The sequence below is a fragment of the Thamnophis sirtalis genome, unplaced genomic scaffold, assembly GCF_051295495.1.
Source record: "Thamnophis sirtalis isolate CommonGarterSnake01/CBP01778 unplaced genomic scaffold, rThaSir2_p1.2 scaffold_10, whole genome shotgun sequence".
NCBI lineage: Eukaryota > Metazoa > Chordata > Lepidosauria > Squamata > Natricidae > Thamnophis > Thamnophis sirtalis.
Window position 1 is genome coordinate 41051473 of NW_028261390.1, and position 72089 is coordinate 41123561.

Below are 72089 nucleotides of genomic sequence, written 5' to 3' on the forward strand. Positions count from 1 at the left end.
ACCCACAGCTGACTTTTGACCACCATCTGTCGGCTGTGACCAGGGGGGCATTTGCCCAGGTTCGCCTGGTAAGCCAGTTGCGACCCTACCTGAACCGGGAGGCTCTCACAACAGTCACTCAAGCCCTTGTGATCTCTAGGCTGGAATACTGCAATGTGCTCTACATGGGGCTGCCCTTGAAGAGCATCCGGCGACTTCAGCTAGTCCAGAATGCGGCCGCGCGAGTGATAGTGGGCGCACCTCGGTACGCCCACATAACACCCATCCTCCGCGAGCTGCGCTGGCTACCTGTTGATCTCCGGGTGCGCTTCAAGGTGCTACTTACCATTCATAAAGCCCTCCATGGTAGTGGATCTGAGTACTTGAGAGACCGCCTTCTGCCGATTACCTCCCTTCGTCCCATCAGATCGCACAGAGTGGGCCTCCTCCGAGTTCCATCCGCCAGTCAGTGCTGACTGGCGACTACGCGGAGGAGAGCCTTCTCAGTAGCAGCTCCGACCCTTTGGAACGATCTCCCCGTAGAGATTCGCACCCTCACCACAGTCCAGAGCTTCCGCACAGCCCTTAAGATCTGGCTATCCCGTCAGGCCTGGGGATAAGATCTTTATACACCCCACCCGAATGTTGAATGAATGTTGTGTTTTATTGCTATTTTTATTTGTACCCACATATTATTTTACGTTCTGTCTTGCACTCCCTTCCCATGAGTTGTAAGCCGCCCTGAGTCCCCTCAGGGAAAAGGGCGGCCTATAAGTGACAATAAATACAAATACAAATACAAAAAGTAACCAAGCTTTCCTTTTCAGAGACCAGCCTTTTGAAAGTTGTAAAAAAAATATTTTACTTCTGCTTTGTGCCAGATCATGACTGCAGTTTGGATTGTATGCTAGTGACCTGAAAGACTTCTGCTCTGAAGCTTACCTTGAGTAGCCTTTTAGAGAACTGGCCTCCTGAAGCTTTTCTTGACAGAAGCTGCCAAAACACCACAAGTCCATATGATTTTTATGGATCTTTTACTCATAGGAATCCACCTCTGTAACTTTTCCTTTTCTGGAAATAATTACAAAGCAATAGATCAGAGAAGGAAACATATGATACTCTTCTTCTGCACTGCTGCATGAGAACACTGGGGCAAGGATTCAGCAGTAGATCAACATACAAGACTGAAATTATATATTTCTCATGTAAGAGGTTATCTTTGGTCAAGACATTCAGATCATTTCTGCATCAGAGGTTAAATTAGGTCAGTTTTAAGCACTGAAAATGCATAATTTGAAAAGAACTTCTGGGTTTTTCCAATGAAACTGGAAAAGTTTGGAAATGCTGGAAAGTTTTTTTTTTCAAATAATAGGAACCGGAAATCTGATGGGAGACAGGATTTTGCAGTAAGGAATCTTCTGAGTCATTTATGAGATTGATTAAGATTAATATGGAATTTATTACCTTAACTTTATTGTCTATTTATTATTTGAAGTAAGATATTTGTCTTTCATTTAAATAAAGCACTTTGAAGAATACTTCAAAGAACACTACAGTGACAACATGCAGGCAAAATCCATTCTCCTGTTGTTATAGTATTTAAAGCTATAATACAATTTGCCATATTGTAGAAGTTCAGTTTAACCACAGGCACTAATGTGATGTGCATTAAACAAAGGAAGGGTAAATTTTGCAAGACAGTTGGAGGCTGGAAAACCCCAAGATTTTGGAGGTGCCAGCTATTGCATCTGAGTAAGCTTCAGCTTTATGGTGGGGAAAATTATATAAAGAGATAGTATGTTTTCTCAGTGATTATTTCTAAACTGATTGCAGATCTTGCAACTGAGCAACAGGCTTAATTATTTCCAGTGCCAAGTTGTTATATAGTTCAGCTGGTTCTCCTCACTATATTAGAGTATCTTATTTTCACACATGCTTTGTATGCATGCATGCGGATAAAAATTAGCAAGCAGGCAAGGAGCTTTCTGAAACATGTATATCCGCATAGATTTTATTTTTAAAAAATAGAACTAATTTGTTTGTGTGTGTGTGTGTGTGTGTGTGTGTGTGTGTGTGTGTACCCTGTTTTCCCCAAAATAAGCCCTCCCCTGATAATAAGCCCAATTGGGCTTTTCAGCATATGCGCTAAAATAATCCCTCCCCCCAAAATAACCCCTCCCCAATATAAGCCCTCCCCCAATATAAGCCCTCCCAGCAGCAGCAGCCATTAGGTGACCATACTGCAGCCTCCTGCACCTCAAAAATAATAAGACCTCCCCGATAATAAGGTCAAGTGCTTACACACACACACACACACACACACACATTTCTTTTATCAAAGCAGCTGGTATGTCCAAATATGGGAGGGAGCATACTGCTTCCCTTTTGCCTTTCAGCCCGACTCCAGGAGCCTTCAAGGCAGACAAACCATTTTGTGTTGCATTTTTGCTGATAAATTGGCAAAAGAAAAACACTTAATCATACCCCTAGCTCAGCTGATAAGGGAGGACAGCTTGTGACTTAGAGGTTAATATAACTGCCTAATATGTAAAAACAGCCCAAGTTCGAATCCCAGCAAGTGTACGGCTAGCTGATGAGAGCTCAATAGATTGAAATAGAGCTATACTAGTCTCCCTTCATTTATTTATCAGCAAAAATGCTATGTATATGAATATATATATATATATATATATATATATATATATATATATATATATATATATATATATATATATATATATATATATATATATATTCAGTTAAATTATATTATATATTATATATAATATTAATTATATTAATTATATTTCAATTCCTTTTAAGATTCACTTTCAGGAAAACAGAATAGATCTCTGTGTCTGCCAATGCAAGGATGATGTACGGTGAGGAAACAAAAAATTTTTTTAACTGGTGGTGCTCCACAAACTTTTCTCTTTAATTACTTCTGCTGTGCTTGATTGGAGTAGAATACTGGGAAACAATTCCAGAAAATTCTTCTTTTTACTTTTATACCTTTCCCTGAATTGTTGAGCAAACTCTGAAGAGAGGAACTTTGGAAAAAGTTTACCTATGGAAAAATCTTAGAGTAGCTTGAGCCTTGAGTGTAACCAGTGATAAACGGAAAAATAAATCATATAACCTCTGTGGTCCAAAAGTTTTGTATAAAACTTATTAAGGAATAACACATTGAGAAATGGAATGCAACACAACTATTGCATCTGTATTGGCCTTGGCAACTATAGGAGAAGAGCAGGCAGAGCTGCGGGGTGGATTTAAACATCACTTTAGAGCCCACAAGACATTCAAGTTCACTCCCTCCCCTAGAATTCCATTGACCCCATCTAGCACCGCTTTAGTGTTGACCTTTAGTTGACCAGATGTGTATAGGCTTGAATAAATCTTCTGTTGTGCAACTTTAGGAATAAACATAATTCTTTGCACCTAATAGTAACATATATAACTTTGCCTCTTAAGGTTTTTTTTAACTTCAATATTAAAATAGTTGCATTGACTACAGTTTGTAACTAAGACAGGTTGATTAATCTATGACTTTCCCAATGTTGTAATTACCATGGATACTCTTTGTCATGTATCAATCAATGGATACACTATTATTAGTGTAAACAAAGAAAATCCCTTGAATGGGGTTTTACCCAAGAAAGTAAACAAACATAGTTACTGTTGAAATTTATGTACAGGTTGAAAATATGTTTTGATATTTTATAATTATGATCATAAAAATATATATTGGCATTACAGTCATATATTACAATGCATTATTAGGTGTTAAATTAAATTATTTTCTAATTTAAACAATATTTTAAAATATTGTTATGTTACAGCTTGCTGTTGTTCTTGGCTGAATATGTTTACATAAAATAAAGCATATAAATATTTCAAATAGCAAGAAAGTATTCAAATACTTGGAGAAGTATTTTTGCTTTTTATAAAATCTTTTGGTACAATCTCAAATATGTACAACTCAAAAATTGTTACAAAATTCACAATTTTTATGCATACTATCCCTGCCTGGTTCATGCTTATTTTAATTTTTTATACTCAACAGTGAGGCATAGAGCATAACAGAGGAAGCAATGGGTGTTGTTGCTGGCATACATGAGCTAGAACATAAAGAATTCTAACTAAAGTTCAAACAAAACCACTAATTGGAGGTATCCTTTGGTATTTGCAAATAAGGAATTCTCAGTAAACTTCAGTCAAAACCACTAATTGGAAATATACTTTGGTATTTGCAGGCACATGTACATGTATTTGCTACTGTGTGTGAACTCAAATTGAAATGTCCAAAATGACTATGTGAATATACATTTAAACTGAACACAGAAGAAGAACCAGATTGTTTAATTTTCTGGTTTCTATGGTATTGATGATTCAGTCCTATAATTTACGAGCCAGAAAGAAATGTTGAAACATTTTTTTACAAACTCTTCTTTTGAGAAGGCAGAATAAATGCAAATGCTTCATGCTTTTTCCTATGAAATACAAACATGCCATTAGATCCATAATTTATTCATTGGATGTCATTCTTTTCTGTACTGATTTCATTATTGGGCAATATGTGTGCCTTTTCTATTGCTGCATTCTGTCCTGCTCTCTGAGATTAGATTGGCCCCTTAATACCTGGCTGTTCTTCCAGGTATGAGGGTCAGAAGATTAAGTCAGCCTGTGTGTTATAGTGATTAATGTTGATAGTTTTGTCCACTATGTTTGTATTTTTGCTGTTTATTGCTTTTTTTATTCTGTTTTTATCCCTCTCTGTCACCCAGAATCACTCATGCAAGATAGATGAATGAATAGATAAATTGAATAAATGAACATACAAACAAAAAAAATAAACCTTCGCAGCAGTGGCACACAACTGCAGTAAGCATACTGTAGAAAAATTATTGGATATCAGATTTTTTTCGTATCACAATATTCATGATCGTTTTTATCAATTCTGATGCCTTATTCCCAAAAAAGGAGTTTACTGAAATAAGTATTGGTTTGTGTAGATTTATAAAAACAGAGATTAAGAAAGATTGTGATTATGTGGTTTTTATTACTTCATTAGAAGTTTTAAATTTTATTCCAAGGTGTGGTAAAAATTAAAGTTGTAGAAATTTAGATTTTGGGTCAACTTGACCAAGAATGTTCTTTTACATAAGTTAGTTTTAAAGCAAACTCTCTTCAATGTTTTTACAACAGCTTTTCTAATTCTGATTCTAAAACACTAATGAATTGGCTAAGTTTTGGATTAAAATGGAAAGGAAAAATATAAGGAGTGAGACATGAATCAGTGACTGCTATGCTATAGAAAAGTGTTGCATAAGCATGATCTGATACCTCAAGATATTGCCCAAATATCTATTGACTTGGAAAGGTAGGAAAAGTAGAATTTAAACCTAAGTACATTCCTACAAATTGGCTTTAATATTTGTGTATTCTAGCAGACAAATATTTTGTATTTATATAACATTATTTTGATTTGAAATAAAGAATGTAATTTTGCAGTGTGAGACTAGTGGACTAGTGAAAAAAGGCACTGGAAGGTGGAGTCATGTCTGTTGTGAGATGTGACAAAAAGCAAGCTAGAAATTTAACAAAGATAAAATTGGCTTTCCCAGTTTTCCAGTTTCCAGCTGGTTTTTGCACGCACATGCATGCCGGAGGCCAGAACATCAGGTGGATGGTGCGCATGTGCATGCCGGAAACCAGAAGCACAGATTCCTGGTGGTGCGCAGCCATACCGGGTATCTCCTCTTCTGGCTTGCAGCACTCCAGCATGGGTGCTTCCTTTTCAGCAATCAGTGCCGAAAAGGTTCACCAACACTGCTATATATGATGTTTTCAAAAGCCTGGGATGTGCAAAAGGCCATTCCTTTCTGCACAGAACACACTGAATTTGGGCTTGGTAACTCTGCCTGGGAAGACCATCCTGAAGATTAAAGAGCTCAAAAGAAAAAAATATCCCCATTTTGGGTCCTGCATAATCTCAGCAGACAGACTAAGAAAGATTTTGTTAGTGTTTCTAAAGCAGGAGAAGAGGGACATCTTTAAAGCTACCATGTGTGAATACCCATACATTTCAATAAATTATTGATTCTTTGGGGGGAAAAACCTGTGTGTCAGTGCAATATTCACATATCTACAGTATATGGCTTATCAAATGGAACTGGTGATAGACATGACTGTCACAATAATCTGTTGACAAGAATTCACAATGACAATGTTCATTTTGCCATTTCCTTCAGTGTCATAGAATGTTCTGTACTTTTCCAGTTTATTGTTTCTTTGAAGAAAACAGATAAGTACAATTTCAAGCAAAGTCCAAAAGTGAGGTCAGACATATTTTTTTATCTCATAAGAAACCCATTTTCAGGCACAGAAGCATCAATAGCAATAGCAATAGCAATAGCAGTTAGACTTATATACCGCTTCATAGGGCTTTCAGCCCTCTCTAAGCGGTTTACAGAGTCAGCATATTGCCCCCACAGTCTGGGTCCTCATTTTACCCACCTCGGAAGGATGGAAGGCTGAGTCAACCTTGAGCCAGGAGATTTGAACCGCTGAACTGCAGCTAACAGTCAGCTGAAGTGGCTGCAGTACTGCACTCTAACCACTGCGCCACCTCGGCTCTTGATGTCAGATACTGACATCAGTATCTCAATGTAGATGCTGATGTCAGAGACTGGAAGTTTGCTTTGTAATTTACTGTGGAGAAATCCTGTTAGGTATTCAGAAGCATACCTAACTCAAAAGGTTGGTATTTCTACTGCTGGGGTTATATATTCAATGAGCTTTCAGAATAACAGTTCTAACTATAAACACAAGAGCAGAAATACTTAGGATGTTGTATGGCTCTCTTTCAATGTATGCTCATTTCTTGGACATTATTGTAATGTAGTCTTTTACTGTTCTCATGGGATGTTGAAAAGAAATAATGCTGTCTTGAACTATACCAAATGTGACACATTTGGTATTTGATACCAATGTTGACATTACTGCCAAGCAAATAGTAGTATAATACAATGCAGTGGAAATGGCACTGTACATAATATATTTATAAAACAAGTACTTGGTACGTAATTCAGCTAAATGTATTGGATTTGAGAAATTAGAAAGATTTAGTTAGTTTATGTGAGTGGAACACCCCTTGTCTACAGCTATTTCACAATTGCTTTATATTGGTGATTAATACTGATTGCTTCAGTTGCATAAACTGTATGACTATTTCAATTCATTTTTATTCAAATCTAATTATACTGATCATGTGAACGTACAAATGAAATAATATGTTCTACCAAATTCTACACAATTCTATACATACACTCTGAAGAAATCAGTGATGCTTTTATTATTTATTAAATGTATATGCCAACCCGCTCAACCAATAAGATGACCCTGTTAAATATGTATAAGCTGTTAAATATATATGTCTTAATATTTGAAACATTAAGGAAAGCCGACATGTCAAACCATATTTTGTCATTTATCCCAGACATAGTCTTCCATCTCATTCCTCCAGATTCTTTAACTAAATTAAAATAAGAATTTCTACATTCAAGAATATGCTCAGTCATCATGCTCCTCTGCAGATTTTATTTCTGCAATAAAACTTTTAATTTTTTCAGCTCCAGAACAATTGTGCATCATCTCCATTCTGAGATAGTGAATCACTGTTGATCTTTTGCTGTCTTCAGCTATCCTAGAGTGCAGTATCACTCCCTAGGGAATGTTTAATAACACAGGTCTAGTCAGAAGATGGAAAATGCAAAACAAATGTGCATGTAGAACAAAGGAGAAGGAGAAGCTTTGTACAGTACTTATATATTTCCCGCCACATGCAATGTAATTTACTTCTATACCTTTGTGCAAATTTGAGAGTGATTTTCTACAGAAGAACAACTTTTTACTAATTCATGGGAGGAAGTAAAATAATATTGTCTGTTGGGCTTAAAAATATATGGAGGTTTTTTTTAAAGAAATCATCTTCCAAAACTCATTTTAAAAATGGGCCCCAAATCCTTCCCCATACCTTGAGTAATATAATCTGATAATACAAGCTGTATTGATTGTTTTCCTTACTTATCCAACATCCCTTCTCCCACATTAATACTCACTCTAATGTATTTTATTGCTTTAATTGTTTTATATTTTAATGTATTACACTTAAGCAATCACAATGATCATATATAGAGGCCTGTAAAAAGATGTGACTGCTTTAAAGTGGTGTAGTACTTGTTCATCTGCATATTTTTAAACATGTCTCCAGAATAATTTGAAAGGTGAACAGACCAGCTCTATATCTTTTTGGAAAAACCATTGATTGGGCAAGTTAAAAATATAATCAATAAAGGATAGGATAAGACAGATATATTAGAACGTTCCTTGTGTAGTTCATGCACAACTACACTATTTCTGAAAATAGTGAAAAAGTAAGTTTGTGTATTTTGTTATATGAGATTTGCCAAAGCTGTGTTAGAGATATGTAAGTACTGTAAATACTCTGCTGCACAGCAATCAACTCTTGCTGGCCTCTAAAGTTAAAAGACCAGAAATCTGGAATATATGATTCACTCAGTTGGAGTTTCTCTATCTGCCTTTACCATGAAGAAACAATCATCTTCTTTTGAAACTTGTTAAGTATATGATTGTGCCATTTAGGTCATAAAAAGTCACGCAAAACTGAAATGGTAATGATGGGAAGAACTGCTTCTTGGCACCCAGCCTTGGTTTCATCAGCTATGAAGGAAGCAGTCCATAGACCTCTGTAATACAAATAAACAGAAATTTGGGGTCTCCTCTGACTGACTGGGTGGCTCTTTTTGAAGAAAGAGTTGTGATTTTTGGCACACACTGGCAACACATGGTTACACTAGTGGAAAATATACGCCAGTCCAGTTTGATTCTCAGCTGTCAGGAATACAAATTTCCAATTATATTCTCTACCAATATAAGTTCTTCCTACTTTATATAGTCCAAGTTCCAATTTAGTTTCAACTGAAAAAAAGTTGAGGCTTCACTGCCACTCCATAGATAAATGCATAGATTGGGTAATGTTTTTCCCCTAATATTCTCATGTCATTATTATTATTTTTTTATTTCTTTATAACATTTTGCATCCATCCACCTTCCTCACAGAGGAATTATTATTGAAGCCCATCAAGTATTTTAAGAGCCGTTCAGATAATAAGGCTGATGCCACAGTGGAGCAGATTTAAAATTGCACCTTCAGTGGTTATGTAAATGTTGTCATCTTCAGGTGTGTTTATTAAGACATCATCTCTAAAAAGCTTGTGTTTCCTCTTGTCTCATTCTTAACTTAAAGAAAAGATATGGCATTTAAGCAGCAGCAGCAGCAGCTTTTTCTGTAGTAATCTTTCAAAATCTTTCACAATTGACCTTAGTAAATATTTTAATACAATAAATCATTTGATGTGTAAATTGCAAAAGAACTTATACAATTACAGAAAGAAAAAAAGAAAGTCGATTACTTTTATCTCTTTTCCTCTACTATACAGTCCTTTAATTTTAAAAACTTGAGCAGTTCCCTGAGAAGAGTCTATCTAGAACAGGGTGTCAAACTCAATTTCATTGAGGGCTGCATCAGGATTGTGTTTGATCTGAGGGGGACAAGGTGGGGTTGGCAAAGGTGGGCATGGCCAGCTTGACATTAGTGTCAGTGGGGGAGCCAGTGATGGCCTGAGCATTCTGACAGCAAAATGGGCTCCCAAACTCCATTTTCACTGGCAGAGAGCTGCAGGAGGCTGTTGCGACTGAAAACGGAGTCTGGGAGGGCTGCACATGGCCCTCCTAAACTCCGTTTTCACTGGCAGAGGCACTGCAGGCAAGTCCTTTGCTGTTTCCAGGGTGGCACTGTGGGCCAGATCTAAGCACCCCATAGGCCAGATCCTGCGCCCAGGCCTTGAGTTTGACACCCTTGATCTAGAATATATACATTTCATCCTAACCATTCATAGCACAATAATGTAAACTTTAAACTGAAGGCCAGCCACTCACAATAATAAGTACAAGAAATATATTTATGTAAAATTATAATATATTAGTTGGCAGAACAAAGATCAGCTAAAACCAATTCAAAAATAACTATAGGATATCAATTATTTAAATAAATAATTAACAAAAAGCAATTAGATGTGAAACTATTTGAAAGAATTTCTCAGTTATTCTCATAAGGAACATTTTCATTCTCTCTTTATTCTCACAAATTGCAAAGTATTTTAGACTAAAAGTTGAGTACCGTATATACTCGAGTATAAGCCGAGTTTTTCAGCCCACTTTTTGGGCTGAAAAAAGCCGCCTCGGCTTATACTCGAGTCTACAACTGGATCCGGCAGTGCTGTTGCCTGTTGGAGGAGGAGGAGGCGAACCAGCCTGCCACCGCCGGCCACCGCCAGCCCCGCCGCTCTTCCCGCCCCCTTCCAAGCCCCACAGTCCAGCGGACGCAGCAGAAGCAGCCCCGGGGCTCTGCTGCCGCTCCCTGCATTTTCTGGACGGGGTCTCACAGGAAGGAATCCCCTCTCCAAGGGATCCCCGTCCAGAAAATGCGGGGAGCGGCAGCGGAGCCCTGGGGCTGCTTCTGCTCCGTCCGCTCCTCTCTGCTCTCCTGTCGCCAGCTGGTGGGGCTGATCCTGATCCATAAACACTGCCGAATTCAGCCTCGGATCTTTGTTGGGACCTCTTTCTGGTCTGCCTCTGAAGTCCATATTCTCCATAGTCTCTCGAACTGCTCCCCCCCACCTCCAGTTTCTTCCTAGTTTGATCCCACGTGCCGCTGACCTAGGAACCACATACCTCCCAGCAGTTTTTTCAGGCTGCTCCCAGATGGGAAGGGAGGGGGATTGTAAACCCCTTCCACACCCTGGCTCCTCCTCTTCCAGAGTTCAGGCTCTCTTTCTTTCTTTCTTTGAAAGAGAAGCCCAAATTAGCCAAAGGGGGGAAAGCGAGCGAGCGAGCGAAGCAGTGGGAGGGGGAAAGGTCCCTGTGAAGCCCTGCGGCCAAGGAGCGCTGCCTGCTTTTTAAGAAAACCTGGAAGGGGAAGAGGGCGGGTTTTTTTCCCCTCCCTTTTTCTTTTCGTTCCCGTGGCTCAGCCTCTCCTTTCCTTGGGGCCGTCACGTTTACTGTTTGCAGTTCCTTTCTTCGTATAAAAACCCCTCTGGCTCCAACGGGACCTCTTCCAAGAATACCGGGCGCAAAACTGCGCTCAGTTTCTGAAAGGTGGCCACGATCCCCAGTGGAAAGGCGTTATTCCCCTCAGTTGTGAGGGCAATGCTGCTCGCGACTTTCCCCTAAATGTTGGAGAAAACTTTTCGCCGCTGTCCTCCTCGGCTCATTTGGGAAGGACGATTGTAACAGGTCGAGATTTCCTTTCAAAACAAAACAAAACCAACCCCTCCCCCGGTCCCAATGTTTCAAACAACCCCCTTTCCTGCTGGGAAGAGCCCAGCCAACCCCCCGTCCCTTCCCATTCGAAAGGGAAGCTCGTATCACCTTCTAGAGAAAGTGGCAAATGCCCTCCGTGACTTCCTTGGTTTCTCTCTGGGCTCTGCTCTTCGGCATTGCCCTTGTGGAAAACTGCCGCGGTTTGTTTCCGTGAATATATTAACAGGCGCGCGGAAAGCAACTAAGCCAAGGAGCGTACGTAGTCCAGCCAAGCGAGTCTAGTTTCCTGGGGTCCCTTGCTCGCTCGCTTTCCCCCCTTTGGCTAATTTGGGCTTCTCTTTCAAAGAAAGAAAAAAAGAAAGAAAGAAAGAGAGCCTGAACTCTGGAAGAGGAGGAGCCAGGGTGTAGAAGGGGTTTACAATCCCCCTCCCTTCCCATCTGGGAGCAGCCTGAAAAACTGCTGGGCGTCCCCTCCGCCCGTCCCTGCCAGCCCAGCCAGGCTGCGATCGGCGGCTGTCCCTGCTACAATCCACGCCGCCTGCCGCATCAGCAGAATCTACCGTAATTCAAGAAATCTTAATCTTGACAGCATTGTTGGGATCTGCGGTGAAGAAATTACTTTAATCAGTATTTAATGGTATCAAATTTAGCTATAAAGTGGCTTTACCTACGGTACTTTTTTTTCCTGGGCCTGCTAAATTCTAGTCCCTGGTGATACAATGAGTCAAATGCATTCTGGCCTGGATTTCCTATTGTGCAATTTGTGTCATGGACTTAATCATTTTAAATTCCATAAAATGCCAGTACAAATTCTTTCTGCCAAGAGATCAGAAAAAACAATGCTCGAATCTTCTGATATTTAAATGATTTATAATGTTGTTTAGATATATAATTTGGATTACATTTGAAAGCTATGCATTGATTAAATACTATGGAATACAATCCTGTGGCAGTTCTTCTTTCTTTTTTGGTTTTAGAAAAGGATAATTCCCTTTTTAGCCAGGCTTTTTGAATTAAATTAACACCAGTTTTTAAGTAGATTTCAATTTTTAAAAAAATCTGTTAACTGCTTTGAATACCTTGATGGGGTACAAAACTTAAATAATAAAAAAATTGTACATTCATTTTGAAAAATAAATGCAATACTTGATTAATTTCATATCTTTATTTATCTTACAGAGCTAGTTTACTATTTTTTCTTTGAAATAAATATTCAAAAACATTATTGGTATCTATTTTTATTTTTGAAATTTACCGGTAGCTGCTGCATTTCCCACCCTAGGCTTATACTCGAGTCAATAACTTTTCCAGCTTTTTGGGGTAAAATTAGGTGCCTCGGCTTATATTCGGGTCGGCTTATACTCGAGTATATACGGTATTCTATGGGCTTCATAACTAAGGACTTTCAAGCAGAAGATTGTTAATTCCAGGGCAGAACTCTGAAACAACAGCACAGAGATTCCTAGCATTGTGGTGCATCTTTGTCCCTCTGAGAGACCAAACTAACATAAGAAGAAGAATGCTCAAAATGAATATAGCTAAATGTGCATTCATTTAAGACTAATAAATAGCACGAGCATATCTATTAGAATTACTATAATGAATATCCAGTGACATTGGAAGACAATTAGAAATTCTATAGCAAATTATTGCAAACACTGGCTTTAGTAAATATATTTTCTTTCTTTCTCCAGTCTCATTTATATAGAATTTCTTTTAATTATTTATTTGATTTGATTCCTTTCTCCTTCTGAAAAGTGATAAATTAGCAGTTTTTTTCTTTTGTAAGTAAAAAGATTAATATATTTTTTACTCATAACATATTGATCCAATAGTCATGTAATTAGATACTGAACTCCTCATTTATTGTTCTGGTTACATTCTTCATTCTACTCCTTCATAATGATGAAAAATTCAATCAAATCATTTCACAGAACTGTTTAATGGAGTGACACTAATTAAATAAAGTTAAACTAAACTTTAATAACTGAGTAGTTGAAACTTTTAATGTGTTGATATTAATCATTAATTAAACTAATCATGATGATCAAAGAAGAATTGATGTCTTTGAACTGTGCTGGTGTAAATTACTATGTATACTATGGAAGCCATAGTAACTAACAGAGAGGTGTTAAATCATATAAAACCAGACACATCTCTGGAAACTAAAATCATAAGACTACGTCTTATTTACTTTGGTCATGTTATGAGCCACGATGGGACAGTGTTTAGAGTGCAGTATTGCAGGTTACTTCTGCTGCCTGCCGGCTGCCTGCAATTTGTCAATTTAAATCTCACCAGGCTCAAGGTTGACTCAGCCTTCCAGACTTCCGAGGTGGGTAAAATGAGGACTCAAATTGTTGGGGGGGGGGGCAACATGCTGACTCTGTAAACCACTTAGTTAGTGAACAAAGAAGAAGGGTCAAGCAAAGAAGAGATTTACATCAAATCTGATGGAAAGCTGAACATCCAACATTTGAAAGAAGCTGTGCTAGAGAGGGTAGCAATGGAGACCATTTGCCTAATAAAGTCACCAAGAGTCAGACACAACTAAATGATAAAAACAACAAACTAAACCACAATCTATATCCTCTTATTGTTATCATTATTGTGATTATTATTACTCTGTTGCTTTGCACGTACACTGAGAACTTCTGCACTAGAAACAAATTCTTTGTGTGTCTAATCACACTTGGCCAAATAAAGTCTTCTCTTCTTTCTCGTGATTAGACCCACCAAAATTAATGAATGATTATCATATTTCATATAAAAGAACATGGTTAAATATCTGCATCTGGATTCTTTTTTTCTTCTTCTTTTGATTATATTTAAAAAAAATAAACTGCAAAAAGAAAGAAGGAAAGGGAAATTCAGTGGATAAAAGAATAAAATATAAAATATAAATAAATAAACAAAATGTTATTTGGCCAAGTGTGATTAGACACACAAATAATTTGTTTCCAGTGCAGAAGTTCTCAGTGTACGTGCAAAGCAACAGAGTAATAATAATCATAGTAATGATAACAAAAAGAGGACATAGTACAGAATTAGAGAATGATGATGATGATGACGACAACAACAACAACAACAATAACAAGGATGATTTAAAGCTGTTTGGTAAAACAAAAGCTGAACTGAATTCATTAATTGAAAGCACAAAAGAATTTAGCCAATACATTGGCGTGTAGTTTGGAATTGATAAATGTGCAACAATGGCAATCAAAGCAGTCAAGGTCATAGAAGATGATGGAATAGAATTTGAGAATGAAGAAATGCTAAAGGCAGTAAAACTAGAAGAAGGTTACAAGTACTTGGGGATTTTAGAGGCCTCTGAATTAATGCATAATAAAGTCAAGGAATCAACTTCAGCCAAATACATTTGAAGAATTTGCAAGATATTAAATTGAGTGGAGGAAACATCATAAAAGCAATAAATACCTGGGCTATACCTGTGATTCGATACTCTGCAGGAATAATTGACTGGACCCAGATGGAGTTGGATAATTTGGACAGAAAAACAAGGAAACTTATGACAATGAATCATACCTTGCACCCTAAAAGTGATGTTGACCGATTATATCTACCAAGAGCAGAAGGTGGTTGAGGACTCCTACAAGTAAAACAGACTGTGGAAGAAGAAAGACACAGCTTGAATGATTATATCCAGAAAAGTAAAGAATCACTAAGTAAAGATTACATTCATAAAAGTAAAGAACCATTTATTGATTAAGGAAGTCAATAAAGGAGGCCTTTTGAAGACAACTAAGTCGAAAGCTAAATATAAGAAAGAAGTAATTGAGAAGCGAGCTGAAAATTGGAAAAGCAAAGCCATGCATGGCCAATACTTGAAAAGTATTGAAGGCAAAGCTGACCAAAAGCTAACTTGGAACTGGTTAAGATCAGGAGTACTGAAAAAAGAAACAGAAGGCTTTATTTTGGCAGCTCAAGAACAATCCTTAGCCACAAATTGCATGAAAGCAAAAATTCAGCATGTTACCACCAACAGCAAATGCCGCCTCTGTAATGAAAAAGATGAGACAGTCGACCATTTGATCAGTGGGTGCAGCAAGATTTCACAGACTGACTACCAACAACATGACCAAGTTGCTAAAATCATTCACTGGAAATTGTGCCAGAAGTTTGGATTTGAGTACAGCAAAAACCACTGGGAACATCAGGTTGAGAAGGTTCTAGAGAATGAAAAAGTCAAGATCTTGTGGGATTTCAGAATTCAGACTGACAGGCACTTGGCCTACAATACATCTGACATAACAATAGTTGAAAAGAAAAAAGTTTGGTTCTTTGACATTGTAATACCTGGTGATGCGCGAATTGAAGATAAGCAGCAAGAAAAAATCACAAAGTACCGGGACTTGCAAATTGAAGTTGAGTGATTGTGGAAAAAGAAATCGAGTGTTGTCCCAATTGTAATTGTAGTCCTTGGAGCTACCTCCCTATCTGGAAATTCTAAATTTATCGGACTTGAACATTCTGACTCTACAAAAAAACCACCCTACTTGGAACAGCTTATATCCTCCGACGTTACCTTAATAGTTCCTAGGTCCTTGGTTAGGACTTGAGCTGTTGAGTAACCAACCAACCCCAAAGGCTGTGAATCACACCAAAGATTAACCACATGGATAAAATATCCTTAGACATGATACAATACAGTGAGGATTAGATGTTCAGCAGAGTAATGCATGAGGGAAAAAATGTTCCTGTGCCTAGTTGCTTTAGTGACATCTCGAGGGGAAGAGTTTATGTCCAGGATGTGAGAGATCTGAAGTAACTTTCCAGCCCTCTGTTTGACCTGTGCATGAGTATGCAATATTCAGGCCTTCTATGGAAGGCAGGCTTGTTACAATCGTTTTTTCTGCACTCCTAACTATCTGCTGGAGCCTGTCCTGGTTTGCTGAACTTAATCGAACAGTTATAGGACTAAAGATAACATATTCAATAGTTTCTGTTTAGAACTTTATCAACAGTTTCTTGGGCAGTCAACTTCCTTAGTTGACGCAGGAGGAACATTCTTCGTTGTGGTTTTTTGATGAGGGTTCCAATGTTAGATATCTATTTCAAATCCTAGAAGATGATAGAACCCAAAAATTTGAAGGATTCTACTGCTGATTCTGTGCTGTCAAATATACAGTAGTAAGAGGTGTTAGAATAGAGGAGCTGTTCCTAAAATCCATTCTCATCTCTACAGTTTTAAGCAACTTCAGCTCCAGGTTGTTCCAATCTGCAAGTTCAGCTCCAGATTGTTCTAGTTGAACAGGGCCAGTTCGACTTCCCATTTATATGCAGATTCATCACTGTCTCAAATGAGATTGAGACTATTGTATCATCTACATATAGATACATATAATACATATAAGTTATCCTGAGTTCATGATTTTTGAAATAAAAGAAATAAGTGAAGTTCCTGGACATCTGATTTGCTTCTGTTGTAATTCTGTTCAGGTGATGTGCACCTCATCACATACAAATGAGGATTTCAGAATGAGCTGGAACTTTATGGAGTGGGATTCCAGCAATATCACTGTCTTCACATCACAATGCAACTTAAGAAAAGGAAAGGTGTTCACTGCTTCTTGTATGTTGAATTACATAGCATTTATAACTGTAGCTATTTTCAGTGGCATTATTTATCTATAAGTGTATTCCCATTAAGGTAAACCATTCCACAGAAGCTGTTAAGCACTGGTTACTTACTTTAAGAGAACAAAACACACCAACAGTACAAGAACATAAACCCAATTGACACCACAAGAAGTCATGATAACCTTGAATATTCTCTCAACATTATCAGCTTGGCACATTAATGATGTCAATTCATTATCTCCCAAGGAGGTCTGACAAGTGAGCAGAAAAAAATAACCATTTTGTAATTGGAATTTAACTCCTTTGACTAGTAATTGTCTTGAAAGAAAAGGAGAACTATAATTAACACTGGTGGGAGAAATGTTCAAGTCTGCTTATGGCCCAAACAATAAATCAGAAATGAACAATCACATTATTTTATGCTTGACGTTCCTTTAAAAGCATAAATTTAAACCCAGTTGCTGCTTCTGCATTCCAAAAGGGTTAATGTTATCTCTGTTTCATTGGTTATAGGGAAATATAAGATAGTAAAAAGTCTGCTGGGAAACAAGGACTGTCCAGGAAAAAAATCCTTTTTCACTTTGTAAAATATGGGATTAGCTCGGCACTTCTTATTGTGGGAGTACAAATGTTCTGAACTGCCCTGATTTGCATTGGAAATAGATTTTTTCACCTGATTTTGCAGATTTTCCAATGCAAACTGCTGGAAATATACATTTTTTAGCCAAGTGGTATATACTGTAAACATAAAAAAACTTTATTTATTTATTTTTATTTTTTTAACATATGGCATGTGTTAGCCAGGGATCACCAAAGTGGCTGGCTGCCTCTGTGGAAGGAATTTTTTCAGGCAGTGTTCTCTTACCCGTGGGATGCCTGAATGCCAGTAGGCAATCGGGGGAGGTTCCTCTTCTGACCTTATGTGGTTTATTTGCTCATGGGAATCAAACCACCAAGCTGCCAACCTCAGCGGAACTCAAGCTCAGCGTCTTACCACGTGAGCCACTGCAGCCTTTTGGTTATTTTGTCTGGATACAAGGTGCAAACAGAGCTCGCGAGGCGTGAGGAAGTGTGTGGAGATGTTCCTAACCCCCTCACTAATAAACAATGATGAGCTGGAATAGTCAAAAACTTCTCAATTTGCCTTTATGGTGGGCAAATAATAAAAGATCAGATCAGCTACTTGATTGCCCTTGGTATCAAGGTTGGGATGGAATTGTTCTGTAAGTGTCAAAAATCATGTTCTACATATGAACATTCCTCATGTCTGAACATAACTTCTAGAGGGCTAAGGCTTCTTCTCTTTATTTGCAAAGTGAATTGGAATGACTGAATGGGGCTAATGTGGCATTTTTAAAGTATGGAAAAAGTACTTTTCTGTGACTCAAAATATAATTTGGGTTTATATTAACACAGCATTGACATATTTCATGCAGTTTTTTATAGAAACAATGGGTTTCCTAAATTACTCTCTTATGTTATTTTTTCTCAACAAATTGTTTTGCTTACAAGATACTTGCTTTTTCAATGTTAGCTTCCTTTTTTGTCTTGATATGAATTAATATTTCTTAATTTTGAAACAATTAATCATTGTCATCATACTGAATGATTTAATAGAAGAGATTTTAGTTTTAGTATTAGTTTTTAAAATACTGGTGCAACTGACTTTTCCCTTAGGAAAAAATGCACAGGCCTTGCCTGTTTTATGTCCCTTATGGTTTGTAAATCAAAGTAATATATATTTGTCCTACTATGATCGCTCTTAATTTTTAATGCCTTTTGTCAGCACTCCATACTTTTTGCAAATCACTGAAGCCAAATGTCTGGAAATATGTATAGTTTGTAGATATTACATACAGTAATAGAATTATTTTTCATCAAAAACAAGGATAGGAAAAAATAGAACAGAAATGCTTAAAACAATCAGCTATTTTTTGTTATTGAAAATGTCAAAAACATCTGTAGGAAAGACTGCTTTTGTGCACTACTGCATACATAATCTCCTTTTAGAAGGAAAGCTGGCCTCATTTGTTACTGTTAATGCTTTGTTATTAGTGGCACCAATAAGAAATTGGTTATTTATGTGACTACTGAGCATGCTTTAAATTTGTTGACCATTATTTACTTGGATGTTGAAAACTTCTGCTGCCCTCATCAACATATAGATAGAATGAGTGAATGAATGTCTTATTTAATTCTTAAGTTAGTACAATTGATGTCAAGTCATGAATTTAATAATCAACGATTTTCTTCTTTCATTACATTAAAAAAAGTGAAAGCAAAATTTGGAAGTTGGGGAGTGGGCAGATCCAATAATTTCAAGTGACAAACTAGACACATTTATGAGATACATAGAAAAGGACTTAGCAAAAATAAATGTTGATCAGGTAGATGTGAAATAGTCTTATATTTAAGGTAATTTTTTTCAATGTAGTAAAAATAAACAACTCCCAGTTGCATGAGTGACACATGAATTTATACATTCAGAAGCTTACATTGGCTATTAATTGGCTATAGTGTCTTCTTAAATTCTTTTTTGGGGTATACCAAATCCGAATTTAATTTCTCACAGAATAGAACATCTAAGAGCTTTCTACAGGAATCATTTGTGAAGAATAGTTGTTCTTCCTGCTATCAAAGTTAGAATCATCTGCAAATGCTCACAGGGAAACAACAATTTAAGCATTTTCCTCTGAAAGCTGTTGACACAGAACTAGATTTTGCATGTTGAAGGTATTTTCATGTGTCACTTCTAATAGGATGCAGATATCTTGTAATCTGAGGTAATTTCAGTACGATTTTACTTGAGTAAGGTGCAAATTGCTTCATGAGAAGCAGATGTCTTTAAACAAATCTTCTGAAATAAATACTTCTAAAATGCATGATACCTCTCTGTAGATACTATAAGAACACAAGTATACCCAAGGAACTTACACAGAAAAAAAAACCTTATTCTTAATATCAGAAATATGTGGTAGCATTATATGGTTGTGTCAGTCTCAGCAATAGACTAAGTATGCTAATTTCCATGGTATTGACAAAATCATGTAAAATTGGACTATAAATGACCACTTGATGGCCCAATATTGCATCCTGAATCACAGCAGTATGCCTTACATAAATGCCCACTGCTGGGAAGCATCAGAAGAAAACCATCACTCCTCTGTCCTGTTTGTATACTGTAGATGTTGTGATGCAGGTTATTAACCCACCTGAGATGCAAAATAATGAACTAGATTGGCATTATCTGACATAGAAAGGAGAAAAGCATTTAACTTAGCATGGTTCTCCATAAATGATTCCGTTAAAAAGTATATCTAAGTTACATTTTATGGTCATAAAAACATTTACAATTTCATTTATTTCAATGTTTATTGCAAGAAACTCAGTCTTATGGTAGCACTATCTAAAATAACAGGTTAAAAATTATATTTTATTTAAACTTGTTTGGATTGGATTATATATCTGTCAGATGCTCTTAATAAACCTAGAATGATCAAACTTTGGCTACTCACATGTCGACTAGATTTATGAGCTTGTCAACAGCTGAAAAGTGATTTATATTATGAGAAAATGAGTAATTTGAGCCATCCTATTTTTTAAAAGTGTGTTCTCTGAGGAAGTGTGCTAAGCTGGAGCCTTTCTAAAATTTAAGTCAAAGGAAGAGTAGGAAATATAAAAATAATAGATGGATTTCTCTAACTTCAGGCACATCATTCCATTTTTTTGTCAGTTGCTGTTCAACTTTTTCATGTTTATCCCTTTAATTTCACTCTTGGGGAAATGACAATTTATCATATAATTTGGTTGGCATTATATGCATGCATACCTTTCTTATTTATGTGAATGAAAATCCTTTTTCAAAGATGACTTAAAACCAAGTTGGCCTGAAGTAAAAGATTATAAGATTATCTTTGCTAAAATCCACAAAACCAAAGAACAATAAACTGCATATCAGCCTTAACCAATCTGGTACTCTTCATCGAAGAGGAGTGGAATTTTGGGAATTAAAATCTCAACATGAGATAAGGCTGAGGATGCCTAGGCTAAATATGCAATTTATATTGTGAAACATAAGAAAATGCTTTCAGATGCCAATTTTGGCATAATATGTTTATAGGTTAAATGATTAAATATATTGTTAAAACAATTTAATGATATTAAACTATATCTTCAGCACAGAACAAAAGAAATAACACTGAACTTAACTAATGTGCCAGAACATTCTTAAAATATGGATAAAAATATATTCATAGTCATTAACATATTTTTAAAAGATGCCCCTGAAAGGGGAAGCATTTATGTTGGAAGACAAAGTGATAGGAGAAGAAATTAATGCTGCTGAAACCACAGGGTAGAAATGAGATATGACATATATGAGGAAGAATTTGAAAACATAATAAGGTGCGATACATAAGATGGAGAGGAAAAAAGAGCATTGGTTGATTGGTAGGAGGCTGAAGATTAACTGAAAGAAACTGGATTGTTACACAGCAGGGCTGTGAAACTCCTGGCCTGAGGGCTGGATCATGCCCAGTTTAATGAAGAGGGGGGAACCTGATACATCACGTAACACCACTGTGATGACGTGAATTTGACACCCCTGTTCTAAAGATTAACACGAGGGACAATATGAATGACAGAAGTAATAGGCAGGAGTAAGAGGTAGATTGTGCTACATCTTGGGGAGCAACTTGAAAAGATAATGCTGAATACCTGTTTGTCACTGCTGCTATGGACAGATAGTATGGAATGGCTTCCATTGGAAGGACTCTTAACAGTTCGGATGGAATGATGATGTCAGCCTTACAAGGTAGACCAGATAGGAAACAGGACCAGATGAATTAATCCTATTATATTGTAAAGCTACATTTATAGACTCTTGGAAGTCTGCAAGTATATTTCTCCTTCCATCTCCTTTATAGCCCAAGAAAATAGGGAAGGTCTCTTCCGAGTCTCTCATTCTTTTGACATTCCTGCTATATCTTACACTTTCCTTCATTGTGTTTCTTTGCCCTGTGTACCAAAGTCATTCTTTGATCAGTAGATGGCCACTATTAAATCTATGTTGTGGACACATGTAGTTACTAGGTACTAAATATGGAAATGGGTTGTAGTCACTAGATATATGCAAATGGGTTGATTACAACCCCTGCAGTCTTGCTGCATTTTTTCTGGCAAGAAAAGAAAGAGATTGGGAAGAACATAATATATTGAATGCCTGGAATTTGTGTGTGAATATGCTTGGGGATAGTTTAAATGGGTGGGTGGGAGGGTGGGAATTGATCCACTCTACTCCCTCTCCTTCCCTCCCCCTCTCTCTTTCTCTCTTCAGGGGTGGTATTCACTTACCTTCCCTACATCCACACATGCAGTGTGCATTCTGCACATGTGTTTTTTCTTTAAAAATGGCCTAAATGGGATGCCCTAGAGCTGGAGCAGGTGGACGGGTCACCTGCAATTTCTGCTATCGGTTTGGGTGAACCGGTCAGAACTGGCAGCATACCACCCCTCCCCGCTATCTCTGCATTTTTCTGTGTGTGTGTATTTCTCTTGCTCTCTCATAACAGTATCAAGGCTGTAGCCATTAGGAAGTTCTCTTTTAAAATGTGAAATGAAAAAAAAACATTATTTGTTCTTATTGCTTTTATTCACATTGGGTACAAAGGTTATAAAAATAATAAAATTACATACATTCCCTTGAAAAAGAGGTAGAAATGAGCTAAAATTTAAATATTCTAAGTAACGATTATGGTATGAGATATTAGTAACAAATTCAATAATCACAAAAACATCCAACTCTCTACCCTAACAGCAAGCTATGTACCTAGCCAGAATCATTAATCTCTTTGAAAAGTTATCTTCTGTTATTTTCTCTTCTCTGTTTGAAAAAGGCTGAAATATGTTCATTGTTTAGCTTCATTTATCAAATGTCACCATCCCTAAACCAGTCCCAAAATAGTTGCAGCTGTAAGTCATATTTGGATGACACCCAATCTCAGATAGTGTTTAATGTGGTTGAAGAACAAAGCAATCTTATGACACAGGAAAATATCCTGCAGGTAAATAAATCTGTAAATATTAACCCAAATGCCAATTTTCTTCCAAGAATAACTGGCAAAAGTCAGTTTCTTAACATTGAACTAAGAAGGTTTCTTTTGGATATTATTAAAATGTGCTTGTGTCATGGACATCCATGGGCTGGAAAAAGGAGGGGAGACTTGGCGATTGATGTACTGACACATGACATCATTTTCATTTTTATGGATGTCTATGGCATGTGTGTGCATGTGTGTATACAATCCATATTAACAAAGCTCTCTGTATACACTACTCAGATTTTGCTCTACAATATTCTATGTCCAAAGGGGATGTGGTGGCTGAGTGACTAAGATGCTGAGCTTGTCGATCAGAAAGGTCGGCAGTTCAGCAGTTCAAATTCCTAGTGTCGTATAATGGAGTGAGCTCCTGTTACTTGTCCCAGTTTCTGCCAACCTAGCCGTTCGGAAGCATTTAAAAATGCAAATAGAAAAATAGGAACTGTTAAGTATCAATAAATCTTCTAAGAGGCCAGCAACAGCCTATGCTGCGCCCTGATTGGCTGGGACGCAGCATAGCCTGTTGCTAGCCAGCCAACCCTCTCTGATTGGCCGAGGTACTGTGTCAGCAGTTGCTGGACGGTACCCGGTCTCCCATTGGTTCCCCGCTATACAAATGTCATATAAATACCTTGGTGCGGATTTCGCCTCTTTGAATCGCTGTCATCTGTTCCGTTGTACAATAAACCTTGCGGTTTGGAAGTCCTGGCTCTCACGTCTTCTGTCCAACCCTCGATCCTCAAAACTGGCGACGAGGATGAGATACAGCGATTCCCGCAGAGCCTAGGACAAGAGCGAGAAAGAATTAGCCAGCCGCTCAAGCCGCGTCTAAACCGCCAGCGCGCGAATGCTAGAAAAAAATTTTTTCTCCACTCCTATCTACTTCCATTGAACTGTCTCAATATTGGCGACCATGGCATCCACCTTACCGCCCTTCGCACCGTTCGGATCTGCTGGTGAAACCTGGGAAGGTTTCATGGAGCGGTTTGAATGTTACCTGATTGCGTCCAAGAACCACAATCAGCCTGAAGAAGAGAAATGCAGCTTCTTCTTAAGCTGCTGTGGCCCCGCGATGTTCGTGTCAGCCAGGGCCTTAGCCACCCCGCGGCCAGCCTACCAGCTCAGGTAGGCTTACAGGGGGGAAGGAGTGCCCCTGTAAGAGCCCAGCTGGCCGTCGAAGACGTCTGAGAACTCTAAGAGGACGTCCTCCAGGGAGGAGGGAACCACCCTATGCACCCCCCCGATAGAGAGACCCAAGGCAGGAAACCAATCAAGGCCAAGCAATGCAGGGAGGGAATTTTTTACAATTAGAATGGGCAGGTGCCCATGAAAAGTCCCATAGTAAACAAGGATGGGGAAAGAACCCAGGGTGGGAATGAAAGTCCCCTGGTAATCCCTAAGGGAAGTGTCCACTGGTTGTAGCTGGGCACAGGAGATGTGGGGACACAGGTGGGAGAAGGCGGCCCAGGAGATCAGGGAGCGGGAGGAGCTGGAGTCCACCTCCATACGGCAAGGCTGACCTTCCAGTTGGAGTGAGGCTGAAACCTTCTGGGCTCCGGCGGACACCTGGCTGACAGTTTCCCCGGCGATCTCCAGCTGGTAAACGGTGTGGCAATCTTCAGCCCGCCGAGCGGGCCGCAGCGGCTGGCAGCGTGGCTGCGTTTGGGATGCGGCTGGCTGCTGCAGGAAAGACGGCGCAGGTAGAGAAGCACGGCAAACCTGGGCAATGTGCCCTTTTTTGTTGCAGCGACGGCAGACGGTGCTCTTAAACGGGCAAGCCGTGCGGGCATGGCGGCCGCCACAGCCAATGCACAAGGTTGCAGTAGGGGCAGCTGGAGGTGGCGGTGGTGGGCGCCTGGGCTGCGTCCTGAGCTGGCCAACAACCTCATTTCAGGGGTCCTCAGGCGGCAACAGTTCATCGACCAGGCAGGCTTGGAGGGCACCCTGGCATCGGAGGAGGGAGTGGCGATTCCAGCTGCAGGCGTTCCATGTCGGCCGTGGACTGCTCAGAGAGCTCCGCTGCTCTGGCAGCCTCCACGGCCTGCTGCATGGTGATGTCATGGTGTCGCAAGAGGCGGCTTCTCAGATTTATGTCCTTAACGCCGCACACAAACTGTTCAACCAAGTTCTCGTCCAAATTCTGGAAGTCGCACTGAGCCGCTGTTACGCGGAGCGATTCCAGAAATTGGCTGATGCTCTCAGTTGGCTTCTGGATGCAGCGGCAGAAAGCAAAGCGGCGAGCGATGCGGGACGGTGCCAGGGCGTAGTGGCCCTTAAGCCTGGTCATCAGCGTGTCCCAACCGAGCTGGTAGGCTGGCCGCGGGGCGGCTAAGGCCCGGCAAGCTGAGCTCTCCCTCCACGGGGCTGTCTCATCTGGGGGGATCAGGTCGTGATCCCTGCCGCGCTCCGGCCCCAAGTCCTGCCTCTGCTCCACAAGGACCACCCTGGCATAGCACGAATGAAGGCATTAGCTCGCAGCTATGTCTGGTGGCCTTTGCTGGACACAGAGATAGCGGCCTACATAGGCCGCTGCACCACCTGCCAGCTCTCCTGGCCTAACCCCCCAGCTGGACCTGCTCGAGAGTGGGAGGCTCCGAGAGGCCCATGGTCACACCTCCACATCAATTTTGCCGGCCCCTTTCACGGCCAAAACTTCCTGATTGTGGTAGATGCCTACTCTCGGTGGGTGGAGCTGGTCCTTATGACCTCCACCACAGCCGAGAGTACGGTCAGGGCCCTTCACCGGTTGTTCGCAACCCACGGGTTGCCGGATGTCCTAGTCTCAGACAACGGGCCGCAATTCACCTCTACCACATTCCAGGAGTTCTTGGCCGATCAAGGGATCCGGCATGCGCCCACAGCCCCGTACCACCCGGCCTGCAATGGCCGGGCGGAGTGGGCGGTCCGCTTAGCAAAGGAGGCACTGGGCCGCATGGACCAGGGTGATTGGCAGATGAGGGTGGCGGCTTACTTACTAAGCCAACACTCCACCCCCTGCCCAACGACCAACAAAAGCCCCGCGGAGCTCTTGATGGGCTGGCGCCTGCGGACCCCCCACCCGCTCTATTCAGGGGACCAGCCATGCAACCTGGGGGTCACCCCTCCCCGTTCCTTACATCTAGGGGATTTGGTGTGGGCCCAGTCTTTTGCGGGGGAGCCTAAGTGGGTGGCTGCTGTGATAGTTTCCATAACCGGCCCATGTTCCTACAGGGTCGGACTGGCCGATGGATCCGAGTGGAGGCGCCACTTGGATCAATTAAGAAGGCACCTCCCTACGGAGACCAGCGGGCTGAAGGATCCAGGGCCCGATGACACAGCTGCCTTCCAGCCGGTGCCAACAACACAGGACTTCCCCCATCCAGGCCTTCCCTGCCTTCTGTTGCCAGAGTTTAATGCTCCAGTTAAGCCTGTTCAAGCCCGACCCAACGCAATTCGAAAGGGCCTTCCCCAAGTCAGGCCCAGCCTACCCGGGCGCCCCCTGTTGGCAAGCACCTCTGCCGTCTAAAACCGCAACCAGAATCCCGCCAATCTACACCCCTCCGTTAGTCACTGCCTCCCGGCAACCTGACAATCCTCTAGCGGCTGCGCCCCCTCGGCCCGGCCTACCTTGTTCGTTGAGCCCACCTTCTGGGCAGTCCAAAGATGGTGTCGCTCGGAGCTCCACTCCCTTCCTACCCCTCCAACGACTGCAGGCGAACTGCGAAGATCGGGGCGGGTCCGGCGCTGCCCCACCTACTTGGAGTACTACGCATGCTCCATACTGGGGCATGCGCATAACCGGGGGGAAGGGGTGTTAAGTATCAATAAATCTTCTAAGAGGCCAGCAACAGCCTATGCTGCGCCCTGATTGGCTGGGACGCAGCATAGCCTGTTGCTAGCCAGCCAACCCCCTCTGATTGGCCGAGGTACTGCGTCAGCAGTTGCTGGACGGTACCCGGTCTCCAATTGGTTCCCCGCTATACAAATGTCATATAAATACCTTGGCGCGGATTTTGCCTCTTTGAATCGCTGTCATCTGTTCCGTTGTACAATAAAACTTGCTGTTTGGAAGTCCTGGCTCTCATGTCTTCTGTCCAACCCTCGATCCTCAAAAGGAACCACCTTTGATGGGAAGATAACAGCGTTCTGTGCACCTTCAGCATTCACTCAAGCCGGCCACATAACCAGAGACGTCTTCAGACAATGCTGGCTCTTCAGCTTCGAAACGGAGATAAACACCACCCGCTAGAGTCAGGAATGACTAGCACATATGTGCGAGGGGAACCTTTACCTTTACCTTATTTTATGTCCTATAATTATTTTTGGTAAAAGCTGGCTAGTATGGCTATTATCCTGGAAGCTATTATTAAAGAAACAAGGATAAACTGCTCAGTCTGCAAAATATAAGAGATCGTTTTAATTTAGATGTTCAGATATCACATTTTTTTAGTTTGAACAACCGTTTTAGAAACAAAATAATTAAACTTTACCAGAAAAGATTATTTGTGCAGAGAACTCTTTAGATGTGCTTATAACATCAGGTAACCCTCAAGTCTCCTTAGTTCAGTTGACTAAAAACAAATTCACATGAAGCCATGGAGATGAAGGGCTGTTTCATTTTTCTTTTAAGTTGTACATGTGTGCATATGTGTATAAATCAATGCTTTTTTGTTTGTCTGGAAGAGTAGGTATATAAACATGCAGTTATTTATTTCCTCATGATTAAAAATAATTTTCAACAAACATTCAAATAAAATTCTTAATAAAATCTATCAGATTTATTTATTTTTCACAGTTTTGAACTGCCCATATTCCCCAAAGAGGGACTCTTTAATATCTACAATGTCTAGTTGTGCACAACAAAAGAACAATTTCCATCAATTCAAGAGAATGTAAAGAGTTGATCAGCTTTACATTTCCTTTCTGGCTCCCACAACTACCTCAGTCTAAAGTAATATTAGGGTGGCCATGAGGATTGTTGGTGATGGGAAACAACAAGGATCTCCTTTTGAATAAGTAGAAGTCCATTTTATTGCTTGGATTTGATGTAAAATGCTCACTGAAAGTTTAGTCCAAAATGGTGAATGAAATATTCAATGGTCATACAAAATGCTAAAACTGACCACCCTATTCAATGGTATCTTATTAAAACAAATCCACCCTTTGCAGAAGAGTTCTCCAGTGAACATAATAAATGCAACATCATGTGGACCAGCATAAATAAATCTTCAAACACTTCCAAGTGTTAAGTTTCTTTAGAGACCAAAGTATTAATTGCTATTCACCTCCTTTGTCTTTATTCACATGCTTTTGCTCTAACTCACTCCTAAGATTTGTCACTATGTATTTTCTTAATATAGTTTTCCTTGTTATTCTGGAAAGAGACAAACTATAATATAACACTGTGTCAGCATGTGGGATGCAGATAAAACAGAATACTCTTCATGGCTGAATGAAAACAAACAACTCAAAGACTTCAGCCACACGGAGCTGATTATAGGATCAGGGGCTAAGTGTGAGTCACTTTAAGAAATATCCTAAAAAACAGACTATCAGGAAAAAATAAACTTCTGCAGAAGACCAAGAGAAAGAAGCAATTCCTACTAAACTACCATTTTATAGCTCAACTCCCTACAAACGATTACATATTGATTCCTCTAAAGAAGACTTTCTGCAGAGCAATATTTCATCTTATTTATTTTTAGGCTTTTAATATTTTCCACTTTGTGAAAATGCAAAGCAGTATTAGTCTTTGGTAGCCAAATAAAAGATCAGTTCACATAAAAGTGGCCCATATATGTGCAGCACCAAAGAAACGACTTCTGCTTTATTTGGAATCATAAAGCAGATTCAATATTGTAACCAGATTGGCAGGTGTGTTAGGAACATATTAAAAGGATAAGCAGTTGCCAGTATAAACACATTTCATCCTTCTTCCTCCTCACTCATGAATATTATTGATCGAAAAATAACATTACACATGCAGTGGACACATATGCATCCACACACGGATAGAGAAAGAAAAATAATTGTTTTAAAAGGTAAATCAGAAATGAACAATCAGATTTTTCTTCAGCTATATTCTACTGAAACTTTCATTGTCTTTATCATTAATTAGGTGAAATGGTACAGTGTAGGACAACCATTTTTGAATTAAGGTATCTCTAATGGCCTAATGTATAAGGTGACCAGACGTCCCGCTTTCAGCGTGACAGGCACGCTTTTGTACAATTTGTCCCGCGCCCCGCGCAGTTTCCAAAAAATCCCGCTCGCTCGCTCCTCAGCCCATCAGCTGTCGCTCGCTTTCAGTGGGGTGCGTGCTGGGAGGAATCTCTCTTGTCCTCCCAGCACGCACACCACTGATTAAACTGCTCTCTTTCGCCCGCAGCAGAGATCGGGTGGGCGAGAGGAAGCACTTTAGGCAGGGAGGTGCGTGCCAGGAGGAGAGGAGAGATTCCTCCAGCACGCACCCCACTGATTAAAGAGCTTTCAGTGGGATGCGTGCAGGGAGGAGAGGAGATATTCCTCCCTGCGCACAGCCCACTGATTAAAATGCTTGCTTTCGCTCGCCTGAGCTCTGATGCGGGCGAAAGAAAAGTCCTTTCCTTCGCCTGCATCCCGCCCGAGCTCTGATGCGGGCAAAGAAGGCACTTTAATCAGTGGGATGCATGCAGGGAGGAGAGGAGATATTCCTCCCTGCGCTCAGCCCACTGATTAAAGTGCTTGCTTTCACTCGCCCGAGCTCTGATGCCGGCAAAAGAAAAGTCCTTTCCCTCGCCTGCATCCCGCCCGAGCTCTGATGCGGGCATCAGTGGGGTGCGTGCAGGGAGGAGAGGAGAGATTCCTTTCTGCACAAGCCTCCCCCACCCTCTTCTTTAGAAGAGCCAGAAGCATTAGGGGAGGGGGCTTTGCGCATCCCCCCTCCCCCGAAGCCCCGCACCTGCTTTCAGCAGCCCCAGATCGCCAGTGGCATCGGATTCCAGCTCCCATCCCAGCCCTCTGCACAGGGTGACGCTTGCAAAGGAGAGATGCGAGAGGCGCTGGGATTGGTTAGAAAGCAAGCACTTTAATCAGTGGGCTGAGCGCAGGGAAGAATATCTCCTCTCCTCCCTGCATGCATCCCACTGATTAAAGTGCCTTCTTTGCCTGCATCAGAGCTCGGGTGGGATGCAGGCGAAGGAAAGGACTTTTCTTTCGCCCGCATCAGAGCTCAGGTGAGCGAAAGCAAGCATTTTAATCAGTGGGCTGCGCGCAGGGAGGAATATCTTCTCTCCTCCCTGCACGCATCCCACTGAAAGCTCTTTAATCAGTGGGGTGCGTGCTGGGAGGAATCTCTCCTCTCCTCCTGGCACACACCTCCCTGCCTAAAGTGCTTCCTCTCTCCCGCCCGATCTCTGCTGCTTTCAGCAGCCCCAGATCGCCAGTGGCATTGGACTCCAGCTCCCAGCCCTCTGCACAGGGTGACACTTGCAAAGGAGAGATGCGAGACGTGCTGGAATTGGTTAGAATCGGATGAAGCTTGGCTTTGGAAAGGTTGGGGGGGACAAGTGAAAGTGAAAGCCCCATAGAGTGATGCCACCAAGAAGAGTTTTGCAGTGTTCCACGGCCCTCCCCCCTCGGGAAAGGAGGGTTGGGATCACAGGCACCTGACTCTATTCACTTTGGGTGTGCATCATAATGTTGTAAACCGCCCGGCGTTACCTGTGTGTGAGGTGGGCTGCCCTATGCATTTGCGTGTGTGCGTGGGAGAGAGAGAGAGTGAAAAAGAGAGGGAGAAATAATTATATTAATTAGATAGATCAGTGTTTCTCCACCTTGGAGACTTGAAAGTGTGTGGACTTCAACTCCCAGAATTCTGGGAGTTGAAGTCCACATACTTTCAAGTCTTCAAGGTGGACAAACACTGAGATAGATGATAATGAGATGAGGGAGGCAGAGGGAGAGAGGGAGAGAGGGAGAGAGAGAGAGAGATACCATAACTAGATAAACAGATAGGCAGGCAGATAGACGGATGGATAGAGAGAAAGAGAGAGAGATAGGTAGGTAGGCAGATAGACGGATGGAGAGAGAGAGAGAGGGAGAGAGGGAGAGAGGGAGAGAGATACCATAACTAGATAGACAGATAGGAAGGCAGATAGACAGACAGACGGATGGATGGATAGAGAGAGAGGGGATATGTTTAATTAAGGTGACCAGATGTCCCTAGCGAGGCCGCGGGCTGGTACTAACCGCCGCGGCCTAGCTTCCTCCCCCCCCCCCGGTTAATGGGGTCCCTCTTTACCAATCTGAAAATCTGGTCACCTTACTAATGTACATATCATGCCCAAGGTGGTCTTTTAATGGGAACTTCTTTCTTACTTATTACTGGAGGTGGGAATCGAGGTATCAAGTATAAAAAAACCAATACCACAAATTCCAAAAACTCTATAAAACTTGCCACATATAACATTGCAGTTCCATTTATTTCATCATCCATTCTTACTTTATACATAACCTTCTGAGTTGGTTGAATAAAACATTTTCAGAATGAGAAAACTACAATTTTTCAAATCTGGCATCTCACACATTACGAAACACTTAATTATGTAAACCTAATAAAGATTTGTCACTATTTCTTACACATTCACAAGTAAAAATATATTTCAAAATTACTGTCCTTAATTTGTTGAGACTTCAATGATTAATGTTATTTCCTTAGAGAATCAGAGAACTGAAGGGGAGTCAGGTCATGTATTTTTCTTCTCTTAAAGAAGATATTCTTAAGAGCATTGTCTATAGCAAGGTCACAGAAGTTGTTTCTCTCCTAGCTTTCTGAACTACAGATCTCTGTATCCATCGTCATAATACTGCCTGAGTTTTCTGGAAATTACAGCAAAGATTGGAGGACTGTGAATAACAAAAAAAACCTGTCTTTTTCTTCACATTCATCAAAGGAATAATACCAACTTCTTATTAATGTGGAAATAGTACAAAAAACATAATTACCCAATTGTTTCAAATCATAAAATATCAAAAATTACCATTTTATTGCAAGCTTAACAGAATAATAGAATAACAGAATAACAGAGTTTGAAGGGATCTTGGAGGTCTTCTAGTCCAATCCCTTGTTCAAGCAGGAAACTCAACATCCATGATGGCGAACCTATGGCACATGAGTTGTCAGCTCCGGCTTTCCTGAGGCCTGGGGAGGGTGAAAACAGTCTCCCCCGGCCCCCAGAGGCCCTCCAGAAGCCGGAAATGGATCATTTCTGAACTTCCCTCCCCAGGCTTCAGGAAATCCTCTGGAACCTGTGGAGGGCAAAAAACAGGCCCAATGGGCCAACCGTAAGTTCGTTCCTGAACTGCCGGTTGTCCCATTGAACCCGTTTTTTGCCCTCCTGAGGCTTCAGGAAAGCCTCTGGAGCCTGGGGGGATAAAAACTCCCCCCCCCATGCAGCAGGTGTCATGCACACATGGGGGGGGTTGCATGCACATGCAGAAGTGGGTGGGGCACATTGCATTCTGTGTGTGGGCATATGCATGCGTGCGATAGTGTGCACACGCACAATTTTGGCACGCCTTTACAAAAAGGTTCCCGATCACTGCTCTATATCATTTCAGACAAATGAATGTCCAATCTCTTCTTATAAACTACCAATTGGAGTACCCACAACTTCTGGAGGCAACTTATTCCATTGATTAATTGTTCTCATATCAGGAAATTTCTCCTTAGTTCTAGATAGATTAGTTTCCATATTGATTAGTTTCCGTCCATTGCTTCTTGTCCTGCCTTCAGGTACTTTGGAGAATAGGTTGACTCCTTCTTCTTTGTGGAAGCCACTTAGATATTAGAACACTGCTATCATGTCACCTTTAGTCCTTCCTTTAATTAAATTTGAACATACACAACATTCTTTATATGTTTTATCCTCCAATCCCCTAAACATCTTTCCAGAGTTTCAACATCTTTTTATATCATGGTAACCAAAACCGGATGCAATATTCCAAGTTTGGTCTTACCAATTATGTGTAAAGTAGTATTAATACTTCATGTGATCTTGATACTATTCCTCCTTAAAATGCAGCCTATAAGTTGCACAGAAAGTTATTTTTTCCCTTTGATAGCTTCCCAAAACTATAAAGTAATGAATAATTTAAAATATTGATATCTATATATTAAATTTTGATGATTTATAAGAGATATTATTTGGAACAAATTGATTTCTTTCGAATTGAAACAAACAGATATACAATTGAAACAAATACCACAACTGAAAGATGCTAGAACTTGTTTTACCATAATGAAATGTGTAGGGCTATAAAATGAAAGTTCTCTTAATCAATATGATTAAGATATACAGATCTATCTAACCCAGTGTTATCAAAGTTAGTATTCCATCCTCCTGCTGTTATCAAAAGTAAAAGATTCTGGAATTTATGCATGTATTGAATGCTCTACTGGTCTCCTTTCTATGCATTGAAGGCATGGAGCCACTCTTGAAGAATATTCAGAAACTATAGCTGGCTCTAAATGGGGCTGCACAGACAGTTTGAGTGGCCCCTAGGTTGGACCTTGTAACACCTCTGTTATGTGAGCTGCATTGGCTACCAGTTTGTTTCTGGGTCCAATTCAAGGTGTTGGTTATTATTTATAAATCCCTTTATGGCAATATCCAGGTTACTTGAAAAACCATCTTACCTCAGTGGAATTGGTTCCATTTGTGCCAGCAGAAGAGGCATATGCAGGCTTCATTGGCCAAGTAACTCCAGCTGGAGGATCTAGAAAGGGAGCCTTTTCTGTCATTACTGCCAACCTCTGGAACATTGTACTCTTCAAGATGAATTCTTCCCACACCTCCTTAGTCTTCTGAAAGGGCCTTATAATCTGATGTGCTGGTTATCATGGAGTCCAGATGTGCCATTCAGGAGCAGGTTTCGCAATTAGTAATTTAATGGGTTTATATGCCGCCCAATCCCGGGGGACTCAGGGCAGCTTACAAATACGAATGAAATAAAATAACACACAGGGGGAGAATACAAACAATACAAACAGTATTAAAAACACAACATACATCCGGTTTAATTGGGGGTTGAACCTGATTTGAATCAGCAACCCCAGGCCTACCGGAACAGCCAGGTCTTGGTGGCTTTTTGGAAGGCCGCAAGGGTGGGAAGGGTCCGGATCTCTGTTGATAGCTTGTTCCACAGAGCCGGAGCAGCTACAGAAAAGGCTCTCCCCCGAGTGGTCGCCACTCGGCATTGTCCGGCCGATGGCACCCAGAGGAGGCCTAACCTGTGAGTTATTATCGGATGTTGGGAGGTGTGTAGCAGGAGACAGTCTCTCAGATATCCAGGTCCAGTGCCATGTAGGGCTTTAAAGGTAATCACTAGCACTTTGTAGCACGTCCGGAGACTAATAGGGAGCCAGTGCAGCTCGCAGAGGATAGGTGTAACACGGGTGTACCGAGGTACACCTGATATCGCTCGGGCGGCTGCATTCTGGACCAACTGCAGTCTCTGAACACTCTTCAAGGGCAGCCCCATGTAGAGTGTGTTGCAGTAGTTGAGCCTTGAGGTAACGAGGGCATGAGTGACCATTTGAAGTGCCTCCCGGTCCAGATAGGGTGGCAACTGGTGCACCAGGTGAACCTGGGCAAAAGCCCCCCTGGTCACAGCCGACAAATGATGTTCTAAAGTCAGCTGCAGATCCAAAAGGACACCCAAGTTGCGAGCCCACTCTGAGGGGTGTAAGCTTTCACCCCCCCCCCCAGGCTAATGGATGGAAAATCTAGACTATCCTTGGGAGGAAACATCAAAAGCCACTTGGTCTTGTCTGGATTGAGTGCCAACTTGTTTACTCCCATCCAGACCCTAATAGCCTCCAGGCACTGGCACATCACTTCCACTGCTTCGCTGAGTTGGCACGGGGCAGACAGATACAATTGAGTATCATCCGCGTATTGGTGGTACTTGATCCCGTGCCGATGAATGATCTTACCCAGTGGCTTCCTGTAGATGTTAAATAGGAGGGGGGACAGGACCGAGCCCTGTGGCACCCCGTATTTGAGGGGCCTAGGGGTCGACCTCTGTCCTCCAACCAACACCGACTGCAACCTGTCAGAGAGGTAAGAGGAGAACCACCGTAGGACGGTGCCTCCCATTCCCACCTCCCCCAGTCTTCGCAGAAGGATACCATGGTTGATGGTATTGAAGGCCGCTGAGAGGTCAAGAAGCACCAGGATAGAGGACAATCCTCTATCCCTGGCTCGCCAGAGATCATCGGTCAGCGCGACCAAAGCAGTTTCGGTGGAGTAACCAGGCCTGAAACCCGACTGGAAGGGATCAAGATAGTCAGCTTCATCCAAGGACCGTCGGAGTTGAAAGGCCACCACCTTCTCAACAACCTTCCCAACAAAGGGTAGGTTGGAGACTGGACAATAGTTATTAAGAATAGCTGGATCCAGAGAAGGTTTCTTAAGAAGGGGTCTCACCACAGCATCCTTTAGGGGCTGTGGGAAAGATCCCTTCTGTAGAGAGGTGTTAATGATTCTCTGGAACCAGCCTCATGTAACCTCCTTGCTGGCAGAAACCAGCCAGGAGGGACATGGGTCCAGTAGGCAGGTGGAGGCACTTACCGCTCCCATGGCCTTGTCCACTTCCTCAGGAGTAACAGGTTGGAACTCAATCCAAGGAATCCGATCAAGGCCCACCCCTGGCATCTCAGCAGGAACTGACCAAGTGGAGTCTAGGTCCATGCGAATCTGGGCGACTTTGTCCGACAGAAACTGAACAAATTCCTCAGCTCTTCCCTGCAAGGGTTCCTCCGCATCCCTCCCCTTCAGAAGGGAGTGCGTAATCCTAAACAGGGTGGCTGGGTGAGATTCTGCGGACACAATAAGAGCGGAAAAATGCACACATTTTGCCGCCCGTATCGCCACGAGATAAGTCCTAATATAGGCTCTTAGCAGTGCTCGGTCAGATTCGGAGTTACTTGCCCTCCAGCGTCGCTCTAAGCGTCTCTTTTGGCACTTCATCTCCCGGAGTTCCTCGGTAAACCATGGAGCCCTCCTGGATCCACTGCTGCAGAAAGGCCGTAAAGGCACAATCCGGTCAAGAGCCCCAGCCGCCGCTATATTCCAAGCAGCAACTAAGGACTCCGTCGGGCTGCGGGCAAGGGAGTCAGGTATACCCCCAAGCTCCGTTTGAAATCCCAGAGTGTCCATCAGGTGCCTGGGGCAGAACCACATAATTGGCTCCACCTCCCTGCAGTGGAGGAGTGGTTTCCGAAAGTCCAGCCTCAGTAGGAAGTGATCTGACTATGACGGGCGAGATCTCAATGCCCTCTAATTTCAGATCACGTCTCCACTGCCCCAAGAGAAACACGAGGTCGAGCGTGTGTCCCGCTGTATTAGTTGGGCCCAGAATCACCGGGGTCAAGTCCATGGTTGTCATGGAGGCCATGAACTCCTGCGCCCCATCAGAGCGTTCTCCGAGAGATGGCAGGTTGAAATCCCCCAATACTATAAGTTTGGGGAATTCAACCACCAGTCCGGCTACTGACTCCAGGAGCACAGGCAGGGCTGTTGCAATGCAGCTGGGAGGTAGGTACGTTAACAACAGGCCCGTTTGACTCCCAAGGTCCAACTTCACCAGAAGAGACTCACATCCGACAATCTCCAGAGCAGGGATCCCACCAATGACCTTCGGATGATGGCAGCCACTCCTCCACCCCTTCTCTGGTGTCGCGGTTGGTGGAGCACCTGAAACCCTTCAGGGCACATTTCAGAGAGGGGGACTCCTCCCTCATGGCCCAACCAGGTTTCAGTAATACATGCCAGATCTGCCCTCTCATCCAATATCAGGTCCTGGACGAGGGAAGCTTTGTGAATCACAGATCTGGCATTTAGCAACAACAACCTGAGGCCAGGGCCCTGATCACTCTTGCCACATGGTCTTTGAGATGAGCTACTGGGGCCAGAATGAGGGATCGCTGTGACGTAGCAAACCCTCCTTCCCCGGTAATGGCCAGCCCTGAAGCTCCCGTCATACCTGCCTCTCCCAAACGTAACTGGGATGCTCCGGCTCATCCCCCTATCCGTAGACCCCTCCCCCCAGCCCATGGCCCCCACATTACTTGGCAGGCCATTCACCCCAAACACTCTGGGATGAGAGGTGGTTTCGGGGCCCCGTCCACTTCTGCTTCTGCACTCAGCAGAGGGGGCCCTAGGCCGCACTCTCGATCCCCTCAAATGCATCAAACAGTCATACTAACATACACACCCCACTATAAAATAAAAACAGGGAATAAAAATTAAAATTAATAAAAAGTGGGCTCATTCATTAACATACATATTCACACACTCCACATACTAAAACAATTTGTGCAGATCTCAGGCCTTAAAAATTGTGCAATATAAGTCTAAAAATCCGGAAACAGGCGGGATGGTTGGGAACCGACGGTGGCAGTGAATGGTAAGCAGGAAAAAATCCAACTTCTCCTCTCCTGTAGGCCAGGTCCAAAGGTCCAAAGGTTCAAGTAGTAGGGACGGATCAAGATGGAGGGGGGAAGGGCTCGAATATTCCTTAACATGTGCGTAGACCTTCCCACGTGCCGTAGATACCTCCAGGCAACCACTGTCCATAGTGCCATAGTAAAGGGACTTAGGTGGATTAAATAGGCGCTATCCTAGTTGGCAATCCAGGGGTCATAGTAGGAGGTAATAAAGATGACAATGCTAGTAGTCCACGGGCCGTGGAAGATAGTAATGATGGCAACAATTAGGGCTAAGAAAACAAGTCCAAAGGCCCTAAACATATAGTTGAGGAAAGTCCGATGGTCAGAGCCCAGAATAACGAAAGACCAGCGTTGATGGAAAAGGCAGCGTTGGTTGAAAAGGCAGCGTTGGAGGAGAAGGCAACATTGATTTAAAAAAAGCAGTGTTGGTGGAGGGGGCTATATTGATGGAGAAAGCAGTGTTGGTAGAGGAGGCAGTGTTGGTAGAAGAGACAGCGTTGGTGGAAAGAGCAGCGTTGCTGGAAAAGGTAGCATTGATGGAAGAACTGAGCCAAATGTGAAGGGGGGGCATCTGGAAAAGGCTATGGCCACGGCGCACCCAGCCAGTGGCCCGATTCGCCTGATCCGAGTAGAAGCCCTGATCGATCTCCCCCTTTCTAAAAGGTGGCAATAATTGGCTAACACAGTCACTGAAGGGTCACAAAGCTGTAAGAGGAGGGTTGAGAAACCTCGCAACCACTGGAACCACCGCAAAACGCTCTCAAACACCTCCGTTGTCACTATGGGGCCGCCATTCTCGCCGCTGAGATCGCCAAGCCACGCTGGAGATTTTGGAGTCCTAGGCTGATGGAAATCATCATCATCCCCTCGGTTTTCGGTCCGCACACGTCCCCTGAATGTCAGTCATCCTGGAGGACCTCAATAAGAGCAGTAAGAAGCCAGTTCCAGGGGCTCCCAGTGCTTTTTCGCCAGATTGTACTAAGGCGAAAAAGCCTGGCCGCCATTCCGTTCCTTCACACATGCGCACTCCAGGTTATTGGATTAAATATAAGATCTTATCTACATCCCATTGTATATTCCTGCCATTTTAGCTAATTCTTAATTTAATGTTATACATAGTGTTCTACTGTTGTTATCTTTTATAACACCATTTTTGTTGAGTTTTAAGCCACCCAAAGTCATGCAGAAATTGTGTTAGAAAAAAAATTGCTAAGAAGGAATTTTTAGAAGAGATTTCTTATTTCTGAGGAAGAAAAAAAATATGGGAAATAAACTCATAATAATTTGCCTTATTTTGTTTAGGGAAAAATAAAGTAGACAGAAACAATAAGATGTCTTCAAGATTCTGTTATTCTATCCTACAGTCACAAAAGGCATTTCTGGAACCTCTGCTATGCACATCACAAACTATCCCCCTCTTGATTTCCTAATTTCATTTTTTTAAAAACTAAAAACAAAACAAAAAACAAAATGTTTCCATAGATTAAAAAAATGCATCAGAACACACTAGTAGGCTACTCCAGTCATGTGGTACCCATAGTGGCTCCCCCAAAAGAGCAAATAATTTGTGTAAATCCAAAGACTGCAAATGCCATCAAGATGGAATCAATATCCCACATATATAGTTAACTGTACATAATGCTACATATGACAAACAGGATGGCGAGTATACCAATGAATTAAAGAACACAAAATTGCAAGAAAGCAGCAAGACTTCAAATATCCAACAGTTTAAACTAATTATATATTTCACTTGGAGAATATTGAAATTATAGATTAAGCAAACAGATGAAAGGCAGAGAATGCTGAAGTCTGGTACTACAACAAAATAGCCATTAACTGATTCACTGAGCTGGATATCACCTACAACCCAGGCAGGTGCTTGATCCAAAACAGGCAGAACAAAGAAATGAGGCAGATAAATCAAAATAGAGACAACAGCACTTCCAAGACCCAATTGATTGACACATCACAGCAAATCTCCAGTTTCCAACCCCTCTGAGTTTAAATCCTATGCAGACTACAAATATGGCAAGGTAACCCCCTCCTTCAGAATCTTTCCATTGAGGAAACTCTTGGGAGATGTGGAGTGAAAGAACTGCAGAACATCTTATTAATGTCTCAGTGTTAATCCAGATGCCCAGAGACTCCAACTATAAAGCATGTAAAATCAATCTATGCCACTCCAATAAAGTCATAGAACCAACAGACATTCTCTACCTTTTCATCATTGGTGTGACTTGTGAAACAGAATCCTATTATCTGTAGAGTAAGAGGTGGATTGCAGTTCGTTCAATGTGAGATTTGTTGTAGGAGAGAAATGAGGAATTTGTGATTGAAATATCTATAGCATATGAATATTTGGACTATAATTCAAACCTAATGATCAACCCTAATAAAAATCCTTCAATGAAAATTAATGTTCTTATATTACACAACATGGAAAGAGAGAAACACAAACATAAAAATACAGAGAAAGAGATAATGTTATACTGGTATGTTCAAAACTTACATTTATTTATTTAGATGTTTTTAATCCCCCCTTTATTATTTTTACTAGCTGATAACCTGGCATTGTCTAGGGATTTATTTATTTATAGAGAGAAAATGTCCAGACCAAACATAATTTCTAATGTTGAATTTCCCCCTTACCAGAGGAAGCCCCTTGCGGAATACTGTGAAGCCGTTACCATGGCAACTGCACTGTACAGTAGAAGTCATTTTACAGCAGTACTGTAGAAGTCATTTGAAGGCACAACAGGCTGTATCATAACAGAACACACACCCCAAGGGGTGTTAGGGGTGTCTTACCTCCACAGTCATCTGTGTACCAAATTTGATTGAAATTGCTCGAGGTGTTCCAGAGTGATGCTAGAATATATACACATACACACACAGTCATTTTTATATAGATAGATAAATAACTCAAGGTGGTAAACCTATCCAATATGCCATCTTCCTTTTTACCACAGCAACAAGCCTGAGAGGGGATCTGAGAGGCAGTGCTGGGCCAAAGCTAAGGCTGGGATTAGAACTCACAGTTTTCTGGTTTGTAGTCTGGTGCCTTAACCACTAGATGAAACCGGCTCTCTTTTGCTTTACTGTAATCAAAAACATAGAGATGAAAATGTTGGAGAGCAAATGACAGCCATTTTTCAGGGAGAACTTGCTAATAAGGGCAGATTCCTAGCTGGCTGTCCCCCATACAATTTACTGTTTTTAAATCCATCACTAATTGCTGTAATCTTGTTGGATATTTTGGGCTGGTGCCCAGTAACACCTATAGTCAAGAGTTTCCAGCTAAAACAACAGTCTCCCACATCTTTATCTTCTCATCCATCAGAACTTGATGGAATCTAGGTTTAATTTATCACTACCCCCTTTTAAGAATAAATAAAAGATTTGATAAATAGTTTAATTAGCTGTTTGAAAAAGAAGGGGGGGAAGCTGCAACTCGGGGCTGAGAAAACAATATCTACTAGATTTATTAGACAAAAGTATTGTTTCTCCAAGTTCAAGAGAACACTGAGCTGTAACACCCAAATGAAAGTGATGATAAATAGGAAAAGTCTTAAGGAAGCTAACTGTGAAGAATCCATAAATATCCTAGATGAGTCAGTGATTTAAAAAAAGCGAGGCAAAAAGATTTGAGGAGCAGATTGCCAGAGTGAAAAGACAGATAACAAAAGATTTCTCAAAGACATTAGAGGTAAGAAGCCAGTCAAGAAGATCACTGATTCCTTGGAAGAGTTAAGGGGTATTGACCCCTTAAGTTAAGGAAGAATTGAGAGGACAAAAGGAAACTGCAGAGAAGCTGAATGAATTCTTTGCTTCTGTCTTCACAGAACTAAAATGTATTCCTGAGCCATAGTGATAAAGAACTAGGGGGCTTCCTTATGCAATTAGTTGGTCACTTGGAGAACAGACTGCTGAACTAGATGAGTCAAGGTTCAAGCCAGCAGCACACCACTCTGAGCAAGATGGATGAGATAGGCATGCTGGCTGACTAGATAAAAAGATTTGGAAGTTACTTGTATGAATAAGTTGACCAGGCGTCCCGATTTCAGCGTGACAATCACGCTTTATAACAATTTGTTCCGTTTCCCGCTGCGTGTTCAAAAAGTCCCGATTTAAAAAGGACGCCGTTAAAAAAAAATTTATTTCTCTAAAGTGTCGTTCCCGATGTTGCCTTTAGAGGCAGTAGTTTCCCTCCCTCCGCTCGGCTTGCTCACAGCCCTCTCCCCTCCTGCTCTTCCAAACATTCAATTCCTTTCGATCTGGTTGCTTTTCTCCGGTCTCCTTTTGGTGAGGAGGGGGGGTGGGAGGGGGGAAGAAGATCTGTCATTTTCCTTCCTTTAAAAAAAAAAGGATTTATTGCAAATAAAGAAATCCACCCCAAATGGATCGGGAGGCAGGATGGGAGAGGGGAGTGAGAATTAGGGGAAAGGGGGATTTTCCTCCCGTGTCTTGGGTTTCATTTATTTATTTATTTATTTTTAAAAAGTTGCTTTTCTTGAATTTCCTCTGCTCTGCTCGTTTGTTTGGTTGAGGGGGGGGAGTGGAGAAAAAAGAGAGATCTGGGAGCTTGGATTGGTGCAGCTGGAATTGGCTGTGAGATGGGGAGGGCAGTGTCTGTGTGTATAATTTGGAAGAGGCCGGGGGGGGGGGAATGGAGGAGATTTCCTTCTCTCCGCTGCTCTTCTCTCGTCTCCTTCTGTCGGATGGGGTTGGGAGTGGGTGGGTGGAGGCGTACGATCCCCTCTTATTTTTTTAATCTATCCCTTTCCTACCTTGTGATCTCTGATCCCCCTCCCCCGCGCCCCCTCCCCAGGTTCCCCCATTCCTCCTGAAATCTCGTAATTGCTGAGCACTTAACAGCTGCAAATAAAAGACCCTGCTAGCTGCTAGCCTTTTGTTGCTGGTAAAAATCGTACACACACACACACACACACACACACACAAAACATTTTGACTGCTCTTTTTGTGCATCCAGTGTGAAGTGAGCAGGAATGAATACTGGACGCACACACACACACACACACACACACACACACTAATAATCCCAGTTTTGCAGCCCCAGAATCTTAAAAACTCATCCATCTTTCCCCCTTTTCATCCATTCATCCCTCTTCATTCTTTACATTTCTCTACACATTTCTCTATTTATCGTATTAAGTCTTATCTCTTTTTTTAAATTATTATTCTGCTGGTCTTCCTGGGCAGCCTTGATGCCCCCCCCCTCACCTCCCAAAAAGAGGCAAGTTAGAAATTTAAATTTTCATCCAGCATGACTAAGGTGTGCTTTATCCAATTTTCTCCTCTTGAGCTTCTGTGGGCAAGGGCAGTCTACCTGCCAGTGTCAGGAGTCATGGGAAAGGAGCAATATAGGGGGATTTACAAACTATATTCGTGTAGACTTTCTAAAGATAATGCAAGCTAGCCTTAGCTTTCAAACAGTTCATTTAGTGACCGAAGTTACAATGGCATTGAAAAAAGTGACTGATGACCATTTTTCACACTTAGCGACCGTTGCAGCATCCTCATGGTCACGTGATCAAAATTTTGATGTTTGGCAACAGATTCATATTTATGATGGTTTCAGTGTCCTGGGGTCATATAATCACCTTTTGACAAAGTCAAAAGCAGATTTACTTATGTTACTAACTTATCAGCTGCAGTTATTCACTTAAGAACTGTGGCAAGAAAGGTGGTATAGTGACCAAAGTTACAATGGCATTGAAAAAAGTGACTGATGACCATTTCCCACACTTAGCGACCATTTTCACACTTAGCGACCGTTGCAGCATCCTCATGGTCACGTGATCAAAATTTTGATGTTTGGCAACAGTTACAATTTATATTTGTAAATTGTAGTTATGTTGAAATAAAAAAAAATATTACAATACTATTTTTGCATTGTATGAAAATGTTTGTTGCTCCGTATAAAATTTTTAATCAACCCCCCCCCCTCCGGTCAAAGGTGTCCCTCTTTACCAATCTGAAAATCTGGTCACCTTATGTATGAATGGATTGTGTGAAAATTCATTCAAGCTATTTTAAACATGATCAACATATAATCTCTCTAGTAGTTGTTGAAGAATAGTGATATATTCCTTTATGGACAAGATTTACAGATTTAAGTTCAAAAGACATTAACTTTAAGACAGAATTCTATATATGAAATGATATTGATTTTCATATTCAGTGATCAGCTATTTAATTTCTGTTATTTTGAGTAAAACTTTAAGTGCTAGAAAGAGCAAAAGATTATTAACATTGCCTTTTCTAAATCTAAATTTGGCTGTTAAGGTATTAAAAATATTAATGTCTACTGCACCTTGTTAATATCTGGCTGGAAATTTGATTAAGGTAAGATAGGAAACAATTAATAAATACCCCAATTGCTTGACCATTCAGAAATTAAATTCAAAATTGTACAAAATGTACACTATTTTATAAAATTGGAGCAAGGCACTCAGAGTGTCATTTCCTGCATTATATTTGGAGATTATTAAGCAGATGGATCATTTATAGTTTGGCTGATTTACTAAGGATCATGTTGTTTAGTACTGATTCACTTTGTTATTTTGGTGATTATGTTGTATTTGTCAACTCTTTTTGATCAGGTCCTTTGAACAATTGTTACCCACAGTAAATGAATCACATCTGCTGGTAATGAAATATAAAAATAATCATAAAATAGAATGAAAGCTTAATATTGTTAACAATAACAAACTGTCTGAGAAAATCATACCTTTACAGTAAGATTGTTGCTAGTTGCGAAGTTGTGTCCGACCCATCGCAACCCTATGGACAACATTCCTCCAGGCCTTCTTGTCCTCCAGCATCCCCCAGAGTCCATTTAAGCTCAGGCCTACTGTTTCGGTGACTATATCCAGCCACCTCATTCTCTGTAGTCCCCTTCTTCTTTTGCCCTCAATCGTTTCCAGCATTACGCTCTTCTCCAGTGACTCCTTCCTTCTCATTAGGTGGCCAAAGTATTTGAGTTTCATCTTCAGGATCTGGCCTTCTAAAAAGCAGTCAGGGTTGATCTCCTCTAGGGCTGACCATACAGTAAGATATGTTGCTTTAATTCCCATGTGAACCATTATTTCAAGAGTTCTTAGGATTCTCTCACTCCAACAAACTCACCCTCTAATTAACCTTAAAATTCCAGTAAACTACTGGTAAAATAGAAATCAGATAAAACAGGAAGAGGTAACAACTCATTCTGCTTTTAATCGTGTATACATTTCAACTGAATACTGTAATTAAGGACATAAGATCAGTTCTATTGGATTATGCCATTATCACTGTGGCCAACTAGATGTATTCAGGCATACAAATAGGATAGGAGAATAATAATTCCCTCACTGTTGTTCTCCAACAGTTAACATTTAAGGTTACTTAGTAGCCATATTTTCTATGAATTTGCTTAATCTTCCTTTAAAAGCATATAAATTGTTTTTCTATCTCCTTGTTAAGGAGACTTCTGCTATTACACAAATATTTGTGTATTTAAATAATTATATTTAATAAAATATTTGTATATTTAAATATATTTAAATATATTCCATACGTTCACTAAATATTGTGTTTCTTTGTACATTGAATATAAACTAAGGTACCTGAAAATAATAGATATTATTTTGACATACTGATATATGAAATAGCTTCACTGTGTTTCTACCATTTTATACTTACGTAAGTCTTTTTCTTTGCCAGTTATGCCTTTTTCATTTATTAAACCTGGAAATAATTTATACTAATTTTTGGCACCGGTTTTCTGCAAAATATGCTTCAAAATATCAAGTTGTTCTTGATACTGATTTTTCAAAAGTGAAAATATAAACACTTCCCTACTTGTTTGTTCTGGTTATTTAGCCAACTGACATCCTTAGCTTTTTAAAAGTGCATTTCTACCGTTTAAAAAGAAGGATTTCAAACAAATTGCAAAATTGACAGATTTCCTGATATCTAATGTGCAGTCTATGTTATAACATGGAGTCTACCATAAGATCCAAGAAAGGGAACAAGAACTGACAAATAGCATTTGAAATGATTAGCCATGGGAGGTAATAATCCTACATTCTTTCCAGATGTTTCCTGGTTTCTTTGAAGTCATTCATATTCACTCAGGTACAAATGCCAATTTAGTACAGCTGTCAAATGGAAGATGGTATATTACAATGCCAGCTGGGATTTTGAGCTTGTGGAAACTGAGCGGTTTTCTGCAGTATGACCATAAGTAGTAGGTTGAATCCAACCTACTGCCAAGTTGCCCCTGCCAAGGTTGCCCCTGCCAAGCAAGATTTGTTCCAAAGTTGCTTAATGAATTATCTCTGGGAAAATATGAAATTACAGAATAACAGAGTTGGAACCTCCTGCTCAAGCAGGGGACCCCATATCATTTTAGACAAAGGACTGTCCAGTCTCTTCTTAAAGGCCTCCAGTGATACAGCACCTAAGACTCCTGAAGGCAAGCTGTTCCATGGATTGATTGTTCTTACTGTCAGGAAATTTTTCCTTATTTCTAGGTTGCTTATCTTCTTAATTAGCTTCCAGAGTCCTAGCTGATGATCACTTAAACATGAGTCAGCAGTGTGCGGTAGCAGCCAAAAAAAACTAATGCAATCCTTGGTTGTATAAACAGAGGCATAGAATCAAAATCATGTGGAGTATTAACACGCATTAGTAAGGCCACACCTAGAATACTGTATCCAGTTTTGGTCACGGCATAACAAAAAAGATGTTTCTTTGAAAAAGTGCAAAGAACAACAACTAAGATTATTAATGACCTGGAAACATACAAAGAACAGTTGCAAAACTTGAGTTTGCTAATCTAGAGAAAAGAAGGGGGGGAACATGATAGCAATATTCCAGTATTTGAGAGGCTGCCACAAAGAGGAGGACAATTTATTTTTCAAAGCACCAGAGGGCAGGACAACTAACAATGGATGGAAACTAATCAAGAAGAGAAACAACCTGAAATTAAAGAGAAACTTGCCAACAGGGAGGACAGTTAACCAGTAGAATAGCTTGCCTTCAGAAGTTGTGGGTGCTTCATTACTGGATGTCTGAAGAGACTGGACAATCACATGCCTGAAATGGTATAGGATCTGCTTGCTTGAGCATGGGGCTGGACTAGAAAACCTCCAAGGTCCCTTCCAGCTCTATTCTGATTCTAATTTATCGTTATCACAGTTACTGCTATTGAGCCAGGTTTCACCTCATCTTTCCATTTTTTTATATTTATCCTTTTTATCTTTCAGTTTGTCAAAGAATTCTTTGTGCAACCATGCTGGTTTCTTCTTGGATTTCTTATTTTTCAGTGGTACTGTGCTGGACTGGGCTTTTATAATCATATTTTTAGAGTTTCCCAAGCTTCTTGGGTTGATATGTTATCTCTCTTGAAAGTAGTGTGACTTCTCTTGGAGACCCTCTCTTGATATAATCATATTGGAAAATTTCCACCCAGTATCCAGTCTTCTAGTTTTAGGGAGATTTATTGAGGAGATAGTGGAAAATTAGTAACAGAGGTTTACTGAGTTCCCTTACAGAGAGGATTGAGATTCAGAATGGGACAGAAACATAATTGGATGCTGCGGTGAGTGACCTTTATCAAGATCTGACTGAAGGTCCCATACGTACATAATAAATATATAAATACAGATATACAATTTCCTTCCTTTAGACCAGGGGTCAGCAAACTGCGGCTCTGGAACCGCATGTGGCTCTTTCCTCCCTCTGCTGCGGCTCTGTCACCGGTTGGCACCACAATTTTGAGAGGAGCTTTCGGGGGGGAGAGGAGAGAAGCACAGTGCGCCAGGAGAAGACTCTATGGCAAGGGGAGAGTTTTCCAGTTGTCTCCACAATTGATAGGGCTTTTGGTTATGACAGGTAGAGTAAAAAGTATGCTGCACGAAGAGGAGACTCTATGGTGGGGGAAATGAACTTCTGGTCAGCTCCAATGTTACCTCTAATTTTTTTCAGTGTGTGGGGAAAAGTATAGTGTTTGAGTGGCACATTTTCATGCCTGAGCACCTGAATTTTTATTTAGCCATAATTGCCATCAGAGCAGACATTGGGAAGGGGGGCAAGGAGGAAAAGGGTCCCCTCCTCTCCCTCAGACCCCCAGGAAGGGAGGGAGGGAGGGAGGGAGGGAGGGAGGGAGGGAGGAAGGAAGGAAGGAAGGAAGGAAAGGAAGGGGGAGTGAAAGGAAAGGAAATGGGTAAGAAGAAAGGAAGGAAAAGAGAAAGGAAAAGAAAAAGGAAAGGAAATGGAAAAGAAGAAAGGAAAGGGTGAAGAAGGGAGGGAAAGGGAAGGGAAAAGAAAAAAAGGGAAAAGGAAATAAGGAAAGGAAAAGAGAAAGGAAAGGAAAAGAGAAAGGAAAGGAGAAAGGAAAGGAAATGGAAAAGAAGGAAAGGAAAAAGGAAAGGAAAAGAGAAAGGAAAGGAAAAAGAAAAGGATAGGAAGATAGAAGAAGGACAGAAAGGGAAAGGAAAGAGTGGAAAGGATTGGTACTGCTCAAAAATCAAGTCTCAAGATCCCATGGACCCCTTTGGTTCAGGCAGTCCAATTCCATGCTGGTTCCCTCTCCCCAAAGCGAAGGGATCGTAGAAAGACTGCCCAGTCCAGAACGGGACTTCAGACAACGCAATGCCTGAGAAACCCCAGATGTGCAGAGAAATGCAGGCTACACCAGGCTATGAATTACGTTTTCCCAGGAATCGACGAAGCCCCATAGGACCAATGGGAATTCTCCCTTCTGCAGCGTCATCAGTCTCTGAGCAGAGTCTTCCTTGATTTCACCAATCACCAGATGGAGGAGAGAGTTCAGTGCAGAGAGAGAAGGGAGGGGAGGGATATTTTCAGTCTCATTTAAAGAAACACTGCACTGCAGTTTGAAACTTCTGTGCAGTGTTTTCTTGTTATGTGTGCGGCCGCGCAGGCACGCAGCTTAGAGGGAACATTGGTCAGCTCCAGAATTGAACAGGGGGCTTCCGGTTAGGACTTTTGTGACTCCGGTGTTTTCTTTTCTGTGAGAAACGGGTCCAAATGACTCTTTGAGTGTTTAAGTTTGCTGACCCCTGCTTTAGACTCTATCTTTGAGTCCTTGCATTTGTATGTTGACTGTAATGTTACATGAATTAAATATTATATACAAAGTGAAACAGAATCAAAAGTATTCTCTTTCAATAGAACCTGACACAATTTGTATTTTTTTAATTGAATCAAACATGGACATCTGCAACTAGCTACAATGACATCAAAACGATGCCAGGGTACAGCTTCATATTTTTGCATTTATTCTATCCCCAAAGTAGGTAAGGGGCAGTGTATGTATCCTAATGCATCTTTTGTCACTTGCTCTCCCCACTCCATTCATGAAGCAAGAATTTTTGCTATGGAAAATGTAGAAGGATTGGGGTTCCTACATCCTTTTGTTTTCACATAGAATACCATACTCAGTGTTATTCTTTGGCTTATTTTATTTTTTTATTAAATCAATATTTTATCAAGTAAAATATTTAAAAAATCATTATGGAGAACAGCCTCTTGCAAAACAGCTTATGCCTGGAAATCAGATTAACCCCACGTATTTGACTTTCTGTAAGCTTTTAAAAGCTGAGTTATATAAAGAGCTTATGAAGAATAATGGCAGCAGTTTATTGTTTTTACTGGTATTTTATTTTACAGTTTTGAAAGTTATATTATCTGTATTCCATTTTATTGTATTGTTGATTGCTTTACACCTTTGTTAATGGCTGACAATTTGAAGGTAATAATGGAAATAATTTTATTTAAAAAAATCAATGTACTTGGATTTATGATGTAATCTGCAATCTATAAGCTAGGATGTGCAGCATGGCCACTAACTCTAAATGGGGAGGGGATGTTTTGGCAGTCCATTAGCACTATGATGAGTGTGATACAGATGTTTGGACTTATTTTATTCCAGTACATCCATTTAAGTATTCTATACAATTAGTATCAGTTTTGAATGGAAACTGCTTTTGCAAATCATATGTTGTCAAATAGGAAAAGCTTTTTTATTGAGTATCATAGAACTTTTGCTTTTAAACATTTAGAAATAGTAGCAGAGGCAAAACCCCTATAATTCAGACTAAAATCACTGAAGGAGAGAAAATATTGTAGGAATGCCCAATTTACCCTCAGTCAACTTAATGCTAATTCCGAAAACATATTGGAGCCAGATGTAAGGGTAAATTGAGTCATACAATATAAAACCAGAGCTAGTCCAGTTATTTATGGCTGAGTTCTCCCATTCATGGTTATTGTTAGCCAAGGAAATGGAAAATCTGAGATTCAGCTCAATGCATATTCCTGTAATTTTTCACACTAGGAAAATTTATTTATTCCTTCTGCTTTTTACCTTTATTGACATAATGGCCAACTATTTTGGGTATAGCAGCTGGCATCTCCATTTATAAAAAATATAATATGAGAGACATTTATACTGTAGCTGTATAAAAAGCTTTTAAATAAAATATATGAACTATAAACTATATGCCTATTTGGAAGCTATTATTTATGATAATGCTGTTGAAATTTTAGAAGATGAGGCTGTAATTTGCACTGGTACTGTACATCTGTGTCTTGTATTGTAGCATTGACTGAAAAATACATCACCAAATCCAGAACATCTTTTATTCAATCACTTTGTTGATATTAAGTTTGCATGTTATTTTAGAAAGTAAAATTTGGGATTAAATTAAGTCTCTCTCTCTTTTTCTCTCTCCCTCTCTCTCCCCCTCCCTCCCTCTCTCTCTTTCTTTCTCAGGAAGGGAGAGAGGGAGGGAGGGAGGGAGGGAGAGAGAGATTTTTTTTTTCAGATTCTCAGCTACCTAAAGTTCAAGTTTCAAGCCCTGTTCTAGCTCCAAAAAAATAGTATATCAGATATGATTATTGTTTTTGTACTTGTTTGTTTGGTACTCGATGCGCTGCAATAGAAAAAAAGGGACGGCCATGTAGAATGGACAGAAAGTCAGCCATGCTCGGAAGGCCTCTGAAAAAGGAAGAAGTGGGTGGTTGCAGACTGTGCTGGGAAGTTTGCTGATATAGGAAAAGGGACAGACAGGAAGTCCTTTCCAGATGAAACAAAGATCAAATGATATGTTGTGTGGTTTGTTTGGCACTCGTCATTTTCAGTACTCGTCGCACCTTCTGGAACCAATTAGCAAAGATATCAAGGTACCACTATACCTGTATAAGACATCCATATCTGCCTCTCCCAGGTCCTTGGAAAGAACTCGATAGGTGGACAAAAATGCCAAATCCAGTTTGTACATGTGACTGACTGCAAAGAACTATAATAATTAAAGAAATCTTTCGTTGATCAAAGAAGTTTTTCTGACTAAAGTATAAGACAGTTAATCAGAGACTGTTCTAAAAGAAATGAAGTAAGATTGTTACAATGGCCTTAGATGATTTGCAGCTAAAGAGCTTCACTTCATTAGATCATGACCAATTCAAGTTTCTAGCAGTCCTACCACAATTACTATGATGTATAGCCCATGGGATATTTCAGTTGGAAATATAGTCTTGAAGACTATGAATGAAGAATATAGTTTACCTTGAATGAAGAATATGGGGTTTTTTTGCTAACTAAATTGTTACCCTTTACATTGAGTCTTTTTGTTCATGTTGATGGTTTCCAGTCAACTTGGAAAGAGCAGTTTGTGTAGAAATATTGTTTGTTTGTTTGTTTGTTTGTTTATTCATACTTATAAAATTTATAGGCCTTCCATCTTACCTCAAGGTAACCCTAGTGTCTTACCAGGATTTCTGATATCCATGTGCTATAAAAAAGCTAATAACTCTTTATACAATGCATCACAGATGTGGACTGTAAATCAGGCTAGCAAGTGATTCCTTAGACTATCAGAAATAGAAACCAGTGCAGCTAACCAGCCTGCTATTTTATGACCTTGGCTATAAATAATGGAGAGCTTTCTTTAAGGTCTGAACTAATGTCCTTCCATCAGCTCTGCTAAAAGACAAGTTCACTAACATCTCATATATTGAACATTCTTTCCCTGTAGATCGGACAGTCAAAACCACTGGATATGTCATTTTATATTGCTGTTTTTTTTAATTTAGATTTCCTATGAAATCTACTTTACATTTCTTTCCATCTCTTTTCATTCAGAAGCTTCCTGTGTTTCCTTTTAGGAGACAAGCACCTAGATAGATAAGCAATCAGCAATATATAAGAATTAGTTAATAAGTAAAGTTATATGCAGGGACATGCAGTCAGGGGAGGCAGGGGAGGCAGAGCCTCACCACTGTCATCATGAAAAGAAAAAAATGTAAAAGGAAAAAGGCAAGAGCTGAGGTCAGGCTGAGCTAGTTGCTGCCAGAGTCACCGTGGATGACTCTGCTTAGTACTTAACTGTTTAAAAAAGCCTCTTAAAAAGCGCCCTCTACAGGAGGAGGCAGGAGAATGACATGCCTCATCTAGTCTGACTTTAGGCATTTTATGATCACTCGAGCAGAGTTAAGCAAGGGTTAAAAGCCGAAAAATTCTTGACGTAAGTGAGGCACGTCATTCTCCTGCCTCCTCCTGTAGAGGGCACTTTTTAGAGGCTTTTTTAAACAGTTAAGCAGAATCATACACGGTGACTCTAGCAACAACTAGCTCAGCCTGACCTCAGCTCTTGCATTTTTCCTTTAATTTTTTTTTCTTTTCATGATGACAGGCAAGAAATCCTGAAACAGCTGGAAAAGGTACATGTGGGTCGGAGGGAGGGAGAGGAATTCAAACTTCATCCTCAAGTGTAGATCCCTCCCCAAGTGTAATTTGATTGCAGGCAGAGCCACATTGCCTTTTCAAACACACACACACACACACACACACACACACACACACAGCTGGATAAAACTATATAAGCCGAGCTTCACTGATTACAAGTTTGAAAAGGCAACGTGGCTCCACCTGCAATCAAAGGCTTGGATTGGCTCCAATCCAACTTCTGTGTTTGTGTTTGTTTGAGAGAGAGTGAGTGAGAGATGGAAGGGGATAGGAGAGATAGTCCAATCCAACTTCTCTGTGTGCATGTGTCTGTTTGAGAGAGGGGGGGAGGGAGTGAGGGAGGAAGGAGGGGGAGGGAGGGAGAAGAAAAAGAATGAAGGAAACTTTTTTGCAAAGGAGAAAAACAAATGCTGTTGCTTTAAATCGGAACTGAGCATGCCTGGCTGTGGAATTCTGGGAGTTGAAATCCACAAGTCTAAAAAATTTTGAAGCCCACCACTGTGTCAGTGCCTCACCAGCCATAAACCTCACCGCATGTCACTGGTTATATGATTATTTTTTTATCTTTATGTCCTTTATTTTTTATCAAATTTCTACACCATTCAAGACACTAGTTTGCCTAGTATGGTTTATGCAGAAGTCCTAGTTAAAAACAAAATTAAAAACAAGATTAAAAGAGAAATAATTAGGGCAGTTACAAAATGTAAAGGCAGAGGGATCACCTTTAACCCACCAACTGCCCTTAGATTTGCAGAACATTCTTAGTCCCTCCCAGGCCAGTCATAAGAGCCACATTTTGATTGTGTTCCAAAAGACCAGGAAATTGATGATTTGGCTTGCCTCTGGAGCAAGTTGTTCCAGAGAGTGAGGGCAATGGTAGAGAAGAGTCTCTCCCTAGACCCCATCAATCAAAGCTCTTTAACCATAAGTTGTGTCTCTCTCTGCCTTACTAGGTAAAACAAGTCGCTGAAATAGTGACAGGATGGTTCCTCGGATAACCTGGTCTCCTGCCATGAAGGTCCTAAAAGTAATAACCAACAATATCTTCAATATATTTGCATGAAGTACAGTCATATTGGTCATGACATTTCAGAACAACAGTGAAAAGTGAGGCTGAATATTTTCATTTACATATACCATTCCTGTTCATACAATCTTAATCCCATGTCTGAATTTTAGTTTAGTTAAATTAAACAAAATTAAAGCCAAACTATTACAAAAGGTAATACTGTAGACTACATTTTGTGAAGCTACATTACAATTGGGTAGGGCAAAGGATAAACTGCAGTATATTTCCATTCCAGATTGACACACATAACACTTTTCTGGCAACATAGATAAAACAATATAAATGTATGGTCTTTACTTCATTATAGCACTATGTTGTTTCTTACAGATTAATTAGAAACATGCTACCTTGATTTAAGAAATAGGAACTACTGTAAAACTGATAGGCCAAGATAAATGAAATCTCATAACAGCATTCCAATTCCTTGATAGGGTGATAAACTATAATATTGAACCCATAAAGACTTTTTTACTGTTGTGAGATTAATATCTAAATTTCTGAATTTGAAATGGCTTTCTTTTTTGCAACTTGAGGAATGAATAAACTTCTTTAATTTGATTTCCCCACCACATATTTGCATTCTTGGTTGTGTTTTTCTGCAAACATCCTTTACACTAACTGTTCAATCTGTTTACAGAAAATAATGGTTTTATTTTCAAAATAGTTGAACATTTGTTTCGAATGTAGTAGTCTATTTTTATTTCACATTACAGTTCAACATTGTTTACACCAGCCTTGTCCTGTTCCCATCACTGCAACATATCTACAGGGCACAACACTAGGAAAGACTAATTCATGTTGTCATTTGACTTTCCCAACCTTGCTAAGGAAGGATAAGATTTTGTGTGTATGGTTTAAATCTATAAATTGTTAATATTTTACCACTAAATACAATCAGAACATTTTTAGCAGCCTCTCCCTCCCACTCCCCCAAATGTTCATCTTTACAACTTCCTAGATTGTTAGCTATAGCTGTGTCTGGCTAGAATTTGGGGGATTCCAGCAGAGAAGGCAGAGAACTCCTTTCTATTAAGAAAAGAAGGAAATAAAGGAAAATAAAATGTTGATTTTTGTGAAATAATGATAACAATTATATCACTGAAAGTTATCACACTTGGACGCTTAGATGTTGATGATTTGTGACAAGATGCCAACATCATTTTCAACATAAGTTTTGTTGAACCTTTAATTTCCCCCTAAAGACAATAAAATTCTTAGTCCATTAATTATTTATTATTCCTATTCCTAAAACAAAAAATGCAATTGAAAACAATAACCATGATAAAAATGATCTAAAAAAAATCACAACATTCATAAAGCTCATAGCATCCATCCTCCAGTAACTATCATTACAGTGAATCTGCTGACTCTATCATACTATATAATCTATGTACTATTAAAAAAATTATGTCTGATTCTTTGCAAGCTTCAATTGAGTAAAATTCTATATCACGGAGCAACAGTTTTTAAATCAGCCCACATCAAATAAGCTAATTCACACAATGCATGCATGGATCTATGACATAAGCTTTGACTCTCATGGGTTTGAATTTGGCAAAGTTGTGGCCACTTCAATGCCGCTGCACTGCGATGGTCAGTTTTGCATCTTGGAGCGGAGGAAAGGGACGCGACAAGGAGGTAGTAAAACAGCAACCTTTTATTCAAGCAGAGTAACTATGATTCAACGTGGCGTGGTTCGCGCCAAACATTTATACCCCCGGGTTTGAACAATGAGCCAATGGGGCGTCGAGTAACCCGGCCAATCGGGGAAGGGATTGAACCGGCTCCACCCGAGAGCCAATCAGAAAGGGGGATCTACTTCCCGCGCTAGTATTCAACACCCCTCCCCCCCTAGTTAAGCACCCTCAAGAAGGGCAAACATAATCCTGTAGATAGGTGGGACGATGACGCTCTCGTCCCGACCTTCGTAGCTCCCCGGCGGTTGTCGTCGGAAGGGGAATCGCCAGCGGAGACATGTCTGTAGCGGAACGGTGGTTCTGCGACGCAACCCCGAGGGATGGTGTGTCCGTGACAGCAGGAATGTCCGACGATTGACCCGTGCAATCTGGTTGGGATATAGGTTCAAAGTCTCGACAAAGGCTTCGAGGGAAAGAATAGCCAAATGAGGCGCGTCTATCCGAAAAGTTCGTATCGGCTTGTCCCCCGTTTCCCGAGGAGGGGAAGTCCGTTGGGGATAAAGTCATCGAGGGTAGCTCATGCTGAGGGCGAATGTCTGAGGGGCTCGGGCCGTCTGTTTCCGCGGGGAGGCGTCGCCTTAACTGGTCCAGGTGGCGCCTCCATTGCGTTCCGTCGGCCAAGCCGGCCCTGAAGGAACAGGGGCCAGTCAGAGCTGTGATGGTTGCGGGAACCCACCGTGGATCCCCAGAAAAGGAACGAGCCCATACGGGATCCCCTAACTTAAACGTATGGGAAGGAAGGGCCCCCAAGTTGCTCGGTAAATCCCCTGCGTAAAGTGGATGGAGCCTATCTAGGGGGGTTCGCAATCTCCTACCCATCAAGAGCTCCGCAGGACTTTTATTAGTTGTTGGACAGGGTGTAGAGTGCTGGCTCAAGAGATAGGCCGCCACTCTCTCCTGCCAGTCCCCCTGGTCCATGCGACCCAAGGCTTCTTTAGCTGAGCGAACTGCGCGCTCCGCCCTACCGTTACTAGCTGGATGATACGGGGCTGTGGCCGCGTGTCTAATCCCTTGTCCGGCCAGGAATTCTTGGAACATAGTGGAGGTAAACTGTGGCCCGTTGTCTGAAACTATCACATCCGGAAGCCCATGTGTGGCGAACATCTTACGAAGAGCCCTCACGGTACTCTCTGCTGTAGTGGAGGTCATGAGTACCAACTCCACCCACTTAGAGTAAGCATCTACCACTATCATAAAGTTTCGGCCGTGAAAGGGACCGGCGAAATCAATGTGTAAACGGGACCATGGGCCTCTAGGGATTTCCCACTCACGAGGGGCGGCTGTGGGGGGATTCGGCCTAGAATTTTGGCATATTCTACAACGACCTACATAATCTGCGATTTCGGAATCTAGCAAGGGCCACCACACATAACTGCGGGCTAACGCTTTCATTCGCGCTATGCCTGGGTGGTTTTTGTGAAGTGCAGGCAGGATTCGTGCCCGCAGGGCTGTGGGGATCACTACCCTATCCCCCCAAACAAGGCAACCCCCGTGAAGGGCAAGTTCAGCTTGTCGTGCCTTAAATGGTCGGAATTCTTCCGCTATCTTTTCTACGGGCCACCCCCTCAACACCCATAGAACTACTTGGGATAAAACGGGGTCAGCCTTTGTACAAGCTGCAACATCCGCAGCTGAAACGGGGAGGTCGGATTCAGCAATAGACAAAATGGAGAGAGAGGGCACGTGGGCTGTGTCCGTCTGTGGCAAGGGACAACGACTCAGGGCGTCTGCGTGCCCTAGCTGCTTACCCGGACGATATAACAGCGTATATGAATACGCCGCTAAAAACTCGGTCCAACGTGTCATGCGGGGAGACAAAATGGGGGGGGTTGGCTTATCGCCTGCCAATAGGCCTAGGAGCGGCTTGTGATCCGTGACAAGGGTGAAATTCCTACCGTAAAGGTAGTCATGGAATCGCTTAATGCCGGACACTGCAGCTAGGGCTTCTTTATCAATTTGGCTATAATTTCTCTCCGTTGAAGAAAGCATCCGGGAGTAAAAGGCTATGGGGGCCTCTGAGCCGTTCGGGAGAACATGGCTCAGAACCGCCCCTATGCCATATGGAGAGGCATCACACGTTAAAACTAGGGGCATCCTGTCGCTATATTGAATTAGGACTGCTGACGAGGTTAAAACATCCTTTATAGCCGCGAACGCCTGCGCTTCACGGCTACCCCATTTCCAGGCCGCTGACCGGTCAAGCAGTCGGTGTAACGGTTCAGCTAACGACGCCTTGTGGGGAATAAAAGGGGCGTAAAAATTTAAAAGCCCCAGGAACGCCTGCAATTCCGCCCTAGAGGTGGGTGCGGGAGCGTTTTTTATGGCCGCAACTTTCGAGGGAGTGGGGTGGATGCCCTGTGCATCGATGAGAAATCCCAAAAACTTTACTTGGGAAACAGCAATTTCGCATTTACTGCGCTTTAGCTTCAATCCAGCCTCCCTAAAACGTGTAAGGACCTCCCGCAGTATTTTTTGGAGTTCCGAGTGACTAGAGGCTGCAACCAGGACGTCGTCAAAATAAGGAACGACGCCTGGGAGCCCATGGAGCAACCGCTCCATGAGGCTCTGAAAAATCCCCGGGGCGACCGAGACGCCAAATTGGAGGCGGCGGCAACGGAAAGCCCCGCGGTGGGTGACAATGGTCTGGGCTGTAGCCGCATCGTCGTCTACGGGAAGCTGCTGATAGGCCTGTGCCATATCCAGCTTTGCGAAAATGCGGCCTTGCCCTAAAGAATGGAGTAGATGTTGCACTACAGGAACAGGATATGGATTTGCCTGCAGGGCCAAGTTGATGGTCGACTTATAGTCGGCACATATTCTCACCGATCCGTCGGGTTTGACCGGGAGAACTATGGGGGTTTCCCAACGGGCGTGATCTACGGGCTCTATTACCCCCTGCTCTAGAAGCTTATCCAATTCAGCGTCTACCTTTGCTCTCAATGCGAAAGGGACCCTACGCGCCTTCAGCCTAATAGGCGCGACCTGGGGATCGAGGCAAAGGGAAATGGGGGTGCCCTTGTAACAGCCCAATTTCCCATCGAACACATCTGCGAACTCATCTAAAACGCTATCTACGGTACGGGGGACTACCCTGTGCACCCCTTCTATGGTGAGGCCCAAAGCGGGAAACCAATCTAACCCAAGAAGAGCGGGCAGGTTATTCCTAACAATTAAAACTGGGAGTTTCCCCTTAAAATCTCCATATTCCACCCGAATGTGGAATATTCCTGCCGTGGGAATCCCATTTCCCTGGTAATCTAGGAGGGAGACCCCAGCCGGGCGCAATTTACTCTGAGGAACCCTGGGGCAAAGGCGGGAAAACAAAGCCCAAGATAGGAGGGAACGGGAAGACCCAGAGTCCACCTCCATTCGGCAAGGCTGACCTTCAAGACGAACGGCGGTGCTAATTTTACGACCGCCGGCAGGAACGTGGGAGGCCCGGTAGACCACGCACTCAGCGCTGGGGAGCTGGTAGGTTGAGTGGCAGTCCTCAGCTCGCCTCGCTAAACGTGGTTGTCGGTGGCGTTGCGGTGTCTGGCGCTGGTTGCTGGGCTGCATAAACGATGGGGCTGGCATGAGAGCCCGGCAGACCTTGGCGAGGTGTCCTTCTCCTCGGCAACGGCGGCAGACGGCGGAACGAAACGGGCAGGATGCGCGGCTATGACGGCCGCCGCATCCGCGGCAAGGTGCGTTTGAGGCTGGCTGAACGGGCGTCGGTGGTTGCTGGTGTGGCCTCTGCTTCGGCTGCGTCCTCATCTGTCCGACGGTTTCCTCCTCCTCATCTTCCGTGGGGGAGAGGTCGTCTACGAGGTTCGTCTGATTGGAAGGCCCCACAGCGGTTTGCGCAGAGGTTTTCAGCTGGAGGCGTTCCATATCGGCCGTGGATTGTTCAGAGAGCTCTGCTGCTCGCGCGGTCTCCACAGCTTGCACCAGGGTAATTTTGTGGTTTCGGAGCATACGGCTGCGCAATTGTACGTCGCGGACCCCGCATACAAACTGCTCCACGAGGTTCTCCTCCAGGTCTGCAAAATCACATTGGGCGGCCACTGTGCGCAATGCCTCTAGAAACTGGCTGATGGATTCGTTAGGCTTCTGCACACGGCGGCGGAAAGTGAAGCGGCGTGCGATCAAGGAAGGTGAGGGAGCGTAATGGTCCCTCAACCTGGACATCAGCTCGTCCCACCCAAGTTTGTAGGCTGGCCTCGGAGCGGCCAGGGCTCTCGCAGAAGCAAACATGGAAGGCTCACAGCAGGACAGGAAAAAACTGCACTTCTCCTCGTCGGTCTGTGCCCGGTTCTTTGACGCGATTAAATAACATTCGAACCGCTCCATGAAGCCGTCCCATGATTCTCCGGCAGACCCAAACGGCGCGAAAGGAGGAAGCGCTGTTGCCATTATGGTGCAAAGCCAGAGAAAGGGAGGAAGAAAGCAGAGAAGATTTTTGTGTTCGCTGCCGGCGTTCCTGACCTGAAGAGCGTGGTTCAAACGCGGAGGCAAGCTGGTTTGTTCTTCTCTGTGGTCGCGGGAATCTCATCCCACCTTCGTCGCCAGTTTTGCATCTTGGAGCGGAGGAAAGGGACGCGACAAGGAGGTAGTAAAACAGCAACCTTTTATTCAAGCAGAGTAACTATGATTCAACGTGGCGTGGTTCGCGCCAAACATTTATACCCCCGGGTTTGAACAATGAGCCAATGGGGCGTCGAGTAACCCGGCCAATCGGGGAAGGGATTGAACCGGCTCCACCCGAGAGCCAATCAGAAAGGGGGATCTACTTCCCGCGCTAGTATTCAACAGTCAGCTACAGTCATGTGATCATTATTTTCAATGCTTCCTGCCAGCCAGTGGTGGGTTTCAAAAAAATTTCGAACCTACTCTGTGAGTGTGGCCTCCTTTGTGGGAGTGGCTTCCTGGCCATGTGACCTGGTGGGAGTGGCTTGCCGGCCATATGTTTTCTTTCTTTCTTTCTCTCTCTCTTTTTCCTTCCTTTTGTTTCTCTGTCCCTTTTTCCTTTTTTTCTTTCATCTCTCTCTCACTTTTTCTTTCTTTCTTTTTTCTTTTTTCTTTTTTCTTTTTTCTTTTTTCTTTTTTCTTTTTTCTTTTTTCTTTTTTCTTTCTTTCTTTCTTTCTTTCTTTCTTTCTCTGTCTGCCTGTCTGTGTGTGTCTATGTGTGTGTCTGTGTGTGTCAGTGGTGGGTTTCAAAAAATTTTGGAACCTCTTCTGTAGGTGTGGCCTGCTCTTCTAACCGGTGCGGTAGATTTGATGAACCGGTTCTACCGAACTGGTGCGAACTGGTAGGAACCCACCTCTGCTGCCAGTTTGCTATAATGAAAGTTGGGGAAGCCAACACAAAGTTGGAAGTCCCTCCTGAACCCACTGCTGTTTTGCCCCCACCCCATAGTCATTCTGTTTCTTTGTTTAAGTAAGGGAATATCTCTGTAATGATGGCCTGAAGATGGCTTATGGCTTTTCTCGTGGAATATAAACATCTAATGATTTAAATAATCCCAGAGGTTGAATAGGGTGACTCACTCTTAAAGCCCCCAAAGCCACTAAGCTCACCAGCTGTCCTCAGACTAACTGTTATCTGTTAGTTGTCTCTTCTGCTAAGAAAAGAATGAGTGGGGAAATGAGTGAAGCTCCTAAATGGAAAGGAACAGCATCTTCAATAGTGTTTTATCTTGGCAGGAATGCATTTACCTAGAGCCATGATAGCGTGCCAGAGGTATCATGCAGAGCCCTCTCTGTGGGCACATGCGCTGTTGCCAGCTGGCCTTCACAGGTGCCAGAGTGCCAGAAAATGGCCTGAAAATGGCCCCAAAATGGCCTGGAAAATGGCCTGAAAATGGCATGCAAAACAGCCAAAAAACAGGCAGGCATGTGCTGCACAGTTGGTTTTTGGGTTTTCGGTGCTCTGGCACATGCAAATACATGTGCATGCACAAGTGTTCTGGTTTGGGCACTTGGTGCTGAAAAGGTTCGCCATCACTAACCTGGACCATGTTGGCCCATACACCCATCTAAAGAAAGATCTTTAAAAAAAACATATAAATATGAGACAACTACAGTGAATGTCATTAGCCAAGTTCCATTCACTGTGTTTATTCATGCATGTATTTAATTTATTTATTTTTTAAATATATTATAGCTACCCATTATATACAGTACAGGTAGTCCTCGACTTGGATTGATTTCTTAGTGACTGTTCAAGTTACAACAGGTTCTTAAAAAGGTACTTATGACCCAGCTTCAAAGTTCCAACTTTGGAACATCCCGCCCCCCACCAGCAGACATGTGATTGCATGGCAATTAGCCTACCTTTGTGATGGTTTGCAGCATCCACAGTCACATCACTGTAACATTTGCAATGTTTTTGCTGGCAACTGGCATTTAGTGTACTTCTGATTCCAGGCATAAAGCACTCCATAGGGAATAGTGGGTTTGCTTAATGACTGCCACTTAATGGCTGCCACACCTGCTTTACCACTATTGCATTTGCGTAATGACCACTGCAAAAAAGGTTGTAAAATTGGGTATGATTACTTAATGACTTGCTTATCACAACTTACGGCCTTAATTGTGACTCTATTGTCTATTGTCATAAGTCAAGGATGTGTTTTTATAGCTTCACATCAGCTAAAGAAATTTGCTTACTTTTTGTTCTTCCAGTACAAGCTTCAGGGAAGCCTTTTGTCGATATCTGTACAGGATTTGCACCCACAAACAGTGGTTTACAGATCAGATATACATTGTGACAGATTTGTCTTCTTTTTTTAAAGTGATGCCTCATTTTTAGAAAAAAAATTCTTCTACCTTGCCTCTGATATACTGAGTGTTCTGAATTTATTTATTTATTTTTCTCTTGAATTAAAATGTGAAGGGAAATGAATCTTCCTCCAGCTTCACAATATCTGGGGGAAATGACCTAGATTTGCATGTTTGTCATAAATTGGTATGCAAAAGATCACCATAGCCATCACATAGCCATGTTACTTGTGGCTAAACCCATGTTAAATATTATACAGAGTCCAGTGTTTTACCAAGCAGGTCACTTTAAATGATTATCAGTATTGCCTCAGGACTGGCTGAAGAGATAATGGCTCTGCACAGTTTTTGTAAGTCAATGTACAATAGTAATTACGTTTCCCACAGGGAAATTTAATCAGACAGAAGGTCTTAAAGGACCCCTGCATGCAGCACATAATTACTTACACCTTTTAGAGATTAGTTCCAACTAATAAGGCAATAACACGGGACTCCAGGTAATCATTGTCTCCAACAACAGAAAAAAGTAGTGAAGTTTTAAATTCCAAAGATAGAGAAGAGGTGATTTATAAAAGGGAGGAAGAATATAGATAGCAGTGATGCAGTAGGATAACTGTTAAGATAAATTATTTTCTGCCTGATAGAAGAAAATATGTTTATGAAATATACAGACCCTTGACCCAAGCCACTTAAAAACAGATGGTGTCAATTCGTAAGCTAATGGCTAGTTAGACTCATCGGTAACAGAAATCCTTTAACCATAGATAACTCAATTGAGAATGTGATTGTGGAGTACAAGTAGTTTTTCAGGTGATCTGCCAGTTACTTTTATAATTTGGGACCATAATGTCATTTGATGGGAAACGTGTTTGTTGTGTGGCAAATCCCAGGCTCAGTCACTTGTGGCATTTCTGGACAAGCCCAGAAACTACTCCTGTCTGTATACCTAGAGAACTGATACCAGTTGGAAGCTACCAGAAGCAGGCAACTTTGAATCCTCCCAATATTTGGCACCTCAAACACTGGTACTAGTTATATGCAGCCTTGAACTGTAAGGATTGCTAAACACACATACACAGACACATTAAGTTGGATCATATCTGTTAGGCTTGGGTATAGATATAGGTCAGTGTCCAGGATATAACATTTTGCCTCATAGAGTTGTGTTGTTCCCTCCCAATGCTTCTAACTTAAGCTCTCAATCAGAATTAGATTTAATTACAGGGGCTTCTGCATATGTGGCAGGCATGGTTATTTGTGGGAACCAGAAAGTTATCATATTCTGGTGAATAGAAGTTTCAGCAAAACTCTAGCTAACAAAACATTGTTTTGATGTGATGATTCCCTCGGATGGCAGACTCAGATGGTTGAAGTGATGCAATTTCGGGAATGTTGGGGAATCCAGAAGAGAGTGGCCAGATGAACAACTGACTGCACAATCTGGAGAAGGGGCTCAGCTGCAGATAGTCAGCACAGATAACCAAATGGTTGTGGTTCAGAGAAGAGGCACAACTGCAGCTGGTCAGCATGGACAAGGAGAAGTTGCTGTTCCTACCCAATCCAAGATTGTGCAAAGATGAGTGGAAGAAGATACAATGTAGGTCAGTTAGGCTATTTGTGAGGAGGCAGCCTTGCTCCTCCTAATGATTGGTGCCTGTTCTGCACACACACACACACACCAGCCTGTGAATACACTAGAACACAGGCTTGGCTGTTTGCCACTACTCAATTACTGAGATAACAAATCCCTTGGCTGAGGGCCCAGGCAAATCACGTTCAATACAGTAGCTCTGCTACAACCCAGATAATCCAAACAAAGCAACCCAGAGAATCCAAATGAACAGACACGGCTAGAATATACGGATAGATTTTATTCACTACTAATTCGAATGGTTGTTTCCTGCAAATGTCCCCTCCCAATGCCTCATCTATAATCTCTCTTGGGAGGGGCCAATCAACAACCACCTGGGCTTAATCATCTTCTGTGAGACTGCCTACAGAGTTGCTGCTTCCGTTTCTCAGCCCTTCTCACTCTAGCATCAGGGACAAGCTGCCTTTGATCCTCCGCATTGCTTCATGCCTCAGGCGCCTTCTGGTGGCCAACCAGTCTCTCTGGTCCCTGCTCTGAGTCTGAACCCTGCACAGTATCCTCCACATCTTCCATGGCAGACTCATATGGTTCCTCACTATCCGAGTGCATCAGCAGCTCCACTGGATCCTGCTGGGCCACAACAGGTGCCTATTTACCTCGGTGCTTATTTACCTCGTTGGTTTTGAACTTGGTTCATGCCTATTTACCTTGGTGTCTATTTACCTTGGTGGTTGTTGGAGACAACTGCCAGTGAACTGACTAATTTGTTGGATCACTCTTGACTCATTGCCTTGAAATTGTAGGGATCATGTTGCTTTTGTCATGCCTTGAAACTGCTGGAGCCAGGCTGCTTTGACCCCATTGAAACCATGTTGCCTCACCAAGACTGGAGGACAGAGAATTGAGTGAGTCTTGAAATTGGCAGTTGCTGCCATCCTGCTTGGAGTTCACTAGTTCACCTTGCTATCGTACTACCTGAAGTTCATTGATTTTTCTTGCTGTCATCTTTCCCATGTTTTTAGTTCACCTTGATGGCATTGTCCCTGTGCCTTAGGCACAGAAGAGATGGTGGTTTGTTTTGTTCCCATTGCTTTTGCTACGTCTGGTAAGCAATTTTCAGAGAGGTCACTTAAAATTGACTCTAAGGACTGCACATGCAAAATTGGGACCTGGGAAATGACAATGGGGTTGGTTCTGTGAAATAAGCACACTTAATCCAGGACATTTGCTAACAACACATCATATTTGACTAACTAGCTTAGCATAGCACCTCCAAATATAGCCCATTTAATATCTAGAGCTTGCTAACAGCTTTAACATACCTAATAACAACTGTACAAATTGGATGTCTGTATATGATTTCAGAATTTTGACATCTGTCTTCTTGGTTACTGTCTCACCTTAAACTGAAATATGTTTCTATTGGATGTTTGCCAGTCTAGACTTTGAGATGATTATATGCTTGAAAACAGAACACTCTGCTGAAAGTTTAGCTTTTTATGTTATCTCATCATGCCTGAAAGTGTTATAAGATGTTCTGTTCAGGATGTGACAACAGTATGAAAATATATTAAATATATTAAAATTCCTTTGGATGATTGAAGGGCATGTGTTAATAAACAAAACAAAATGGGCATTTCTTATTTGCCATTCACATTTTCTTACTTTTATTTCACTATTAACTCCTTGAAACTTGTCAAGGAAACATCTGTTGTTTAATATATAAAACGTGCATAGTAAAAAGAACTTTTGAAATGTAGAATAGTATTCTCTGCCAAATTACAGTTATACCCTTCAAGAAACATTACTAAGAACAAATCTTTTGGTTATTTAAAACATTCTTTCTCTTTAAAAGAATGCAAATGACCAGCTGTCTGAAAGGAGTATCAATCCTTCCATTTCCCACCATTCAGTGAGAGCTGAAGAAGTGAAACGTCTTCAAAGAAAAACAAGAAAATCCAGTTGCCTCTTGAAAAAGCACCATGACCTGGATTACTGAGAATCTCCATAGACATCTGTTGACTTGAGATCACTATCAATGTATGCTTGAGGGAATGTCTACAAACCTGTACTATTTCAATATAAATGTGACAATCTACCCATATTAAGCCTTAATTAGTTATGTTTTGCTAATACTGTATTTCAATTATAAAATGGCAGGTCTTGCTTCAAACTTAACTGACTCAAAATTTAATAGCAAATATCCTTATGTAAATACTACATATATATATTGATATGTCTGCATGTTCCTCTCTTTACTTAATGGCCAAAGAGACAGATACATTGGAAACAGAGAATTAACTTGGTTCAATCCAAATATCTAATTGCTTTCTGCTCCTTCTTATAAAATCCAGATATATTAGGTATCACTGAACCCATTAGAAAACAAATGCTTAAAGCATGTAGTTCTTAATTTATAATGTATGTTGTATTTCTTGGTTTATCAATTTGGTTATCAGTCTGTTTGTACTACAGTAAATTAATAGCATTGTTATAAGGAAAATGAAGATAAATATTATTTGTACAAACTTGTTTCTCTTCTTTAAAATAACAATCAGCAAATTAATTTGCAAGAGATCAAAAAATATTTAAAAAGGAAGTCCAACAATTACTGTGATAATAAAATATATTTATATGTATGTGGCTTCAGACTAAATCTGCCGCAAGATTATGAGTAGGATTCCCAAGTAGGAATGCTAAAGGTTCTTCCACAGCAGGAGGTTCAAGGTAAAGCAAGAAATCAATATTTCTAGTCATAGCATCTATCAGCTGGAATAGAAATGATGCCCCCATTGTCCACTTCAAGCTGTGAAGAATGAGATGTTCAAAAGGATCTTTGAGGATACTTGTGTCTTTATTAATTCACCGTCAATATAAAACATACTTGGATTAAATATTGAAAATTTAAAAAAATGTCAGGCGCAAGTAACCAGGAACAGGAGTTGAGTCCAAAGCAATAAAAGTTTATTCCATGCTATTACCTATACAAAATAATCTTATCCACTAATGCTCAAGGCAAATTGGCACTTGATAAGAGTCAATGGAGTTAATGGGAGCTTAGACTTAGGTCTCTTGTGGCTGCATAAGGATTCCAAACTGATGATGTGCTTGATGTCTCCTTTGGGCTCTTTCTGGTCATCTCCCACTAAAATAAGTATAAGACTGCAGTTACATGAAAGGTGATCCTTAAAAGCCATGTAGAATAGATTGTGTATATTTTTTTAAAAATGCACTCCATGAAACATACCTTATAAATTTAATTATGCTTGATTTTTTTCATACAGTACTTAACCTGGTAATCCTTAACCTTAGGACTGTTTATTTAGGGATGATTTAAGTTATGATGGCTTTGGGGGAAGTAATTTGTGTCTTGTCCTCAAAGTTATGACCATTGTGCCACCATGGAGTCTCGTTATTGCAATTTGGAGCCTTGGCAACCTGCTCACACTTACAATAGTTGCAGCACCTTATGGCCTTGATGATCATAATTTGCAACCCCCCAGGTCAGCTTCCAACAAGGAATATCAATTGGATTAGCTGGATTTGTTCAGCAATTGCATATTCACTGAACAACCACATGATTCACTTAATCACTGGGATAAAAAATGATTGTAAAATCAGGTTCAAAATGTTAGACAGTGATGGATGAATTCATATGGCTCTCTCTAATGTTTAAAGAGTATATTAATGGGTAACTTTGCCAAAACATCACAGAGCTGTGTTTTAGGTATGTTTTAGCGCTGCCTTTTAATTGCGTTCATTTGTTTAAACAGTCCTCAGGCTGTTTGTTTGTTTTTTGCCTTTATTACTTTATAAGTTATTCAAGGTGGTGAATGTATAAAATAGTTCTTCTTATTCTTATTCCTATTTTCATCACAATAACATTGTGGGCTGGACTGAGAGAGAGTGAATAGTCCAAAGTCACCCAGCCAGTTTTCATGCCTAAGATGAAACTAAAGTCTCCTAGTTTGTCCCCAACACCTTAACTGCTACTTTATAAGTGACTGTTTCAGTTAATGTTAATAAATTGGCTCAATTAGTTACTACTGTAAGCATTATTTTATCCCATATTATGAACATCTTGGAAAATCACAGGATAAATGAATTAACAAATTATATATGAGGTTGATATATTTATATTTTAAGTAGGCTAACAAAGGCTGATATGAATTTAAAGTAAATATATACAATTCAAACTCTGTTTATACAAAAAAGATTTGGTTTCTCACAGGATTGATAATTAGAAGATTTGTGATCCAATGCATCTAGGGGGGCCCAGATACAAGAACACTGGTCTAGAGATAACCATAACAATTCTTGAGCTTCTGCAGCTGGAAAACTCTTGATGTTACTGGAAATAGTCATGGAGGTCTTCATATACCACATGTTGCGGCTCCTTCTTAAAAAGTGTTGTTAAGTATCTTTGTACAGAATTGCATGAGGAAAATGATTTGAGAAGGATAAAAGAAAAGAAAGAAAAATATTCAATCAATACTAACCACATTTTAGTATACTGTATGGCTCGCATAAAATAATTTGACTTTTTACCCAAACAATAAACATTTCAGTCTTGTAGTGTAGTGTAGTGTGTGTGTATACATGCATGCACATGCACTAACATGCACACGCATGCACACAATATTATAGACATTTAAGATTATTAAATAGCCAAAATGTAAATGATTACATTTGCCTTGTTGCAAGTATTGGAACCATTCTTGCTTAAATTTGATTAAACTTCTGTTGTATATGTAAACTATTACTTTTTCTGTTGCTGCAATTTAAGTTCCCAATCAAATATTGTAGGGATTGTATATTTATTTTTTTCTCACATATGATTCCTAATGCTGTGGAAATTTTCACATACATAAATATTATTTATGCATTTGTTTGCTTGCTTACTCTTTAGTATTTTCAAATTTTTAATGTTTGATTAAATATTTTTCCACTGTAGTTCTTGTAAAGACAATATTAATATTGTAGCTTCAATATTAAAACTGTCTTTTTTTTTTTTTGTATTTTGATTTGATTTGATTTGTATTGTTGTTGGGGATTGAGCAGTTAAACTTTAACTCTGAACCATCTGTACAATACATGACATAGCGTACTTTTTAAGAGCCACTTTGGTACAAAGAAATGCAGTGTAAGTGTTCCTGGCAAGCGTATTATCTAACTTTAAGAAAATCAAATCAGGGATGAAGTACATATGGACCATGCATTTTATCCTGAGACCCATATAATTTCTGAAACATAAATATGATTTTTCTATTTCACTCCTGAGTGAAAAAGAATGTAAACTATATATGAATGTTTTATATTATGTATAATGTTTTATCATTTTAAAGGCACTGTGATATCTGCACATCAGCCAAAACCATGTGGCTCTTAAGTTACAAGCACATATAATTGCCCACTGAAGTAAGGCTTAGCACAAGTGTTTTAATGTAATCAGTTCTGGATTGTGAATATTAATGTCACCAAGAGATAAGCCATTTTCTGACAGTTGAATAGAAAGAAATAGTGCAATGAATTAGTGGCAATTTGGCAAAGCCCTAAGCCCTTCAGATCTTTTGTGTTCCTTCATTATTTTCAGTTGATTGGGGGGGGGGATTTCATTCATATGAAAATGTTATAATAGGGCCTGTCTTGAGAGTTTCCAATATGTATGCTTTCTCAGAAGGTTAGAGAAGTCTTTGTAGGACACATCCATAGACATGAAATTGCAAACTGATTTAGCAATTCACAAGATGGTGGAACCAAACCTACTGCACATTCATCCAGCCTGAATAATTTATGGCTTTAGCTCTCCTCAAATATTGAGCATTTATTAAGATATGTACTAATGTCCCTTATTTGCCATTTAATATAATAGTTTCATTACTTTATATAAAACAAGTTTAAGTGAACAAATAATACCAATGTTTGGTGCTTGTTTATTTCATGAAGGAAGTCATCTAATGTGTGATGTGCCAATATGAAAATTTAATTGCCTCCTTAGACTTGGTAGCAGGTTCTGCCATTTTTAGCTGAAAGACTTTCAACCAAATGTGTCCCTGTAATTGTGGTAAGTCCCTCCAAAGTTGGTAGGAAATTTGATCCATTGATCCATTTTAACTATTTTGACCTAATAACATTTAAAAGTTTTTAACTTAATGTCTATGGAGATTCTCAGTCATCCATGTCATGGTTGTCCCAAAGGTGCTTTTTCAAAAGGCAACTGGATTTTGTTTTTCCTTGAAGAAGGTTTGCTTCTGAGTCAGAACTGAAGCTTCTTGGATTAAAAGCAAAACATAGGAAGAAGCAAAGTCCAATTGCCTTTTGAAAAAGCATCTTTGGGACGGATTTTAACTTACTATTTCAGAACCAATGTCCATATTTCCATAGGTCTGGATTTGGACTTTAATCTGGACAACTCCAAATCCACTGAAGCTGTTCTTCATAGACTTGTTTGTATCTTTGGGATCAACATCTTGCTGGATAACTCATTTTCACTTCTTCCATTGATGAACATAGAACTTTATGTTCCTGAATATCTTACTGATATAATTCATATTCCATGTCTTCAGAAATGGCAAGCCATTTGGGGTCCTGTGGTAACAAAGGACCCTTCCATTCTTGACTGCTGCTATGGAAATATTATTGTGGAATGCAGTGTTTGATGAGAGGGTCCTTGGTTGTTTTCTTGCAAACCTTTCATTATGCAAACTAGGGAACATCATAACTGCTAGTAAACAGTGCAATTTGCTTTCTGTTTTTATTATAATACCTTGCCCTTGGGGGGGGGGGTGTGTGCTCATAAAGATTCTTTGGTTGGGCTGCTTACTGTTGGCCTGTTTGGCAATTCCTTGATTGGGGTATTATTTACTTGATTATTAGTCTGATGTTAATATTGGAATTAATCTATGCTCATCTGGGTGCTAACAGTGCCAGGCTTCTAGAAATTCTCTAGCATTTTTGGACTTGCCTTGGTCTATGATGATCCATATATTGTGAAATTAAAGAATTTTCATCATGTATTCTGACTCCTAGTTGGTGTTTATGGATGTGTTCTACCAGTCTTCTGCCTAGTTGTCCTACATAGTGGCTGTTACAATCATTACACTGTATGTTGTAGCTAATTCCTGTTTTTTTTCTTCTGTGGTTGCTGGGTCTTTTGGTTTACTTAGGATACTTTGAAGGACTTTAGTTAACTTGTTTGCTATGCATGTGATTATAGTAGTCTGTTGGGGATTTCTGGGATGATGCCTAAGAAAATGGTGGTCTACTGATAGTAATGCATACACTATATTTTTACAAATAGGACTTCATATGTCTTTTGAGTTATTTATTTTAATAGATAAATAGTCACATCTTAAACCACTTGAGATTTGTTTATCTTCCAAATGGGGATAGATGCATGCTTATTCTACAGGGCCAGGTGATCATATTATAAACATTATTTATTTCTACTTGTACTGCACATAGATAAATGCATATAGTGTATTACTGTTATTATCAATGTCATCATCATATATTTCTTCTAAGAATGTTACAGTGTTTAGTATAGGTATTTTCCAATTATTTGCATGCTTACCAAGAGCCTAAGAATCATTGAACCACCTCTGTAGTATGTAGGAAGCTCCAAGATGGGTGGATTTTTGAAAAGTGAGTCATAATAATATGGTAAATTTAAAACTTAAAAAAACCAAAGGTGAATTACTTTGATATAACACGGCGAGAATTGTCCGGCAGTGCGGAGTGCCTAACAACTATGCTTGCTTGCCTTTATAGGTTGTATCTCAGAGCCTGAATCCCACCAGCTCATCGCCAGTGTTAAGTTCCCTAGAAGAGCGAGGCTGGAGGCGTCTGAGGTAAGTTAAACACAACCAACTTTATTAACAGGCATTCGCAAGCATGAACAAGTAGACCGGCACCCCCTCCCTATCTGACAGCTATTTATACGGAGCTGTCAGACAGGGAGACCAATAGCCGCGCATTTGACAGCCCGGCAACTGCAGGTCATGCCTGATTGGTTCTGGCGTGCCTGGCTTTTGCTGAGCTGTCATTCGTACGTCCGAGGACTTAACAAAAAGGATTAACTTTAAAATGCATTTAAAATCTAGAACTCATAATTCCCGTGGGATTGAAATTTAGTAAAGTTTGGCTGCTTCAGTGCTGCTCTGCTACCATATCATTGCATTGCCACAATCACATGATTGTCTTTATAACACTCCCTCCCAACTTCTCACAAGGAAAGCCAATAGGGAAACTGGCAGGAAGTCAGAAGTCCCACCCGCTGCCTTTTTATTCACCTGCGCTCATTCAATTTCTCAATTTAAGTAAGGAAATATCTCTGCAATGATGACACAATGGGTCACAGTTTGTCCAGTTATAGTTAACTTTTTTTAAAAAAATCTTTCAACTAAAATATAGAAATCCAAATATTTTGTTCATTTCCCCGTTTTTGCCAGTTTGACTATAATCTAGTATTGCTACATCTATGAATCACACTTTTTAAAAATAGTAATATTTTTAAAAGGTTGTATTTCAAGGTCTATCCATATTCTAAATCTAACTACAGCAACAGTACACAAAGTGGGGTTTTCTATTATTATTATTATACAATTGTATTATTATTATTATTATTATTATTATTAT